Source organism: Rhinoraja longicauda, chromosome 31 (assembly GCF_053455715.1).
Source record: "Rhinoraja longicauda isolate Sanriku21f chromosome 31, sRhiLon1.1, whole genome shotgun sequence".
Lineage (NCBI taxonomy): Eukaryota > Metazoa > Chordata > Chondrichthyes > Rajiformes > Arhynchobatidae > Rhinoraja > Rhinoraja longicauda.
The window spans coordinates 12533712-12594659 of record NC_135983.1 but is presented as its reverse complement, the minus strand read 5'-3'; the positions used below and the strand labels follow the sequence as shown (position 1 = coordinate 12594659).

Below are 60948 nucleotides of genomic sequence, written 5' to 3'. Positions count from 1 at the left end.
TATTGTACCTCCGATTACACCTATGTGCTCGGCTCAGGGGAGGTTATCTGGAGGTTAAACCCAGGAATTTGAAACCAATAACTCTCCAGCACCAATCCACCAAAGAAACCTGGCATGTGGGGTAGTCCCCACTTCCCCCGAGTTCCTTGGTTGAGGATGCTCTGCAAGAGGTTGTTGGTGCAGCACCACTCATCCAGGTGTTCTGCCTGTAGAACCAAGGAACTGCAGCTGTGCTTTGACAAAATATAGACACAAAATGCTGGAGTACCTCAGCAGGTCAGGCAGCAGCTCTGGAGAAAAAAAGGATGGGTAACGTTTTGGGTTGGGACCCTTCTTCAGACTGAAAGTAGCAATTCAAGTGCTCACAAAAATAGAATGTTGCAGCTGGTCCTTTGCCCCACAAAGTCTATGATGAATATGATGTCAAGTTAAATTCTACCTGCACGTGATCCATATCACTCCGTTCCCTGAAAACCCATGTGCCGATCTAAAAGTCTCTTAAATATTAGGACAATCTCAACCACTCCATCAGACAATGTAGACCAGATTCTAACACATTCTTATTCCACCCAAGCTTCCCCCTCCCCCCCCCAAGTTTAAAAAAAAATCCCCTCATATCTCCAGTATTCCTCCAAACATAAACTAATATTCAAGCTTTTCCTGTTCAATTCTTCAGTACTGTTAATGTAAATTTCTTCTTTATATAGAAGAGGTATTTCAATGTTAAATCCGAGCTTTACCAGAAATTATTTAAGTTTTCCAAATGGAAAATTAAATATTTTTAATGGAATTTGGTTCCATTAAAGTCACCCACAGCAGAATTACTTTGTACATCCATGTTAGAGAAATACAAATTTAACATCTAGCAAATAAATTTAAAAGTACATTTATTCATAAAACAAACTTTTAGTAGCAAAAATGACCAGCATATCACTTTCATTGAGAATCATGGTATAATTACAAGGCTCATTACACAAAATAAATGAAAAATTAAGAGCCACAATACCATTGTTGAAAAGCACAAAGGTGTTAATTGCCAGGTAAATTCCAGGCGTGGCCTATCTGATTTTAACTGTAGCAATCCCTCTGTTCACTGCACATAATCAATATTACAGAGGGAGCTCTAAATGTGCTTACTGTACAAATAAATGATCCAAAGTATAACATTTGTAGGTATCTAAACCACAACCGATGAAAATAAAAACTTTTTTAATGAAGACAAATTTGCCAATGTGCAAGAAATATAAAGCCAAAAAGGGCTTTGTGCACAGTGTTGTCCTTCCACAGATACATCTGAGTATGAGTTAAGTAATCCTTCTGTTTTGAAATACAATGACAAATGAGGTTTGTTTTATAATATTTTACTGATTATGCAGAAGATGTTTAAAACATGGGCAAGTCAGCTTTTTCCCATGGCAAAAGTAACAAAATCATTCTCTTCGGGCAGATTATTCATTCACACTACAGGTCAACTGTAAAATCTGCTGCAGATTTGAAATATTCTTTCATTTAAAAATATTTTTAACAGTTACAATATGAATTATCTCAAAATGTGTAACAGAAAGATCAATGCATTTGATATTAGTGACAATATCACAGGAATAAGTTTGGTAATTTATCTTCAAACTTGGAAAATTGCTTCAAATCCACAAACTGAATTGAGACTATGGCTCAGTATCGACCTGGAACTCTGAGTGGTTTTACAATCAATTCATAGCGACATGGGTTTGATGGCTCAGGATCACGCATGGAAATTACTGACTTTTGTCAAGAACCAGTTATGTTTAATGAACACAAAGAACTGCAGATGCTGTTTTACAAAAATTATACACAAAGTGCTGGAGTAACTCAGCGGATCAGGCAGCATCTCTGGAGAACATGGAGAGGCGACATTTTTGGGGTTAAAAATAAGTATTTCTTTTCCTAGAATAAAAATAATTTTTTAAAAAGGGCACAGTGGTGCAGCAGTAGAGTTGTTACCTTACAGTGGCAGAGACTCAGGTTTGATCCTGACTACAGGTGCTGTCTGTACGGAGTTTGTACATTCTCCCGACACTGACTGCGTGGGTTTCCTCTGGGAGCTTCGGTTTCCTCCCACATTCCAAAGACATGCAGATTTGTAGGTTAATTGGTTCTGTAAATTGTCCCCAATGTGTACGATAGTGTTAGTGTACAGGGTGATCGATGGTCAGCACGGATACAGTGGGCCAAAGGGCCTGTTTCCACACTGTATCTCTAAAGTCTAAAGTAAAGACCCGCTGAGTTATTCCAGCATGTTGTTTCTTTTTTCAGTTCGAGTTAATGTTTGAAACAATAACGTTTGGGTCATGTATAAATGGTAAAGTACTAATTGGCAAGAGAAATGCTTCTACACAGCTGTGAACATGTTAGAATAGGTCCTTTATACAAACACTTGTGAAAACTATTTTGTAAACTGTCAGATTAGTGCACTGTACACTGATTTTGAAAGATTAATTGTAAGTGCAGAATTGAATGCAGAACACACTGCAATCCAGCTTTGAACATTAATCAGCACCGTTTAACACATGTAAATTGGTGGCAAAGGCTTCAGAGGTTGGCCACAGATGTTTTCAAGTTGAACCATTAATGTAAACAACATTTGACTGTTCAGTGGGGTAATAGTCCAAAAGGTTTTCTGAAAGGAAAACATAATCTTGACAAAATTACTACTACTATTTTGACAAAGTGCTTTTCTTGCAATGCCAAGTTCACCTGTAGTCCACAGGTTGGCTGATTTCACCTATCGTCCACAGGTTGGCTGATTTCACCTGTCGTCCACAGGTTGGCTGATTTCACCTGTAGTCCACAGGTTGGCTGATTTCACCTGTAGTCCACAGGTTGACTGATTTCACCTGTAGTCCACAGGTTGGCTGATTTCACCTGTAGTCCACAGGTTGGCTGATTTCACCTGTCATCCACAGGTTGGCTGGTGTAGCCCAGGGATTTTGAGATGCATTGGCTTCCCCTGTTTCTGCTGAATAATTAATAAAAGCATACTTGGCCAACAGAAAAGCCAAACTCGTGAGTATCATCGCCATTGTTAAACACCGCCAAATCCCTCAGAGGTAGGAGGTCGACTTCATCAGTGGTGACTTCAAATTCGATTTTGTGGGGCCCAGAGTCATTCAACTGAAACAGAACAAGATGTTAAAATGGTGCTTATTGTGGCTAATAGATGATATAGGCAGGATAAATGTATGGTTTAACATAATTAAGATCATAGGATCAATAATGTTAACTGAAAATATCAGGACATTTAGCAATCATATACAGGCAAGAAAAATATCTTCAGCCAACCAAGCTGAAAAAAATTAAAACATTTACATTAATTTTTATTTTTACGGAGTATTAAAATACTAAATTTCCTCTTCTGTTGATTACGGATTTGTTATGCTAAAATGTCAACGTATTTCAGTAAGACAGTATACCTTCCATGTGGCAGTTGTTTGTAACAAAGTTTTTGCAGATGTAAAACAATAGGATTCAGGATCTCTGGTGCATGTTTTTGAAACCCGTTCCCCACTCATTAGGTTGGATTTCGCTGATCTGTTCTCCAGCCTTGAATCATATAGGTATCTGCTCCATCACTGTCCAGTGATGGACTCTATGACCAACCAAATGGCTGATGTGTGTAACACAAACACTGTCATTTGAATGGGAGTGCCGGCCTGGATTCGAAAAGGTAAGTTGCTTGTTTGCACTTATTTTATCAATCTAATATTTTAATTAATTTCTATCATCTAATAAACTTACTCGATTTTTTCCCCCAATAATATTTATTTTAATTTTGAAAAAAATATTTACGATATTTTGAATTGGTTTTAAATGACTCTGATCAGGAATGTTGAAAAGGAGTGTGGAGGCTTTTGACAGCGGGACATCATGACTCTCGAGAAACCTCACCAAGGAAAGTGATCTGGCTGCGGTGATCAAGATGAGCTGAGGATAGGATTAGATGAAAATAAAAAGGTTTATGTCATTGCCAAGGAATGCAGTAAACACTAGGACTGGAAATGTTTTACAAGTCAGCAAAAAGATAACCAAGAAATTGGTAAATAAGAAATAGAGAACAAGAACACCTTAGTGAGAAACATACAAAGAGAGTTGAAATTTTATCTATGGACTTACAAATTAGTTAAAGTTCATGCGCATCACTTAATGACAGAGTCAGAAGAAACATATATTGGGATATAAAGAAATGGCAGAGAAGTATTTTGCAACTTCATGGAAAACACAGCAAATCTCCTGTAGAGGAGGACCACAGATCTGGAGCAAGTGAGGAGCAAAATAATTATCATCTGTGAAGAAACTAATATTGGAGAACTTAGCCAGGTTGAAAAGTGTCAAGACCCCCATTAACTTATATCCTAATGTTTCAGGGAAGGTGATTATGGGGAAAGTGGACATAGTGGTTGTCAACACCATCGATTGCAGAATGGTTCCCACAAATCGGAAGATAACAAAGGTAATTCCACCAGTGTTATCGAGTCACACCATGAGGAAACAACCCTTCGGCTCACCAATTCTATGTCGACCATCAACCACCATATACACCAGTCCCACATTAATCCCATTATTTTTATTCTCCCTACATTTTCGTCTCTTCCCCACAATTATTTAAGAAGAGAGGGATTGAGAAAACAAAACTATTTGACAGTAGGTCTGACATCAGTAGCAGAAAGAAACTGGGATCTATTTTTGAAGAAGTGTCAGTGGGGCACTTGGAAAGTAATGGGATAGCGAAGAATCAACATGGGGTCATGAAAGGGAAATTCTGTGTGACAAATGTTTGTGAATTTTTCAAGATTTTAATAAGCAGAATAGATATGAACCTGTTGATGTGGTGCATTTAAACTTTCAGAAGGCCTTTGATGAGGTGCCACACGAGATATTATTAAAAAATGAGGGATCAATACCAAAGATTACAGGGTATAGCTTTAAGGTGAACAATACCATCCTCTCACCAACTTGGGTGCAGTCCTGACCTCCCACCTACCTCATGGAGACCTTTGAACTATCTTTAATCAGACTTTATTGGATTTTAACTTGCAGTAAATGTTATTCTTTGTATCCTGTATCTGTACAATCTGGATGGCTTGATTGTAATCATATATAGTCTTTCGCTGACTCGCTAGCGTGCAACAGAAAGCTGTTTTAATAATAATAAACTAAACAAACTAAATCATTCAACTGATGTGACTTCCTTGCCTTGTGTCTGGTAAACAAACCACTGTACTTCATGGCCGGGGATTTTCAGTAGCACTTGAATTGACCTGCGGGACTCTATTGTGGGGGCAGAGGATGGTCCTGTCACAGAGTGAACAAGTGCATCTCACCTGCTCAGCCTACTAGAAAAGCTGAGGTTAGAGATTTTCACAGTCATAATTGAACTTGTTATTAAGTGACCCAAGACCATGCCAATTGGGTAATGCAAACAAAACTGTCCTTTCAGTGTTGCGGAGTCCTGATCACTGTTAACCCTATCAACCACCATCACCAGTAACAGATTCTCTGTTCATTCAGAGTGGTTGAGACCCTGTGAACACCTCGACTGCCACAACAGGGAATAAGTTCATCAGCAAGTATTTTGAGATGTCATCCGGCCACAATAAGCTCCTTTTCGCACAAGTTCCACTTTTATTGTTTGATTCTTCTGGAGTAGTGCAGTTAATAAGTGAAAGATAAGGAGAAACAAATCCACTTCTACTTCGAAATTTTAATTTTTTGCCACATACGTACAAAATAATTCTGGATGTTGCCAAAGTTTGACATGCAAAAAAGAATGTCTAATTAATAAAGATATACCTAAAACTTAATTTACCACGACTTATTTCATTTTTTGCCAGAAAAATTTAATAAAGATAATAAAGTTAATAACATTCAATAAAGAAAATAAATTTAATAAAATATAATATATACCAAAAACTTACCAAGCATCCATCAGAATTGATTGAGAATCCTTTGTGTCCATTAAATATTTTCTTTTGATTGTCACCCATGAATTGAATTGTTCTATGATCACTTATATTCATCCTGAATGAATTAAGGCCCGGATTACATTTGTAGGTTATTTTTTGGCTGGCATACGTACTGTGAAGTTTTAAAAAGCGAAGCTGTACGATACTGACTCCAGGATAGTCAAACTGAAAACAAATTCAAAGCAAGGTGTGGATGATTTAATTTTGGAAATTAAGACCCAGATTACAGATACATAGAAATTTCTGGAATTTTTAAGCAATATTTTAAATCTTGTATTGCAAAGATATCTCACCAAAAATCCCCCCTCTGTAGAGCTGAACCACTGATATGTATTTTCCTTTGAATATTCTTTGAACCATCCTTTTGTAGGTACCTGGATAATATGTTGAAAGTGCAGAATTCATTTAAAGTTTTTCTTCTTAAAAAAAGTCATGTTCATAGAACAGTTTGTCACCAACATGCCCTCTCACATAGATTTGTTTCTTCTTGAGTGGTGCAGTAAACAAGTGAAAGACAAGGCGAAATAAGTTAATTTCTACTTGGAAAACAGACATTACTAACTGGAATCTTGCCAGTTCTATGAAACATCCCACTCCTAAGTACTCACTTAACCTTACACAACTTTCCTTCTGAAGTACAGATCCAATTTCCCGTGGAAAGCAGCCATTGAATCTGCTTCCACCACTCTTTCAGGCAATGGATCCAATGTCCTAACAATTGATTGAACAGAAGTATTTATTTGCACTTCCTCACACCTTGCTTTGTCACCCATCTTAAATCAGTGCCTTATTCAGAACCCCAATGCCAGGGGTTTGGGGCAGCTCAGCAAAACCCTTGCAACTTTGAGGATCTTTCACACACTCCTCAATCTTCTCCAAAACCCCAACTCCTCTCCTCTCTCAGTGTGGCTGAGTGAATAATTGTCTGTAACCTGTCATTTTACTGCTCTTGACCACATTGCTTTCTTCTCTTTTTATATGTTTGACTCAAGCTTTATAAATCAGTCTGGGAATGGAAGTCTATCAGGTTTATTATGCCCACCACAACGGAGACATTAGACTTTAGAGATACAGCGTGGAAAAAGGCCCTTTGGCCTACCGAGTCCACGATGACCAGCGATCACCCTGTACACACTAGCACAATCCTACACACTAGGAACAATTTACAATTTTACCAAAGCCAATTAACCCTACAAAACCTGCACGTCTGGAGTGTGGGAGGAAACCGGAGCACCCGGAGAATGTACAAAATCTGTACAAACAGCACTTGGGTGTTGTCTGTGTGGAGTTTGCACGTTCTCCCTGTGACCGCATGGGTTTCCTCCGGATGCTCTGGTATTCTTCCACATCCCACAGTCATGCGAGTTTGTAGGTTAATTGCCTGTTGTAAATTGCCTGAGTGTATGGAGTAGATGCGAAAGTGAGATAATGTAGAATTAGTGTGAATGAGTGGTTGATGGCTGGCGTGGACTCGGTGACTCGAATGTCTGTTTCCACACTGTATCGCTAAATACAAATGGGCAAATATGCCAATGACAGGAGGCAGCCACTGCCCTGTGTTGGAACTACATCAGGATTTATCATCCAACTTTTCTCCATGTTTCTCAACAGTAGTACCTCATTTTCCTTAGTAGGCAGGCATGTGGCTCCATCGGCTGTGAAATTGCAGAAGACCAGCAGTGCATCGTAAGGACATCCCTGATTGGGATCAATATAATAGAAACCTATCCAAAAACAAAGAAAACCAGGATTATCATTCAGTTTGGTTGCCTGGCTGTGTTTACCAAGGGAGAACGAACAATTGGCACAATCCATGAAGGCTGGTAGCCAATAGATAACAATGGACAACACGGCCAATAATCCATTTTAACCTGGACCTGCTGTAAAAATGTACAATGTATCTGCGAGCCAGTGAACTGACACTACGCATTATGGACATTCTCCTGCCTAACAATTGTTGATATTCTGAGCTCTTTTGCACTTAACATCTAGAGCACTTAAACGGCATAAAAACGAAGGATTGCAGTCACATCTTTGGAAAGAAGCTACAAAAATAATTTAAGAAACAGTGGTAGACCATATGCCTCTCAACTTATTCCACCATCCAAGAAGATCACGGCTGACCTAATGTGTTTTTTAGAAGAATATTTTTAATGAAAAAAAAATCCCGTATCACTTAACATTCTAAAACATTCAGTTATTAAAATGGCACTGATGCCAGTCATCTGTGGAGGGTGGGCCCCACCAGTGGTGAATGTAATCAGCTGCTCAAACTGAGGAGGACTACCCCGTACACAGTGGGGCTCTTACTGATCCCAGGGACCACTCTGGAATAAAGATTTCAGCCCAGAGACAGGAGAAGTTCTCTACCATTTCCTTGAGAATTCCAAACTTCCCTATGCAAATCCAAGGGCTTGCCTCACCGAAGCAACCAAAGTGCTTCAGTACGAAGAGGAAACATGAGAACCATCACAATAACATATGGGGAGTCATGGCCACATCCTTACTGTATCTGCAGAAGATTATCTCTAATTGTAGTTTGCCTTATATCAACCCATGCCACTACTTACAACATCACCATGCTGGGAATGATTTATGCAGTGTCAAGGTGGTGCTGTAGGCGTGAATGCATCTTCACTTCCAGGAAGAATGCTGTGGATTAGTACGACTTTTGACTCATGAATCAGTTCGGTTTAGTTTATTGTCGTGTACCGAGGTACAGTGAAAAGCTTTTGTTATGTGCTATCCAGTCAGTGGAAAGACAATACATGATTACAATTGAGCCATCTACATTGTTTAGATAGATACATGATAAGGGAATAATCTTTAGTGCAAGGTAAAGCCAGTAAAGTCTGAACAAGGGTAGCTCAAGGGTCACCAATGAGGTAGATAGTAGTTCAGGACTGCTCTCTGGTTGTGGTAGGATGATTCAGTTGCCTGATAACAGCTGGGTAGAAACCGTCTCTCAATCTGGATTTTCACACTTCTATACCTTTTGCTTGATGGGAGAGGGGAGAAGAGGGAGTGACCAGGGCACCACTCGTCCTTGATTACGTTGCTGTGGGACCACAACGTGTCAGATGGTTCAGGTTGAACTACAGTATAAACATGAGAGATGCACAGTGTGAAGTGTCCTGAATCTCAGCCCCGTGGCAACAACATCCACCCAGGTCCTTACCGTCACGGAGCTGTGTCTGGCACAGCTGCAGTTCCTTGCACGTTGTGGCAGGGTTGTCCTTGCTTCCTGTGGGCGGGGCCACAATATGCCGAAGCTCCATGTTCAGAGTTTCCACAGCCTTCCATATACTTCTAGAATCCAAACCGCGCGTTTTATTCAAAAGCAGCTGTCAGTGTAAACAAAATCACAAAGTGAAACAAAACATGGTTTGCTTTATCTCAGGAGCATTACAAGAATTAGTACGGTTCACACTTCACGACTAGTATGGAGTGCGTTTTTTCAAAAGGAAACTCTCATGAAGACAGAGTCTGACAGCACCCCAGCTGTGCAATTGGTAGCCACAAGTTGTGGGAAGACATTAATTCACAACACTTTTTTTTTTTTTTTTAATTGTTAAAAGGTCCCAACCCGAAACGCTACTTGTCCATTTTCTCCAGAGATGCTGCCTGAGTTACTGCAGCATTTTGTGGCTATCTCTGGTATTAACTAGCATCTGCAGCTCATTTTTATTACATTGTTCCTAACACTTTGTCGAACCTGCAGTCAACACCGTGCCTGAGCCATGGATTGTGGTTCTTGCATCTCTGAGGCATTGCTAAGTGTGGCATTATGTTCACAATCCAGAGATTTCTAAAGTCGGAGGGCCCACTTGGCAACTTGTGTTGTCTTCATCAAATGAACAAATTCAGACATAGTGGTTCCCTTGTTTTTGGTAATTACAAATGTTGTTAATCACCGACATGATCTACAGTGGTCCAAGCAAACTTAATCCAGATTAATATGTTTTTGATATGTTGCTGCTCCAGTAGCTAAGGATGTGAGTTGTGAACAACATGGATGCCACTCACAAACACAATCACACAAGAACTGGCTATTTAATCAGGTCTCTGCACTGAGCTCCAGAGGCTGACCGTGTCATAAGTGATAGGAGCAGAATTAAGCCATTCAGCCCATCAAATCTACTCCACCATTCAATCATGGCTGATCTATCTCTCCCTCCTAACCCCATTCTCCTGCCTTCTCCCCATAACCCCTGACACCTGTACTAGTCAAGAATCTATCTCGATATCGCCAGAGCCTGTGCTGAGGAGCGAGACGCAAGGAACTGCAGATGCTGGTTTACAAAATGACACAAACTGCTAGAGGAAATCAGTGGGTCAGGCGGCATCTCTGGAGAACGTTGATAGATGACATTTCAGGCCGGTAGCCTTACATTAATTGAGTATCACAACATGGAAACAGACTCTTTGAGCCAGGTTGCCCATGCTGACCAAGGTGCTCCATCAACACTAGTCCCACCTGTCTGAGTTTGCCCCATGTCCCTCCAAACCTTTCCTAACCATGTACCCTTCTTCTACCCTTACTGACCGTAGACGGGGGGGGGGGGGGGGGGAGGGGGGAGGAGGGGAAAGCTGGAGAGAGAATTGTTTATCAAGCAACAAGCATAAATGGAAGCAAAGAAGTTGCCCCAGGCATAAGTCACCACGAGACCCATCTGTAATGAGTTTGTCATAGCCCTTTAAGCTTAAATTAAATTGGAAAGTTGGAGAATTAAAACAGAGCAAACTATTTAAAGCTTCAACAAAATGCTAATCTGCTTTCATCAGTGTTAATATTGCCATTTTTAACTACTGATACAGCATTTTTAAATGTAAACCACAAGAAGATCACAGGAAATTATCACCAGCGGTTTGCAGTAGATACTCTACACACTGATGGGCAGTCATATAACCTCCCCCTTACAGTAAAAGAATGAAGACATTTTCCAGATGGCAGGGTGCTGAAATTTCAATTAATTAATGGAACTTTATTTGGATTTTTTTTACACTAGAGGCAATTACTCACGACTGGGGGTTGCTAAGAATGTCTCAGAGATGCGAGACTCAAACAGACAGAAATCCTCAATAGTTTGGATGCTGGGAATGTGAAATAGAAACCGAGAATGCTTGAAAGATTCAGCAGGCCAGGCAGCTTCTGCAGCAAGAAGGGTTCTTATCCGAAACGTCACCTGTCCATGTTCTCCAGGGATGCTGCCTGACCCACTGAGTTATGCCAGAACTTTGTGTCTCTTTTTTTGTTAACCAGCATCTGCAGTTTCTTAAGGTCATCAATGATAGGACTAGAATTAGGCCATTCGACCCATCAAGTTTACTACGCCATTCAATCATGGCTGATCTATCTCTCGCTCAAAACCCCATTCTCCTGCCTTCTCCCCATAATCTCTGACACCTATAACCCCATTCTCCTGCCTTCTTCCCATAATCTCTGACACGCTTGCTTCTAAAACATAGCACAAAAAGTAAGGAAATTTGTGTTTGGTAGATTATTTCTTTGTTGTAACAATGCTTCTTGGCAATAAATCTTATACCGTTGGAAAGCCTGTTTATTTCCCTTTTAAATGGTGCCACATTTGTAAGGAACATGCATTTGTGGGATGAGCAGCAGAGCTGAGTATGTGGGTTGCGCCCATGAAAAATCTGCCAAATCTTCTCTGCCAATGCCAAACAGCTTATTCTGCCATTGACTCTTGTTCGGTGTTGTTTGGTGGATTGGATGATTGAAGTCTGAAGAAACAAGACATATTGGCAATTTAACAATTTATTCATTTAATAAACAGGAACCTCAGTAGCGTGTGGAAGAACCATACACAGCCACAACAGCCTGGCACCTCTTCCTCATGCTGGTCACCAGCCTGGTCACACACTGTTGTGGGATGGCATCCCATTCTTCCACCAGCATTTCGCAAGTCAGCCAACGTGGTTGTGTTGGTCACTCTGGCACAAACAGCTGATCCCACAAGTGTTCAATGGGGTTGAGGTCAGGACTGCTGGCAGGCCATTCCATCCTCTCCACTCCCAAATTCTGGAGGTAGTCTCTGAGAAACCCTGCTCTGTGGGGGCGAGCATTGTCATCTTGGAGGATAGAGTTCGGTCCCAGACTGTGGAGATATGGGATTGCCACTGGTTGCAGAATCTCATCTCGATATCTCTCTGCGTTGAGATTGCCTCCAATGATGACAAGCCTCGTTTTTCCAGTGAGGGAGATGCCGCTCCACACCATCACGCTGCCTCCACCAAAAGATGTTACTCTATCGGTGCAGCAATCAGCATAGCGTTCTCCGCGTCTTCTCCACACTTTGACCCTATGATCCAACTGCCGTAGGCAGAATCTGGACTCATCGCTGAACATAACGTTCCTCCACATGTTCAGGTTCCAGTGCACGTGTTGCCGACACCAGCGCAAACGGGCCTGACAGTGAAGGGCAGTCATGGCAGGCCTCCTGGCAGCCCTATGAGACCGGAGATCGGTTGCGTGCAGTCTGTTCCGAATTGTCTGGGCAGAGAGCCGTCGGCCATACCGTCCTGCAAACCTTGACTGCAAATCTGTAGAAAACAGCCTACGGTTCCTAAGTGCTGACAGGGTGAGGAAACGGTCTTCTTCGGGTGTCGTCTTCTTGGGACCCCCACTTCGCGGCCTGTCTCTGACATCCCCCGTTATATGGAACATGTCCTTCACTTTGGAGATGGCACTAGGGCTCACTCCAAATAATGCCGCAACTTGGTTTTGCGGAACACCAGCTTGAAGTTGCCCTATCGCACGGGCCCTATCCAGATCAGTCAAACGTGGCATGCCGATTCTTGGAGCAGACACCTACTGACCACTGTAGCAGGGCCTATGCTCACAGATGCTGCCAATCAGGTGCCAATCAGGCACCTGATTGTCAGCACCTGGGGGTACCAGAAGCTCAAAACAAGAGTCAATAGCAACAGCAGAATAAGCTGTTTGGCATTGGCAGAGAAGATTTGGCAAATTTTTCATGGGCGCAACCCATATACTCAGCTCTGCTGCTCATCCCACAAATGCATGTTCCTTACAAATGTGGCACCATTTAAAAGGGAAATAAACAGGCTTTCCAACGGTATAAGATTTATTGCCAAGAAGCATTGTTACAACAAAGAAATAATCTACCAAACACAAATTACCTTACTTTTTGTGCTATGTTTTTACATTAAAATGGTTATCTTGATGGATCCTTGTGGGAGGCCTGTTTACTGGCTGTTCCCCTGGTTTCTCCAGTGGGGGAAGATTTCACAGACTGCTTCCCAACTCTTTGGTCACTGTGCTATTTAAATTGAGACATCTGACTGAAGTGGGATAATTGGAAGATTTGCAGAGTCTTGCATAATGTTGGAAAATTTGCATGTTATCCCATATAGGTCAGTTGGCAGAGGCATTGCTCAACAAAGCTTGAACATAAACTACACGAGCCTACACCTCAGCAAGACCAGTCGCTGAGGCACTGGAAATAAACGCTCCTGTTTTGAAGAGAAAGAAAATAATCAATCATGGTGTCCTCTATCTGGAGGGTTTGAACTTGGAATCACGAGGAGTCTGGAGAATTAGAGCAGTGGATATGTTGAGATGTTAAATCAGCAATCATAACTGTCTGAAGAAAGGAGGACCTGGCGTGAGGGGAACCGCGTGGGGAGGTGGGGGGGGGGGGGGGGGGGGAGAACAAAGGACTTGGCGCAGGATAGATTTTTTTAGATTTTAGATTTAGAGATACAGTGCGGAAACAGGCCCTTCGGCCCACGCCGCCCAGCGATCCCCGCACATTAACACTATCCTACACACACTAGGGATAATTTTTTTTTACATTTGCCCAGCCAATTAACCTACATACCTCTACGTCTTTGGAATGTGGGAGGAAACCGAAGATCTCGGAGAAAACCCACGCAGGTCACGGGGAGAACGTACAAACTCTGTACAGACGGCGCCCGTAGTCAGGATCGAACCTGAGTCTCCGGCGCTGCATTCGCTGCAAGGCAGCAACTCTACTGCTGCGCCACCGTGCCGCCCAACTGTCTGAAGAAAGGAGGACCTGGCATGGGGGGAACCGGGTGGGGAGGTGGGGGGGAAGAACAAAGGACTTGGCGCGGGATACTTTGTAACTTTCCCGACACCCTTCGTGTGGCAACTCTACATACCGTGGGTATGCAGAACAAAGAATATCACTGCGACTTGTCACCTGACAATAAAGTATCATCATTATCATTATTGAAGGGTTTCGACCCAAAAGTCGCCTATTCCTTTTCTCCAGAGGCGCCTGAGTTACTCCAGCTTTTTGTGTCTGTCTTCGGTGTAAACCAGCATCTGCAATTCCTTCCTGCACATGATAATCACATGGTTACACGGTGCTCTGATAGAGACTACATCAGCTCATACATCAAGGAGATACGAGTGGCTGCCGTGGAACTGTCCTCCTGCATACATGAGCACATGCAAGTGAGAACATACATGTGGTGTGGGGAAACATGGGCTCCATACCTGGAATTCTTCAGAAATCTTCAGTGAAGGCCCAGGTAGACCAGGAGGACCAGGGGGACCCTGAATGAAAGGGAAATGTTATCGTCACACAACCAAATCATCTTGTGTGTTATCTGCTGTCTTCTCATGTGCAAAATCGGGAATTTAAACACTGCGTATCTCTTGAAACCAGACCCCGCACCAGTTACAGACCTGCTCTTGGAGGATTCAACTGCAGAGGTGACAAGCAGTGACACAGAAGGCCTTCACTTTCAAGCTGGGAAAGGGTGTAGAGAAAATCTATGAGGACGCTGCTTCGAGGGCCTGAGTTATAGTGGGAGGTTGAGCAGCTTCGGACTTTATTCCTTAGAGCGTAGGAGGATGAGGCGTGATCGTATAGAGGTGTACAAAATCATGAGAGGAATGGAATGGGTAACTGCACAGAGTCTTTTGCTCAGGATAGGAGAATCGAGAACCAGAGGACGTGGGTTGAAGGTGGGGGGGGGGATAATATAGCAGGGTAACTTTTTTTCACACAAAGAGTGGTGGGTGTATGGAACGAGCTACAAGAGGAGGTAGTTGAGGCAGGTTTTGTCGCTTGAAGTCCAGCGTGCCTCGTACGGGTTGATATACGTGATACATAATATAAATGAAACAAACCCCAATACTTACCGGAGATCCTTGAGTGCCTTTCAGCCCTTGGTTTCCTGAGTATCCTTTAAGTCCCTGAAAACCAATGGTAACCCTATTAAATTATATGTATCCTGTCAAATGTTCAACTGATTATCCATTTCTGTCTGTATTACTGTAACACCTGTACAGGGGAGCAGCCAGTGAGAGCCTGAATCTAAAGATCAGGTGAACAAACATGATGGGTGGGGGACATTTAACCATGGCACGGTTCCATATACAACATAACATTTTGTGACAAAGGAGATTGCTGAGGGTAGGGAGGTGGATGTTGTGGACATTTTTGTAAGGCTTTGGTAGACTGATCCAGAAGATTAAGATAGATGGGATTTACGATGACTTGGTCATATGGATTCGGAACTGGCTTATTCAGAGGGTTGTGGTGGAAGGTGGATATTCTGGCTGGAGGTCTGTGTCCAGTGGAATTTTGCAGGGATCTGTGCTGGGACCTCTGCTGATTGTGATTCGTATAAATGTGGTGAGTACATTTGCTGATGACACTAACATTGGAGGAGTTGCAGAGAGAGAGGAAGGCTGCCGGTTTAATACAGTGGGATATAGATCAGCTGCAGAAATGGGCAGAGAAAAGGTAGATGGATTTTAACCCGGGCTAGTCCAAGATGTTGCACTTTGGGAGATTGAAAGCAAGAAGAGAGTATGTAGTTAACGGCAAGACCCTTAACAGCACTGATGTGCAGTGGGACCTTGGAGTCCACGTTCATAGCTCACTGAAGGTGGCAGCACAAGTAGATATGGTGGTACAGGCAGCATATGGTATGCTTGCCTTCATTACTGGGCGCGTTGAACACAAGAGTCTAGAAGTCTTGATGCAGTTCTGTAGGATTTTGGTTAGGCTGCATTTGGAGTATTGCTTGCAGTTCTGATCAACCCCATTACAGGAAAGATCTGGAAGCTTTGGAGAGGGTGTAGAGAAGGCGTACCAGAATGCTGCCTGGATTAGAGGGTTTCAGCCACAGGGAGGGGTTGGATAGACTTGGATCATTTTCTCTGGAACGTCAGAGGCTGAGGGGAGACACTTGATACATGTATATAAACTTAGTCACTTTTAGATGGGCACATGGATTTGCAGGGAATGGAGGGATATGGATCACTTGCAGGTAGATGAGATCAGTTCAGCTTGGCATCATGTTCGGCACAAACATCATGGGCGGAAGGGCCTGTTCCTGTGCTGTTCTATGTCCTATGTTATTTACTTTCGGCAGTCTGAGTGTAGAAAGCTACATGATCTTGATATCACCTTGGAGTCCATTTAGCACACTGTTCATTCTAATTCATAAACAATATAACATGCATCTAAATATAGTGGGAGGGAAATCAGGAAAATTCCGATCGGTGGCACTGCATAAGCGCTATGAAAGTGTTTTCACTCTGCACACAACTAGTCACTGAAACCAAATTTCATTGATGTCGCACTGTAGGATAGATTGCTGCACTATTATACTCACTGAACCGCTGGAAAACCACTTACTTTTAGTCCAATTTGACCCTGTAAGAAAGTGCAAAACAGCAGCAATGTGATTTTCATGAAATAAATTAGCGTGACCATGAAGAAAATTAATTTACGCCTCTCTCCCAAAAATAACAGCTGTAAAGGGAAGCAAATTCATTGCCAACCCTTGCATTAATTGTGTTCCCTTATCACAGTTTCAACACCGACTGAATTTTCTCCTTCCCTGAAACTGCCGGCAGTCAGAGAATTACACAGCATGGACAGAGGCCCTTCGGCCCATCAAGTCCACATCAACCATCAAGCACGCATTAACACTAATCTACATTAATTCCACATTGGGGGTAATCAATAATGACCAATTTATCTTACGTCTTTGGAATGTGGGCAGAAATCGGACGACCAGGGAAAACCTACACAGCCAAAGAGAGAACGTGAAAACTCCATGCAGACAGCACCCGAGGGGAAAATTGAGCCCAGATCATTGGAACTGTGAGGAACTGGCTCTACTATCTGCACCACCGTCTCACCTCCTGGGATGAGCTACTCCTCTGATGGAGGAGCAGTAAAGATGACAGGTGCATCTTCAACCACCACCCCACCCCCTGTTGCATGCTTTGAAGTTGGGAACTTGCTCTGGGCAGTGCATGCATGAAGTTAGCCGTTAACCTCCATGTTTTATATGAGATCTGGACTTCGGGCAAACAGTTCGGGCAATGATTAAAACACATGAAATACAGCAGCAGCACAGCAGAAATACAGCAATAATATTAATCAATATGAGCACACCTACCAGCAATCCCAGGAACCCTTGCCTTCCTTTATCACCTGGGTGACCACGATGCCCCTGCCGTTACAAATGATATCACTTTGAGATATTCCATAAAGCTTCATACATATGAAAAACATCGAAGCACACCTCTGGATTTTTACGGCGTAGAATCAAATAATATTAATCTCAGGTAGACGCAAATGCTGGAGTAACTCAGTGGGTCAGGCAGCATCTCTGGAGAGAAGGAGTGGGTGACGTTTCGGGTCGAGACCCATCTTCAGTCTGGAGAAGGGTCTCGATCCGAAACGTCACCCATTCCTTCTCTCCAGAGATGCTGCCTGTCCCGATGAGTTACTCCAGCATTTTGTGTCTACCTTCGATTTAAACCAGCATCTGCAGTTTTCTTTCCTAATATTCATCTCAGTTCTTCAATTTATCAAAAACAATGATTTCCTGCTGGTAGTAAGTCTCAGGTTCCATTGCCTTTGCGGTTTCTGTGAAAGTACCATTAAATGCCGGGGAAGACTGACTAAACAGGAATTAGGCAGACAAGGAAAGTGTTGGCATTATTTGGAAATTGTTCCCCGTCCAGCTAAAATGCAGATTTATGTCTGAGTTCTAAATTTCTAAAACAGAAAAGAGAACCTTGACCTCTGGGTACAAATGTTGACACATTTCCTGGTTGTTCCATTTGAGACCCATGAGGTGTCCCTCCTGCACTGAATTACAAGAATCTTGAGATTCAGCAACGTCAAATCCTAGTCCTCCCAGTAAACGCTGAACTGTTTGACGGACACACGAGGAACTGCAGATGCTAGAATCTTGAGCAAAACTCAAAGTGCTGGAGGAACCCAGCAGATCAGGCAACATCTATGGAGGGAATGGATAAGCCACGTTTCGGCTCAGGACCCTTCTTCAGATGTATTGTAGTAAGGGTTTTGAAAGCTGGAAAAGAGATGGTGTGGGGCCAAGCCAGGCAAGTGATAGGTGGATACAAGTGAGAAGCATTTCATTGGCAGATGGTTGGACAAAGGCCAGAAATGAAAAGGAGACAGAAGGGCATCAGATAAGATGAGAAGAGGAGTTTGACAGCAGGTTTAGACTCTTAAAAAAGCTAAATTATTAAAATGTATATTATTAAAATATTATAAAATCAATGAAAATATATCAACATATATAACATAAAATATATTAATGTGTAGGAAGGAACTGCAGATCCTGGTTTAAATCAAAGAAGCTGGAGTAACTCAGCGGGACAGGCAGCATCTCTGGAGAGAAGGAATGGGTGACGTTTCGGGTCAAGACCCTTCTTCAGACTAATCAACTAAAATATATATTTTTTAAAAATATATATTTTCTGTCTATATTTTCCACTGTTCGCAACCTTGTATCCCTCTTGTTATCACACCTTCCCTAGCCAACAACGGACCATTATGGGCTCCATATTTAGATCATTTGGTGCCGGCCCTGGATTGTTCTGACCTTTTCTCACCTCTAGTTCCCGCCCACCATCTAACCCTTTACTTTCAGTTTGAAGGGTTCAGACAAAAAACGTAATCTATTCTTTTTCTCCAAAGATGCTCCCTGACCCGCTGAGTTACTCCAGCATTTAGTGTCTCTCTGCAGGACTGCAGGTTGGGGTCGCACTTCCTATTGAAGTGATCAGCTGCAGCCAGCAGCTGTGTGTCATGTAGCTCCACGCTGCCCTCTCCTGGAGTTATTGTTCAAACTCTTCCAGCCCCGGACCAAAACTTCTCAGCACCCCTCTCCTAAAACCACTTAGTTTGTCAATGAGTAACAATAGATGAAACCACAAGCTGAAAGTCAGCTTCAAAATGTTGGAGTGACTAAATTACAGCTCAACATAAGTAAATAAAAGTTTTTAAAAACTATAAATGCCGGAAATCTGAAATTAAAAGCAAAAGCAATAGACATACGAGCTAGACTAGTCCCACCTGCCCGCATTTGGTCCAAATCCCTCCAAACCTGTCCTATCCATTTACCTGTCTAACTGTTTCTTAAATGTTGGGATGAGTCCCTGCCTCAACTACCTCATCTGGCAGCTTATTCCATACATCCACCACCCTTTGTGTGAAAATGTTACCCCTCAGATTCCTATTAAATCTTTTCCCCTTCACCTTAAACCCATGTCCTCTGGTCCTCGATTCATCTACTCTCGGCAAGAGACTCTGTGATACTACCCGATCTATCGCTCTCATGAAACAGACAGAGGCAGAGGGTCAGAGAGAATTTTCTAACCCACAAATGATTCCTAACTTCACAGAACATACAACAGTACAGTACAGTACATGCCATTCATGCCGAACACGATGCCAGATTAAACTAATCTCCCCTGCCTGCATGTGATCCACACCCCTCCATTCCCTGCGTATCCATATGTCTATCTATAGGGCTCCCAAATGACTGCTGAGTGTTTGCAGCATCTTCTGTTTGCATTTGCAAGGCTATTTACCTGCTCTCCCTTTCGGCCCATTGATCCTGGTAAACCTTCAGCTCCCGGTTTCCCCTGAAACAAAGAGACACAAAACCACATTCAGAAAACAACCCTTTTCACATCATGCTTTAATTTCACTTTGAAGATAAAACACAGAAGAAAATACTGCATTTCCAAATTAATCTGCTGAGATGTTATCCAGGATAATAAGAGGAAATAAATCTTCCTGGTCAATCACCAGGCAGTGCATGAGAACTGGAATGACATTTGAAGTTAGCCAAAGAATACAGAAATCTTAAAATTTGCTGCGTGCATTCTGTCAACAATCCAATTTCTTACACTGGACCCACTGTTAATAAAATGGTCCCAACTAAATCATCATCATATCATATCATATATATACAGCGCGGAAACAGGCCTTTTCGGCCCACCAAGTCCGCGCCGCCCAGCGATCCCCGTACATTAACACTATCCTACACACTAGGGACAATTTTTACATTTACCCAGCCAATTAACCTACATACCTGTACGTCTTTGGAGTGTGGGAGGAAACCGAAGATCTCGGAGAAAACCCACGCAGGTCACGGGGAGAACGTACAAACTCCTTACAGTGCAGCACCCGTAGTCAGGATCGAACCTGAGCCTCCGGCGCTGCATTCGCTGTATAGCAGCAACTATACCGCTGCGCTCTGAAATAAGTCATTGGATATTGCCAAAGGAAAAAACTTTCTCATCAGAGTCAGCCTGGTGGGAGAAGGTATCTCAGCCACTCCACCTGGCAACCTAGACTGGCTGTTGTCCATGGTACATGGCCACTAAAGAGACCTTGTTCCTCCACTCTTCATTCGCCCACAACCAGGGGAACCATAGAAACAACGGGATGCAGTGCTGACTTGTGTGGTTCATAGTTCAGAAGTTCAAGGAACAGAATTGGCTCATTTGGCCCATCCACTACTCTGCCATTCAATCATGGCTGATCTACCTTTCCCTCTCAAACCCATTCTCCTGCCTTCTTCCCATAACCCGACACCCTTATTACACGTTAATTGTTGGCTGAGGATAGCTGCAGCCTCATAGAGTGTTAAACCTTGGTCCAGTTTGTGTGGGTTATTTCCAGCTCAGCCATCAAGGCAACTGAGCTCAGTGCACTTAAACAATGTCTCATAGTTTTGGAGACATATATAGAAATAATGCAGGGAGACAGGCCCAAGTCTACATTGGCCATAAACCACCCATTTACACTTATCCTACACTAATCTAATCCAACTTTATTCACTCCATATTGCTATCAATTCCCCCCAGATTCAACCACTCACCCACACGCAAAGGAATATTTACAGTTGGCCAATTAACCTACCAACCCGTATGTCTTTGGTCTGCAATCTACTCTCTTATCAGTTTAATTCAGATGTTTTGCTGATGTATACATAGAATATTTTAGATATGAACAGAACAGATATGAATAGATTTGATTTGATTTGATTAGTATGGGTGTCAGGTGTTATGGGGAGAAGGCAGGAGAATGGGGTTAGGAGGGAGAGATAGATCAGCCATGATTGAATGGTGGAGTAGACTTGATGGGCCGAATGGCCTAATTCTGCTCCAAACACTTATGAGCTTATGAAGAGCATTGAAAACTCCACATACCTTTTTGCCCAGGTCCCCATGCGGTCCTGATATTCCTGTATCTCCTCCGGTTCCCTGTGACACAGAGAAAAGTGAGCAGTGGTGATGTTAAGTGAAAATGCCTGACAGTTCAGTCAGCATGTTGTTCCACACAGTGTTGCAACAGTTACCTTCTGCCCCTTCAACCTTGGCCTTCCTTTGTTACCATTTACTCCTGAAATTCCCTGTAAAACAATATGTCAGTTACTGAGATTATCGGGCTTACAATTGCAGACTTCATTGTTATTTTTTATATAATACAATAAAAGGTATTCCTCTGTGGGTGTTCAGATTGTATCATAGAGTTTTACAGCAGGGAAACAGGCCCTTAGGCCCTATTTATCCATGTCAACCAAGGGGCCTTCCTGTGCTATCCCATTTGCCTGCATTCAGCCCATATCCCTCAATATCTTTCCTATCATAAGTTCATAAGTGATAGGAGTAGAATTAGGCCATTCGGCCCATTAAGTCCACTCTGCCATTCAATCATGGCAGATCTATCTTTCGCTCCTAACCCCATTCTCCTGCCTTCTCCACATAACCTCTGACACCCGTACTAATCAAGAATCTAACTATCTCTGCCTTAAATATATCCACTGACTTTGCCTCCACAGCCTTCTGTGGCAAAGAATCCCACAGATTCACCACCCTCTGACTTAAGAAATTCCTCCTCATCTCCTTCCTGAAAGAACAACCTTTAATTCTGAGGCTATAAACTCTAGTCCTAGACTCTCCCACTAGTGGAAACATCCTCTCCACATCCACTCTATCCATGTCCCTTTCCAAATATCTTGTGAATGTGGTCATTGTGCTGGCTTCTGTCAGCTCGTTCCATATACCTACCATCCGCTGTGTGAAAAAGTTGCCCCTTTAAATCTTTCCCCTCTCACCTATAGCTTCTATTTCTTCATTCCCCTACCCTGGGGAAAAGACTGACCTTAACTAGGCCCCTCACGTTTTTATAAACCTCTCTAAACACATCGCTCAGCCTTCTTTAATATTCCACTCTACTGAAAAAGATACGAGTTGGAACAGATAATAAGGCAGTAACACAGAATGCAGTTCACAAGTTCTAAGAGCAGAATTAGGCCATCGTCTTCTCCGCCGTTCAATCATGGCTGGTCTATCTTACCCTCTCAACCCCATTGTCCTGCCTTCTCCCCATAACCCCTGATACCCGTACCAACCAAGAACAGTTGAGGTGATGCACAGAACCTGATGTACTACGCCATAACGTTATGTGGTAGCACAGCGGTTTAGAGCAGAAATGGAATATTTGACTGAGCAGGTACCATTGTCAGTCAATCTTGGAATCCCCCACACGATTTAATTCCAGGGAAACATTTCTTCAGAAGTGATGCAGGGGAATTGGACCCCATCATTGAGCCCCCGTGACAAAATTAATCCTGATCTACTAAGCTATAACGTTGCATGGTAGCACAGCGGTTTATAGCAGAACCTGAAATCAGGTAACATAGCAACCTGCCAATTTGAAGTTTAGAAACCTGTTCAGAAATAGTTTTGTCAAGAAACTGGGTCACACACGCTGGACCACTTGATTGAAAATTACTTCAACTTGGAGCAAACTGCACTTCCCAACACTCCAGTTTGAATAACAGCAAATGGAAAATTCCACTGAGCAGGTCCCAGTCAATCTTGTAATCGTTCAATCTTGTACATCAGTCAATCTTCTAACCCCCCACACGATTTAATTCCTGGGAAACATTTCCTAAGAAGCGATGTGGGGGAATTGGACCCAGCCATTGAGCCCCCGTGACAAAATGAACCCACCACTGCGTTGGTGAGCCGTGACTTACAGAAGATCCGACTGATCCAGGAAGGCCGGCTGGTCCTCTGTCACCTCTTGGGCCCTGCAATGCAGAAATGGTCAGCCAGTGTTTTCCTGCGTTAGCAAAGACAGCGAAGGTTCATTTGTGTAACAGGCTAATACGTTGCTCACAAGCCCCAGGTCAGGAGCGCCAACCACTGGAACAATGATTCACACAAGTGTGGATACAAAGAGCAAAAACGCCACAGTAACTTTACCAAAATGCATCAGCCCATTGATGTAATTCCTTCAATTTTAAAGACAAATTAGTCATACTTAAAATCTGGAACAGAAAAAGGTGGAAATTCGTTCTCTACTGCAAACAGTAAAAATGCATTGAACTGCATTGATGAAATATGGTTGCAATGGGCTTCAGGGGTGGAAAGGACCAGTGGGTCTATTAATTTAATGCTCACTTCAATACATAAAGAACTATAAGAAAAGGAACATCAGTAAATGTTCCTTTACCAGTTTCTCCTGCCGGGCATTTGTGCCGTATGTATCATTGGACTGAGGATCAAATTTGTTCAGTTTTTGTCCTTGGTTTCGGATCTTTGCAGTATGTCCCACTCAGGGCCGTCTTAACGCATGGGCCTGATGGGCACTTGCCCGGGGGCCCACGAGCATAGGGGCCCCATGCTAATCTGTGTATGTTAAGTGACTTGCAATAAATAAATACTAGTTTAAAAATGTAGGTTCAATAAGTGCTTTTTTCGCAACACTTTCGGTCACTAAGTGCTTCTCACAGCGATCTGTAAGTGCTTTTCGCAACAATGTAGCACCCTAAGTCCATCGCTAAGTGCTTTTCGGTAAGTGCTTTTCGCCGGTACGACAGGGGGGGGGGGGCTGGTAGGGAAAGGGGGTGGGGGAGAGTAACGGTAGGGGCCCAAGTACACTGCTTTGCCCGGGGGCCCATAATGCTGTAAAAACGGCCCTGGTCCCACTCGATGTTTCATAGTACTCCGACTTAGGGTGCAAGTTGAATCAAGAGCTAAAATTGGCATGTCGAAAATGTAATATTACGGTGGTTATGGGAGATTTCAACATGCAGGTAGACTGGGAAAATCAGGTTGGTAATGGACCCCAGGAAAGGGAGTTTGTGGAGTGCCTCCGAGATGAATTCTTAGAATAGCTTGTACTGGAGCCCACCAGGGAGAAGGCAATTCTGGATTTAATGTTGTGTAATGAACCTGATTTGATAAGGGAACTCAAGGTAAAAGAGCCATTGGGAGGCAGTGATCATAATATTCAAGATTCAAGATAGCTTTATTGTCATCCAAATTGTATGATAAGTTTTAATCTACAAATTGAGAGGGAGAAGGGAAAATCGGAAGTGTCAGTATTACAGTATAGCAAAGGGGATTACAGAGGCATGAGGCAGGAGCTGGCCAGATTTGACTGGAAAGAGACCCTAGCAGGGAAGACGGTGGAACAGCAATGGCAGGTATTCCTGGGAATAATGCAGAAATTGCATGATCAATTCATCCCAAGGAGGAGGAAAGATTCTAAGGGGAGTAAGAGGCACCCGTGGCTGATAAGGGAAGTCAAGGACAGCATAAAAATAAAAGAGAATAAGTATAACATAGCAAAGAAGAGCGGGAAGCCAGAGGATTGGGACACTTTTAAAGAGCAACAGATAACTAAAAAGGCAATACGGGGAGAAAAGATGAGGTACGAAGGTAAGCTGGCCAATAATATAAAGGAGGATAGTAAAAGCTTCTTTAGGTATGTGAAGAGGAAAAAAATAGTTAAGGGAAATGTGGGTCCCTTGAAGACAGAAGCAGGGGAATTTATTATGGGGAACAAGGAAATGGCAGACGAGTTGAACCGGTACTTTGGATCTGTCTTCACTAAGGAAGATACAAACAATCTCCCAGATATTCCAGTGGCCAGAGATCAAAGGGTGACGAAGGAACTGAAGGAAATCCACATTAGGCAGGAAATGGTGTTGGGTAGACTGATGGGACTGAAGGCTGATAAAACCCCAGGGCCTGATGATCTGCATCCCAGGGTACTTAAGGAGGTGGCTCTCAAAATCATGGACGCATTGGTGATCATTTTCCAATGTTCTATAGATTCAGGATCAATTCCTGTGGATTGGAGGGTAGCTAATGTTATCCCACTTTTTAAGAAAGGAGGGAGAGAGAAAACAGGAAATTATAGACCAGTTAATGTGACATCAGTGGTGGGGAAGACGCTGGAGTCAATTATAAATGACGAAATTGCGGAGCATTTGGATAGCAGTAACAGGATCGTTCCGAGTCAGCATGGATTTACGAAGGGGAAATCATGCTTGACTAATCTTCAGGAATTTTTTGAGGATGTAACTAGGAAAATGGACAGGGGAGAGCCGGTGGATGTAGTGTACTTTGACTTTCTGAAAGCCTTCGACAAGGTCCCACATAGGAGATTAGTGTGCAAAATTAGAGCACATGGTATTGGGGGTAGGGTACTGACATGGATAGAAAATTGGTTGCCAGACAGAAAGCAAAGAGTGGGGATAAATGGGTCCCTTTCAGAATGGGAGGCAGTGATTAGTGGGGTACCGCAAGGCTCGGTGTTGGGACCGCAGCTATTTACAATATACATTAATGACTTGGATGAAGGGATTAAAAGTAACATTAACAAATTTGCAGATGACACAAAGCTGGGTGGCAGTGTGAACTGTGAGGAAGATGCTATGATGTTGCAGGGTGACTTGGACAGGCTGTGTGAGTGGGCAGATGCATGGCAGATGCAGTTTAATGTGGATAAGTGTGAGGTTATCCACTTTGGTGGTAAGAATAGGAAGGCAGATTATTATCTGAATGGTGTCAAGTTAGGAAAAGGGGACGTACAACGAGATCTGGGTGTCCTAGTGCATCAGTCACTGAAAGGAAGCATGCAGGTACAGCAGGCAGTGAAGAAAGCCAATGGAATGTTGGCCTTCATAACAAGAGGAGCTGAGTACAGGGGCAAAGAGGTCCTTCTACAGTTGTACCGGGCCCTAGTGAGACCACACCTGGAGTACTGTGTGCAGTTTTGGTCTCCAAATTTGAGGAAGGATATTATGCTATTGAGCGTAGGTTCACTAGGTTAATTCCCGGAATGGCGGGACTATCATATGTTGAAAGACTGGAGCGACTAGGCTTGTATACACTGGAATTTAGAAGGATGAGAGGGGATCTTATTGAAACATATATGATTATTAAGGGGTTGGACACGTTAGAGGCAGGAAACATGTTCCCAATGTTGGGGGAGTCCAGAACCAGGGGCCACAGTTTAAGAATAAGGGGTAGGCCATTTAGAACAGAGATGAGGAAAAACTTTTTCAGTCAGAGAGTTGTAAATCTGTGGAATTCTCTGCCTCAGATGGCAGTGGAGGCCAGTTGTCTGAATGCTTTCAAGAGAGAGCTAGATAGAGCTCTTAAGGATAGCGGAGTCAGGGGTTAAGGGGAGAAGGCAGGAAAGGGGTACTGATTGAGAATGATCAGCCATGATCACATTGAATGGCGGTGCTGGCTCGAAGGGCCGAATGGCCTACGCCTGCACCTATTTTCTATTGTCTACTTCGTCCAGTACACCAATTACTCTGAAAATTATATCCTGATGCCTTCACAGGGGCTTCACTCTGAATATCCAGGTACACATCACTGGGCATCAGGATGGCATGGGAACATTTCTGATCAAGTTCTTAACAGTGGGCATTCTTACTCGGCAGAAAGTTTGACTTGAAGACTTTCTAGAAAACAAAACACAGTGCTTACCTTTAAGCCCTTTTTCCCCCGTGGTCCTCTTGGTCCAGCCTTTCTTCTTCTCCCCTGGAAGAGGGAGGAGAATGTCCCCAGAATACTAATTAGTAACATGGTACAACATGTCACACCAGGGATATGCGAGTCGTTTCAAAGTGTGAGGAATTTATAGGTGGCGTTTTGGTACCTACCGCTCGTCCAGGATTCCCTGGGTCTCCTGCAACTCCATCAACCCCATTGTTCCCCTGAAAGATAAATAGAAATAATATTAACCGCAGTTCAGAGATGCCTAGAACAGTGCAGCAAAAAGGAGGATGTTCGGCCCATTGATCCTGTGCCAGCTCCTGCCAATCACATGGCACAGCTGGAGCAGGAAGACCCATTAACATCCCGACCATCCTCTCCCCACTCCCATCGGGCAGAAGATGCATTAACTTAAAAGCCAGATTCAAGGGTCTGAAGAAGGGTCTCAACCCGAAATGCCACCTATTCCTTTTCTCCAGAGATGCTGTCTGACCCGCTGAATTACTCCAGCTTCTTGTGTTCATCTTCAGCTTCTTCCCTGCTGTTACCAGAGTCTACAACAGACCTCTGATAAACTAAGGGAGCAGTCTCGATATTCCAATCTATCTCTTTGGAGCCCTGGCACATTTCTCTGTCGCTGTAACACTATATTCTGCACCCTTATTTTCTCTTTTGCATTACTGGATGTGCTCATGTATGGCAGGATTTACCTGGGCAGCATGCAAAACAATTTATTTCACTGTATCTCGGTACACTGACAATAATAAACCTATATCAATACGAATGTACCTATCATATGCTGGGCAGTCTCACTGGATGTCAGGCCCGTTAAGGCATGGAGCCAGCCCCGTGTGGTGGGATTGGCCCAGTGTGAGCTGGCACAATGTGGGAAGAACAGCACAGCTCCAGGGCTGCTCGCTGGTCAGTGGGAGATGTGCAACAGAAACCTCAGGCATTGCATTGATGAAAAGTGTTTCTGCTCAGGCTCAGTTTCAGTCTCAGTTTAGTTTATTGTGACGTGTACCGAGGTACAGTGAAAAGCTTTTGTTGTGTGCTAACCAGACAGCGGAAAGATAATACATGATTACAATCGAGTCATTCACAGTGTGATAAGGGAATAGCATCTCATGCAAGGTAAAGCCAGTAAAGTCCAATCAAAGATAGTCCAACAGTAGTTCAGCGCTGCTCTGTGGTTGTGGTTGGATGGCTCAGTTGCCTGATAACAGCCGGGAAGAAACTGTCCCTGAATCTGGAGGCGTGCGTTTTCACACTTCTATACCTTTTGCCTAATGGGAGAGGGGAGAAGAGGGAGTGACCGGGGTGTAACTCATCCTTGATTATGCTGCTGGCCTTGAGAGAATGAGAGAAAGGTTTGTTGTCTCGACATCAGGACATGAGGTTCTCAATCTCCTTCCTGTACTGCGACTCATCAATATTTTATATGGGGCCCACAATGGTGGTGTCTTCTGTGAATTTGTAAATTGAGTTGGCACTCTCAGTACGTTGTACTCAGTGCGACAAGGAACTGCAGATGCTGGTTTTCACAAAAGAACACAAAGTGCTGGAGTAACTCAGCAGGTCAGGTGGCATCTCTGGAGAACATGGATGGACCATCCTATACGTCCTATCCAGGTTCTCCAGAGATGCTTGACCTGCTGAGTTACTCCAACACTTTGCGTCCTTTCAGTAGTTTTCTCATTCTCTGCATTTACTTCACCTTTTCACCTTTGACCCCCGTCCTGCCTTCAGACCCTCGTTGACCTCTCGGACCCTGAAGGTGGAAACAAACCACATTTTTAAACGCGGCAGGGGGAAATGGGTGTTTATGTTTTAATTGAACAAATAAGTATTCCTTACTGTTTTGCCTGGAAGTCCAGCATTGCCCTGTGGTCCTTGCTCACCCGCGGAACCCTAACATTGAAGCAATAAGTTTCCAATCGTAAATTTATAATAAATGGGAGAGCAATATTGCAAAACACAGTTGACATTTAACTTTCTTTGCTGAACCAAGGATTTCAATGTCACCACCAACCTCCATCCCTGGATCGCCTGCTGGTCCTCTTTCTCCAGGTGCTCCATCTGGCCCCTGAAAATGTGCATTTCATTATTAATCATTGAAAATGTTGACTCGAACTTAGTGAAACTAAGTTATACTAAATAGAAACATGGGGCCCTGGAACATTAAGCACAGTTCTGGTCTCCCATCTGAAGAAGAGTACACTTGCGAGGCAGAGGGTGCAAGAAATGTTCACCAGGTTAACTCCTGAGATGGTGGTGTTGACCTATTAGGAGAAATTAAGCCACCTGGGACTCATCCTAGGGAATGAAAGGTGACCTCATGGAATGCCATGTTTCTGATGGGGATTCACAGGGTTGCTGCAGGGATGATGTGTGGTCTTGAGTACCAGGGGTCACAGCTTTAAAATAAATTAGATTTTTTAGAGATACAGCGCAGAAACAGACCCTTCGGCCCACCGGGTCCGTGCCGCCCAGCGATCCCCGCACATTAACACTATCCTGCACCCACTAGGGATAATTTTTACATTTGCCCAGCCAATTAACCTACATACCTGTACGTCTTTGGAGTGTGGGAGGAAACCGAAGATCTCGGAGAAAACCCACGCAGGTCACGAGGAGAACGTACAAACTCCGTACAGATGGCGCCCGTAGTCAGGATCGAACCTGAGCATTCGCTGCAAGGCAGCAACTCTACTGCTGCGCCACCATGCCGCAAAAGGATCAAGACTGAGACTGAGACTGAGAAAGATTCCCCACCCTGAAGGTAGCGAATACTTGGAATTCACTACCAATTGACAGAGCTCTGGGGTTCAATTGCTGAGAGTATTTGGAATGGAGATGAATAGCTTTTTAGAGTTACAGGAATCAAGGGTTGGAGCAGGAAAGGAGAATATCCTTACCGAATGGCCTTGCTGGGGCAAGACTGTTTGGTGATGTTCCCATAACCCAAGTGGAAGTTAAATAATCGTGCGATGGAGAAAGGAATGAAAGGATGTGACAATGGGTTAGAAGAAGACTTGTATAGAGCTTAATGGTGTCATAAATTGATAGAGTGGTCCACAACAGAAGGCCAGTGAGCCCTATGTCCAGTAAATGAGGGATACAGATAGCAAACTGAGGACTTTGTGGAGTATGTGGTAAGACCAGGACAGCTCTTCTGAAGGAATTACAATGCATAACCTAGATAAACCTCCAGCCTTGCATTCTAATGTCTGTGCTCGTCCATTTTGAAGACTGATTCATACTTTATTGATTGTTAATCCGAGCAGATGAGTTGTATACACTGAAATTGAATTTGTAGTCAATCTTGTTTTTTTCACTAAAATAGCTGGAAATTATTGAGTACAATGTCTTTATTTTGAAAATAATCACTGACACTTTAAGTCTAGATCTTGCAGAAAGGACGGAAGTCAATAATTTCATCTGGAGAGGGACAAAAGGCTTAAAAAAGTGACGTCTATTTGTCAGGGAAAGGAAATTTAGAGAGGAGAAAGAATAAGTGTATTTGGCATTATGAAAAATGCCAAATACACTTGTTCTTTGTACTCCCTAAATTTCCTTTCTCTGACAAATAGATGTCACTTTTTAAAGCCTCTTGTGTAAAATAAGTTGTAAAAAGCTAATTCCACTGGTTAGCAAAAACGCCTTTACATTGTTATTGGCAATAGATGGAATTGTCGAATTGAAAGTTGAAGGAGCCACATAGTGATGCAGCTTAATATTTCTCCAACATCTAGGTTCTCAGGCTGCTACTGAATGAAGCCGTGATCTCTGGGGAACACTGGGTGTTTAGCACACCATTCTCCAGCACAGAAAATGTATCCAGGACACCAAGTAAATTGGCTCTCAGAACATGAGACAGAATTAAGCTAAACTTGTAATAATAACTATGAAGATGAGAGTGGTCGCTGGGGATGACCAAGGGAAAATAAGGCAATAAGAATAAGGAGAAATATTAGAATACGAAGTGGGAAAATATTGGAATACCCACATGTACAAAGACATTAGGATCAGAGGTGGGTATCTAGCCCCTCAGCCAGCTTTGCCATTCAATAACAAATTCAGAATTGCTGGAAGAACTCAGCTAGTCAAGCAGCCTCTGTGGAGAGAGAATCTAGTTAACATTTTGGGTCGAAGACTTTTATCTTCACTGGCTGAGTTCTTCTAACATTTCTGCTTTTAGCTTAGATTCCAGCATCTGTAGTTTATTTGTCAGCCTGTTAAACCATTGCATCCTGGCTGGTTCGCTTTCTCCACTTGGCCATCGAGATTTAATTACTGTAATAAAGGCGCCTCGACAGTTGAACAGGTTTAATGTTGTAAAAATAACTAGTTCTGTTTCAACATTATGTAAACTCAGAAGAACTTCAGTCCAGGGACTCATGGGTTTATTGGCAGTCAACTTAAACATCAAACAAATCCACAGAATATAATTCAAACACAAATATATGTTTTAAATGTACTGAAGTAACAGGTCCTTTAATCAAAGCTGATCAATGTGAAGTCAAGGCTTTCAATAAAAAAATAACCGCAATAATCTCCACAAAGTTGGCAGATTTTCCCATGTGTAGGTGCACCAGGGGAACGGAAAGGCAGGGAACTTACCAGAGGTCCTGTGTTGCCCTGGAGACCACGCTCCCCCTTCATTCCCTGCAGCCCGATTTCACCTTTGGGTCCTGGTGAACCTTTCGATCCCACCGGACCAGATGGGCCCTGCATCGTTTGATTTTAACCAACAGATGTGTAAGAAAATGCAGGTGATGCAATAGACAATAGACAATAGGTGCAGGAGGAGGCCATTCGGCCCTTCGAGCCAGCACCGCCATTCAATGTGATTATGGCTGATCATTCCCAATCAGTACCCCGTTCCTGCCTTCTCCCCATACCCCCTGACTCCGTTATCCTTAAGAGCTCTATCTAGCTCTCTCTTGAATGCATTGAGAGAATTGGCCTCCACTGCCTTCTGAGGCAGAGAATTCCACAGATTCACAACTCTCTGACTGAAAAAGTTTTTCCTCATCTCCGTTCTAAATGGCCCACCCCTTATTCTTAAACTGTGGCCCCTTGTTCTGGACTCCCCCAACATTGGGAACATGTTTCCTGCCTCTAACGTGCCCAACCCCTTAATAATCTTATACGTTTCGATAAGATCCCCTCGCATCCTTCTAAATTCCAGTGTATACAAGCCTAGTCGCTCCAGTCTTTCAACATATGACAGTCCCCCCATTCCTGGAATTAACCTAGTAAACCTACGCTGCATGCCCTCAATAGCAAGAATATCCTTCCTCAAATTTGGAGACCAAAACTGCACACAGTAGTCCAGGTGCGGTCTCACTAAGGCCCTGTACAACTGCAGAAGGACCTCTTTGCTCCTATACTCAACTCCTCTTGTTATGAAGGCCAACATTCCATTAGCTTTCTAACCACTTTTATTTGTAGTGATATATTGGCACGGTACTATTCTCATATTTGCCCATTAATGGATTTGCATCATCCCATTGTCCTGGAGTTGAAAATTAATGTTTTTTTCAGCAAAGTACAAAAGCAACCATTTCCAGATCGATAAGTATGAAACTGTGTACATCCTGTTGTGAGTTGCCATTGTGGGCCTAACACCAATTCTGTGTGTGACTCTTGGGATGCCTTGATTCCATACCCAAAGCTATTTTGGAGCTTTGTGAGGGAACTTGGGGCACATTGTGATGGAGGAGTAGCCAGGGCAAGAAGGGCCCCCTCCCTCAGTGGCAAACTGGGGAAGGCAGACCTGCAGGAAGCAAGTAAAATCCTTATCTAAATCCCTCGGCCTCATCTCTAATTGTAACCCTAAGGGTTTCCCTCTTTGTTGCTGACCCCACTTTCCCCCTGTATCTGATTCCTACCTTCCCTCACTAGAAACAGTGCTGGCCACACACCCACCCTTCACCCCACACACACAACCGAGCACACCTCCAAATAACCCAGAGCCAGAGTCGACTGGGAATCTCAATGCAAGGCTACAATGTTCAAGTTGCAACTGAGAAGTAATGGAGTACAATTCATGTACAATGTTATTCCAGAAATAAATATTGGTTCACACAATAGGCAGGTGAAAAATTCACCGGCTGACTCCACAAGTAATCCCATCATTGATAATACGAGAGTTTCAGAAATAAACTGTATAAAAGGAGTGACAGAGGAGCAACTGAATCATGTGTTGCATGTTTTATAAGTGCAATGAGTCCATTTCAAGAACAGCTTCTTCTCCACTGTTATCAATGCAACTCTTATGTTAAGGATGGATTCCTGATCCATCTCATTGTAGTCCTTGCATTTTTTATTGCACTTTCTCTGTAGCTGTAACTGTATATTCTGTAATTCTGAAGAAGGGTCTTGACTCGATACGTCACCCATTCCTTCTCTTCAGAGATGCTGCCTGTCCCACTGAGTTTTGTGTCTATCTTCGATTTAACCAGCATCTGCAGTTCCTTCCTACACTGGATATTCTGTACTCTACTTATATATGTATCTTGCACTACCTCAATGTACTTATGTATAGTATGGTTAAACTGAATAGCACGCAACAAAGTTTTTCACTATATCTTGTGACAATAATAAACCAACTTCACCAATTATTATTATTTTTTTCCAAATTTGGGGACTGATGCCATGCAGCTCAGCAATACCACAACTCAGTATCAAAAGCAAGGAGTTAGCCATTCAGAAAAAAGAAAATTGTCACCAGAAGGCAGCGATTATTTTGAGTACTCTACCCAAGGCAGCTCAATTCCTTTGCACATTCGACGGATTGATCAGTGTTTAGACATTAATGGAGCCTAGGAATGCTGTACCTGTACAGGACAGTGGTCAGGTCAGGAGGTAAAAGATCAGCCAAAAAAACGATACGAAGTCTTGAAATAACTCGGTGGGTCAGTCACCATCTCTGGAGATCATGGATAGGCAACGTTTCAGGTCGTGACCTTTCTTCAGACCTCCTTCTATCCATGTTCTCCAGTAGAGGCTGCTGAGTCACTCCAGCATTTTGTCTTTTTTTGTACACCGTCATCTGCAATTCTTCGTGTCGAAAAGATCAACCAAATGGAACTTGGGATGTGTCATTTTCCAGGAGTTTGAGCCAATTTATCCTTGGCGCAATAGGACCGTTCTGTATCGGCCTACAAGCATCTGCCGTCATAAATTAAACCACATTTTGACTCTAGATGCCTTCTGACTGTTGCCAGGAACCTCAAACTGTATTCACTATCTGGCTGTCCTTCCCCCCCCCCCCTGACCATTAACTGACCGCACCAGTGAAACACCACAATCATTTACAGAGATGGCAAGATGCCAAACATCCTGGCTACTGTAGCTCCTCGTGAGAGAGAGAGAGAGCTAGAGAGAGAGAGAGAGTGAGACAGAAACAGCCATTCTGGGTCAAAAAACAACCGCTCTCACCCTCCTTTCATAAAAGTGCCCTCTAAAGATACACATAAAATCAATGGAAGTTATCTGCTTTGGTGATTGTTGAAACTTAAATTCCTTTGCACTGTCTTAATGATGAGACATACTTACAATGGATCCGGGGTTGCCAGGGTCTCCCAAGCCTCCTTTTTCACCAGGTAACCCCTAGGTATTCAGAAGAAAACGTTTAAACTTGTGGCAAAATGATTGCTACCTGCCAGCTTTGCATTAAACAAAAAAGCAAGTTTAGACTTTAGAGATACAGCGTGGAAACAGTCCTTTGGCCCACCGAGTCCGTGCCAATCAGCAAGCACACATACACTAACACTATCCTAATCACTGGGGATAATATTACAATTTTACCAAAGCCAATTTAACCTACAAACCTATGGGTGGTCTTTGGAGTGTGGGAGCAAACCAGGGAATCTGGCGAAAATCCACATGGTCATAGGGAGAACGTACAAACTCCATACAGACAGCACCCGTAGTCAGGATTGAATCCGGGTTTCTGGCGTTGTAAAGCAACATCTCTACTGCTGCGCCACTATGACTCCCCTCACTGGGATATTTATGGCCCATGATCATGCAAAGTGAAGAATTTGCTGAGAGGATGGTTTTGAGAACCTCAAGGCCGTGCATGGTGAGCACATGGGAACCGTGTACCAAGAGGAAGCAATGCCCCCACCTCACAAACCTCCCCACCGCGCTCTCTCATCAGACACCTCCTGCTCCATCTGATGCAGAGCCTGTGGACCCCACTTTGGCCTCAGTGGGTTCTGAGGAGAAGAACCCACTGAACCTGAGTGGGTCATCCTTGATCCAGAGGGACTGCCGAGGAAGAGGAGAAGGCAGGAGACAACCCTGAGACTGCCTCAGGCTCAAGTGCATCAAGCCTTTTTTAAACCAGCACAGAACACTCCAGTGTCACAGGAGTCCTACAAAATGACAAATGCTTTGGAGATGGCATCTCAAACCTCAAATCTCAGCATATTCCTCTTACTTTCCGTCTCACCACTGAAAGTTAGACTCATTCCATCATTTCCTGGTTTAAGATGCTCCTGTCAACCACCTCAAGTATCACTGGATTTCAACAAAGACGCAATAATTTTTGTTTAGTAGAAGTTCCTCCCTACCTCTGGTCCTGTGTCACCACTTGGTCCAGGAATTCCAACAGGTCCAAATTCACCCTGACAAAAGAACCAAGTGAAGAAAAAGTACTTCAACTTGTTGGAAGTATCCATGCCATTTTAAAATCAGTCAGTGAGGTTAATGCTTCATTAAGAAATGTTAAGGCCATCAAACATCATTGCTAAACATCATAACAAGAGGAGTTGAGTATAGGAGCAAAGAGGTCCTTCTACAGTTGTCCCGGGCCCTGGTGAGACCGCACCTGGAGTACTGTGTGCAGTTTTGGTCTCCAAATTTGAGGAAGGATATTCTTGCTATGGAGGGCGTGCAGCGTAGGTTCACTAGGTTAATTCCCGGAATGGCGGGACTGTCGTATGTTGAAAGGCTGGAGCGATTGGGCTTGTATACACTGGAATTTAGAAGGATGAGGGGGGATCTTATTGAAACATATAAGATAATTAGGGGATTGGACACATTAGAGGCAGGAAACATGTTCCCAATGTTGGGAGAGTCCAGAACAAGGGGCCACAGTTTAAGAATAAGGGGTAGGCCATTTAGAACGGAGATGAGGAAGAACTTTTTCAGTCAGAGAGTGGTGAAGGTGTGGAATTCTCTGCCTCAGAAGGCAGTGGAGGCCAGTTCGTTGGATGCTTTCAAGAGAGAGCTGGATAGAGCTCTTAAGGATAGCGGAGTGAGGGGGTACGGGGAGAAGGCAGGAACGGGGTACTGATTGAGAGTGATCAGCCATGATCGCATTGAATGGCGGTGCTGGCTCGAAGGGCTGAATGGCCTACTCCTGCACCTATTGTCTATTGTCTATTGTCTATTGTCTATAATGCAACCCAAAGTCAGGTCAAGTAAAGTCAAGTTGGTTTATTGTCACAAAATGCTGGAGTAACTCAGTAGGTCAGGCAGCATCAATGGAGAAAACTAGATGCTGCCTGAGCCGCTGAGTAACTCACGCATTTTGTGTCTACCTTTGGTATAAAGCAGCATCTGCAGTTCCTTCACAAACATTGGGTTAATTGTCATCTGCACAAGCACAGGGAGATAGAGGTACAATAGAAAACCTTGCTTGCAGCAGCATCACAGGCACTTAGACTCACTCAGCACACAAAATCATAAATTAAACGGAAACTACATAAATTACACAAATTGTAAAAGAAAACGACTACGCAAAAGACGAGATATTGGTCAAAACATATAGAAAACAATTATGTGTTAGTGCAAGACGTGATCTACAGTGTTCCATTGCTGAGGTGGGATAATACAGTGGGGTGCAAAACATTACAGAGGCTGAAATCCAAAATATAACAGAGTATTTGAGATCATAAGGCAGCACCTGTGAAAGTTACCCATTTCGTTGATCAGTTTTCTATCTGAACTGGCCTATTAATTGCGCTGGAATGACACCTGAAACGGCAATTCTATTGTCTCTCCGCAGATGTTCTCTGATCTGCTGAGCATTTCCAGCGCTTGCAGCATTCAATCACACTTCCAGTACCTGCAGCATTCTGTTTTTGGATAATACACTGCCTGTATTGGCCATAAGGTAGTAAGGGATTAGAACGGTTTCATTATCTTTTGCCAAGAAACATTATTGTAGGAATACCTTTTCTCCTCGAGGGCCATCTTCTCCAGGTGTTCCAGGCCTCCCCATCTCACCCTGTAAAACGTATGTACAATGAAAGCCTTTTTGCTTATTATGGCAATAAGAGAGACCCTTTGATCCACTGGGTGCACGCTGACTCCCAGCAGAATAAACCATTTCCCCCCCTCCCTCCATCTTTCCCTCAAGTTATTATCTTGCATATGTCTGGTTAATTCTTCTGTCACTTCCCTACACTGGAAGGTTCCTTAGTGGATGGTTATCAGCACATTTCTGGTATGTGGGAAGAATCTGGAGTCCCCAAAGGAAACACACACACAGTCAAGGGGAGAGCATGCAAACTCCACACAGATAGGACCGGGGGTCTGGCTTCAACCAGGTCCCTGGAGTGGTGAGGCAGTGGCACTAACAGCTAGGCCCACAGTGCAACCCAGTGAAATGTGTGAAACATCACCCTTGCTGATATCCTGCCATAAATATCTGCAATACATGTGTACATCTTCCATCCAAGCTTGAATGTGTGAAACAGTGCATGGACTGCACGATGGCGCAGCGGTAGAGTTGTTGCCTCAGATCACCAGAGACCCGGGTTCAATCCTGACTACGGGTGCTGACTGTACGGAGTTTGTACGTCCTCCCCGTGACCTGCGTGGGTTTTCCCCGGGAGCTCCGGTTTCCTCCCCCACTCCAAAGACGTGCGGGTTTGTAGGTTAATTGGCTTGGTAAAATTGTAAAAATTGTCCCTAATGTATGTAGGATAGCGTTGACGTGCGGGGATCGCTGGTCGGTGCGGACTCGGTGGGCCGAAGGGCCTGTTTCCGTGCTGCATCGCAAAGCTAAGGCTGAAGGGGCTGGTTCTGTGCTGTATGATCGTAGGATGCTGCAAGATAAAAAGCTGCCCGGTACTTACAGTTTGCCCATGCTCTCCGATTGGACCTGGAATGCCAATCAAACCGACAGCCCCCTGTTGAACAAGAACACATCAGTGAACATTGTCAATGAATCAAGTGACTGGGTCAGGCTTCAGCAGTGAGCAAATGGGAGTTGCGGGATCTGTCCTGTGAACTTTGGTCTATTGTATTTCACATTGCCCTGACTTTCTGTAAATGTTAATGAGATACACAGAAAGGATTTCAATTCTGAAAAAGCCGAACCAGGATAAAGGATGACCAACTTTTAATTTTTAGATTTAAAAAAAAATTGAAGTTAAAGTAGGTGTAAGAGGATCAGATGTATTAATTAAACTAAGGTAGACACAAAATGCTGGAGTAACTCAGCGGGTCAGGCAGCATCTCGGGAGAGAAGGAATGCGTGACGTTTCGTGTCGAGAAGCTATCTGCTAAAAGTCTTGGTTATCGGTTAGGTATTGACTGTTCTCTAATCTGACTTTACTTTGTACTAAATATTATTCCCTTTATCCCGTATCTGCACACTGCAGACGGCTCGATTCTGATCATGTCCATTCTTTCTGCTGACTGGATAGCATGCAACAAAAAAGCTTTTCGCTGTACCTCGGTACAAGTGACAATCAACTCAACTAATTGTGGGTAAGAAGCTCTGGGCAGACCAAATCCCACAATGCCTCTGAGGGGGTAGCAGCAGAAGGATTCTCACCATCAGATTAGGCTCTCCCTTTTCTCCCTTCGGCCCGGGTCTGCCTGCCTCTCCTGCGGCCCCAGCGGACCCGAAAGCACCGGATGGGCCAACTGACCCAATGACACCCTGAAAGATAGAAAATGTACAGAAGGACGTCAACGATACACACCATCTCCCTTCAGGTAGATTTGCAGAATTTAATTCATTTTTCAAATACAATTGCTTTTTGTTTCAAATATTATACACTGTCAAAAACCAAGAACAAGTGCAAACACCTAAAGATTCCATGTAAATCATCATATTTTGAACAGCTTCATTGTCAAAATGGAATTAATAGAAATTAATACACCAGAGCAGGCCAATTTTAAATGAAAAAGGGTCCCGACCCGAAATATCACCTATCCTTAGTATAAGAAAATAACTGCAGATGCTGGTACAAATCGATTTATTCACAAAATGCTGGAGTAACTCAGCGGGTCAGGCAGCATCTCGGGAGAGAAGGAATGGGTGACGTTTCGGGTCGAGACCCTTCACCTATCCTTGTTCTTCAGAGGTGCTGCCTTCAGAGAGACCTGCTGAATTACTCCAACATTTTGTGTCTATTTTCAATTTTAAATGGATATGAATTAGGTCAATGGTATTTAAACGTAAACTAACAGCAACATGCATAAGGCTTATGTGTATCACAATTTTTTTTCTGGAGCTTTGGAGACTGAGTGGAGACCAGATTAAAAAGTGCATAAAATAATGAGAGATAGAGAGCGCATGGAGAGAATCTTTTTTCCCAGGGTGGAAATGTCAAATACCAGAGGGAATATCCTTAAAGTTGGATGGTTAAACTAGATTTACGAAGCAATTTTAAATACAGAGAGCGGCAGGTGCTTGGAGCCAACATCTTGTACAGTTACAATCTGTCACTGTGACTTTGTACTCAATGTGCCGGCCGATGAAGGCCAGCTACCATATGCCGTCTTCACCACACCTTATATTTGTGTTCCCATTTTCCCCCTACAAGATTGTGATAATGGAAATAAAGAGGGTTCATGTCTGAACTATTAGAAGCTTTATCTGATTTCCACAATGCATGTAACAATGACAAATTTACCTTTTCTCCTGTTAGCCCAAGATCTCCTCCATCACCTTTGGACCCAACTTCTCCCTGTCAAACAGAAACACGCAAAAAACTATGTGTATTTCAGCACGACTTGCTTCTTTTGCACAACCTTTTATCTTTACACTGTCTTGTAGAATTTGTGTGTAATTTATGTATAATGTATGTAGTGTGCTGTCTGAGTCTATGTGTCGGCGATGCGGCTGCAAGCAGGATTCTCATTGTACCTGTACCTTACTGCACTTGTGCATGTGACAATAAATTTAACTTGACTTAATTTGACCTGCTGACTTGGGGGTACAACCAGAACCAATTCTCACATTGGGTCAACTTAATTTGACCTGCTGGCTTTCTCGTACTGTCTAAACCAATTTTCACGTGTCATTTTCACAGTTTGATTTGGCATTTAGAATTCTCAACACATTTAGGATCCAGTTAGCATTTTTTAACCATCTCAATTGTATCTGTTTTATAAGAGATCATCGAGAATGACAAGGGTCTGATGGGTTTTTCCCCGTCTGGTATTCTCATGATGGCATTCGTGCCAAATATCCCCCCACCCCCCCTCGCATTACCTTTACTCCTGGCTCGCCCCTCTCTCCTGGAGGGCCTGGTAATCCTTCATCTCCTTGTTCTCCATTAATTCCTTTAGGACCAGGAATTCCCAGGTCTCCACGATCACCCTTTGAAAACAAATTGTTGTTCAATTCATATTTCTAAATTGACGTTACAAGCAATTATAAGCTGAATACACTTATTCATGAATTGAAAAGTGGACCTTTGCATTTTGTGATTTTGAGGGGAACGGGAGCAGAGTTCAGCTGAGCTCAGGGTTTTGGTGAAACTTTTGTTACCAGACTGTCTTAATGAAGCATAACAGTGGATGATGACAAAAGGGACACCGTATATTTACACACACACACACACACACATACGTACACACATATGGATGATCAGCCTTGATTATACTGAATGGTGGTGCTGACTCAAAGGGCCGAAAGGCCTACTCCTGCACCTATTTTCTATGTTTCTTTCTATGTTTCTACAGTACACCTGTGCTGTTCACCTGAATAAGCGAGAATAGTGTCAGATCTCATCTGCAATATCATACAGGTGGCACAATTCCCTACGAAAGATGAATGGCGTAGAGATAGAGTAACAATGGTCCACTCAGGGCTTGAGGAGATGTCCCATCCACCATTTCAGCATCAAAGTGCAAGTTCCCAAATGCAGCTGGAGTCCAAAGCCCAGGTAATGCAGGTTTCTCCACAGCAGCGGCAGACTGAAAGTCTTCCGTGGGGTTGTCACCAACAACTGGTCTGGACCCTAACCATAAGACTAAGCAGAAAGTGACTAGAAGGTTTAACCACACAGAAATGAAGCCCTCGTCTGGAGTCAATGAGTCAATGATTCTACTTATCCAATAAGAACGGCAAGACTGTGGAGCGGGAGGCAATGAAAAGTTAGCTGAGTGCACGTCTGATGCTATGCGCTTCTTTGGTGCCTCTGTCTGACCTAAAATATTGGTTCCCATTCAGGCACAAGTGTGAAGTCACAACATGAATGTAAAGCACACAAGAAAAAAAAAAAGTTTCCTGCAAGTTACTTGGGATCCAGAATTTCAACTTTTGGAAAAATATTTTGTTCAAAGGGTCAAAAACCCACCGCTTAACTCAAATTAGTCAAGCAAACATGAAGTAATATGCAAAGGTAATTATATTGGCATTGACGGGAAAGGAGTCTCCCTGCCTCTGAGTCGTTAGATGTCGGGCAGTTAAGGTTTACTCCAGTCCATGTTGGTAAGTAGACCCCAGCACTCTAGCTCTGAGTGCCACTGACATCCAGCTTGAGAGAGTGTGAGTAGTGGGTGCGGGTCATCATGTGGGTTGTGGGAACATTAACACTCTTTGCCATGAAAGGTTCCTCATCCCATCGTAATAATGATTAAGGCTATGGAAGGAACGTACATAACGTGGTCTTCCAGACCAGCAGCCATCCAATGAATCCCCACTGCACACTCCATCACAATGCACGGGGAGCCATAGAACATACGGCCAACACTCACCACGGGTGTCAGCAGTAGAAGGAGATCAAGCCCACTGTTATCCGCATGAGGTACTGACCTGTGCCCCCTTGAATCCAACATGTCCCTCTTCACCCACACTTCCAGGTTCACCCTGTCAGAAGAGAAACCGTGACAGCAACTATAAACAAAATCCTCTGTGGATGGAAGTTATATGTGAAGAAGGTGGCACAGTGTCCGCAGACGTTAGGATGCACAGTGAGAAATGTTTTAGCTCCTTCGATACTGTTGATTGCCCGGTGACACTGCATAACGTCACACAGCCACGTGCATTTACTGTGTAGGAAGGAACTGCAGATGCTGGTTTACACTGGAGACAGGCACAAAATGCTGGAGTAACTCAGCGGGACAGACAGCATCTCTGGAGAGAAGGAATGGGTGACGTTTCGGGTCGAGACCTTTCTTCAGACCCTGGCTAGACCTAGGGCAGGGTAAAATATCTTTCACATTATTAATGAGCAAGCTAAATGTGGGCCTATTATGAAAGGCCATGCTTGAGTCCCACCAAGGTGGATGATGACAGGCAGCTCAGTCAAGGCAATGGTTCCCCAGGCTGAATTGGTGGCAGGTTCCCACTGCTGTTTCATTGCCAGCAGATGGCAACCTATGAATAATTGCACCACTCAAGCACGAAAAGCCACAAATTTAAAAGGAAAGGCAAAAAACTGAGTTCTGACCAGTAACCTGAAAACATAACGGTTCTTCTATCCCCACGGAAGCTGCCTGACCGGCTGGGTATTTCCAGCATTTTCTGTCCCTTTCATTTTTCCAGCATCTGAAATTATTTGGCCTTTAGACAATAATAACTTTCAGTCAATTGGTACAAACACGGAAAAACTCTTTAAACTGTCAAATCTATAGATAAGTCACATTTCATACCCTGCACGATAGATATTGTGGCTTGATACAATGACCAATACCAGAATAATGTGTGATAATATTGTACACAAAGAAGTAAGAGATCTCGTTGCTCAGTGCAAGGATGGTCAGAATGATCATTTCTTAAACACGATCATGGGCCAGAAATATCCCAGTGAGGGATGTCACAGTGGTGCAGCAGTAGAGAGACCCAGGTTCAATCCTGACTACAGGTGCTGTCTGTACGGAGTTAGTACGTGCTCCCTGTGGGTATTACCTTGGTGCTCCGGTTTCCTCCAACGCTCCAAAGACGTGCAGGTTTGTAGGCTAATTTACTTTGTTAAAGATTGTAAATTGTCCCTAGTGTGTGTTGGATAGAGCTAGTGTGCGGGGATCGCTGGTCGCCGTGGACCCGGTGGGCCGCCGGGCCTTTTTCTACTCTGTATCGCTGAACAAAACGAAACTAAACTCTCATCAGCCATTGTTACAAGCTCAGGAGCCACCGCTGAAGTTGCAACATTCTTGCCATAGAGGGAGTACAGAGAAAGTTCACCAGATTGATTCCTGGGATGGCAGGACTTTCATATGAAGAAAGACTGGATAGACTAGGCTTATACTCGCTGGAATTTAGAAGATTGAGGGGGGATCTTACAGAAACTTACAAAATTCTTAAGGGGTTGGACAGGCTAGATGCAGGAAGATTGTTCCCGATGTTGGGGAAGTCCAGAACAAGGGGTCACAGTTTAAGGATAAGGGGGAAGTCTTTTAGGACCGAGATGAGAACGTTTTTTTTCCACAAAGAGAGTGGTGAATCTGTGGAATTCTCTGCCACAGAAGGTAGTTGAGGCCAGTTCATTGGCTATATTTAAGAGGGAGTTAGATGTGGCCCTTGTGGCTAAAGGGATCAGGGGGTGCGGAGAGAAGGCAGGTACGGGATACTGAGTTGGATGGTCAGCCATGATCATATTGAATGGCGGTGCAGGCTCGAAGGGCTGAATGGCCTACTCCTGCACCTATTTTCTATGTTTCTAACTGTAGAGGGAGAGGAGGACAGGGGTTCAGCCCAAGTTCCAGGCACAGCAGCAGTGCAACACACCTGCCTGCACAGAACGCTGCAATCACCCATTCTATGCTCTCCTTGCTGGGAGTACACCCTGAGCACCCAGCAAGATGCCAGTGTAATTACTCACTCATAAAATCCAACTCTGCTTCCACTTCCAATGGAAAACAATCATATTGAAAGTTGTAATTACCTGCTCGCCATCCAGCCCGGTGACACCGACAACTCCCAATGCACCCACTTCACCCTGTAAGAGAAGAAAAGCATTGAGTTTAGTTTAGAGATACAGCACGGAAACAGACCCTTTGGCCCACCGGGTCCGCACCGACCAGCGATCCCCGCATATTAACACGATCCTGCACACACCAGGGACAATTTACACGCACATCAGGCCAATTAACCTACAAACCTGTACGTCTTTGGAGTGTGGGAGGAAACCAATGATCTCGGAGAAAACCCTCGCGGTCATGGGGAGAACGTACAAACTCCGTACAGACAGCATCCGTAGTCGGGATTGGACCCGGGTCTCCGGCGCTGCAAGTGCTGTAAGGCAGCAACTCTACCGCTGCGCCACCGCGGCTGCTACAATCGGTTTGCAAACTGATCATTCTTTAAAGGTGTTCTCACTGAAACATGCAAAAATGTTTTTACATCATAGTGGGTGACACGGTAGCGCAGGGGTAGATTTGCTGCCTTCCAGCGCCGGAGACCCAGGTTCGATCCTGATTAGTGGTGCTGTCTGTACAGAGTTTGTACGTTCTCCCTGTGACCTCGTGGGTTTTCTCCGGGTGCTCCGGTTTCCTCCTCCAAATACGTACAGGTTTGTAGGTTAACTGGCTCCTGCGAAAAAAAAATGGTCTATTGTCCCTAGTGTGTGTGGGATGGTGCTAGTGTACCGGGTGATCGCTGATCGGCACGGACTCGGTGAGCCGAAGGGCCTGTTTCTGCACCGTAACTCTAAAGTCTGTAGAACGCAAACAAGCCACTGCTGTTGTATGACAACATACTTCCAGACACAATTCTCCGCGCCATGGTCTGTACTTCACCTTTTCCCCCTTCTGACCGGAAGGTCCATCAGGTCCAGCTGCTCCTTCCCGTCCCTGAAAAAGATCCCAATGCACGGTTAACGGAGATTACCCTCCAATGAACGCAACACTTGAAGGTAGGAGGAGGAAGCATTGGAGAGATGGGAAAAAAAACATTCCGTGTCCGGGAGCCAAATCCGAGGATAGCCCAGAAAGAAGCACTCTTCTGACAGAAGGATGTTTGTATACAACTGAAAGTGTATTTGGACAACCTCCCTGATCTCCCAGGACAACACCGGAACCAAGAAGTCAAATGGAGCGGAGAATTCAAGAGACAAAGTCGATGGATCTGAAGATAGACACAAAACGCAGGAGTAACTCAACGGGTCAGGCAGCATCTCTGGAGGAAAGGGATGGGTGACGTTTCGAATCGCGAGCCTTCTTCAGACTGAGAGTCAGGGGAGAGCGAACAGAGAGATATGAAAAGGTATATGGAACAAATTAATGAAAGATATGCCAAAAGACAGATGTAAGCCACCAACAATGACCAAGGAAAGGTGGAGCCCACAATGGTCCATTGTTGGCTGTAGGGAAGGTGATAACGAGTAATACAAACAGTGACACTCAGCAGGACGACAGTGAAACTGCTGCGATCTGATGAATCCAGACGGATCTGAAACTGAAACAGAAATGCTGGCAGACTCAGCTTTTGTTGCAGATTTGTTTACCGGGTAGGTAGGTTAATTAGTTGCTGTAACTCTATACTCTCTATGTGAAGGTAAAATCTAGGGGGTGTTGAAGGGAATGTGGGGTGAGGAGAATGAGTTAGAGTAGAGTTTGCGTAAACGGCTGTTTGATGGTTGAGGGGGAACTGGTGGGTTGAAGGAAGGGCCTGTTTTGGTACTGAATGGCACAATGACTCTGACACTGATGGATGAGCTACCTTGAACAATGCAGACTTCACACGTCTTGCATCACCTGAGGCCTTGCATTTCACAACTCGTACATTTCATTGTCTGCATTCTCACTATCTTCTACCTGTCCTCATTTCATGGGTTCTGTGAACAAAGGACCATGTCCCCTGTCATGAAGTGCACCCATTGGATCAGTTGACACTATTTACACTTATCCTCAGTGCAACCCGAGCCTCACCCAGTCAGAAATATCCCCATTGTCTTGTCCATCTCTTCCACAATCTCCACAAGGCTTTCTCCTAACTCATTTTCTCTCGTGTAGAAACAAGGAACTGCAGATGCTAGTTTACAAAAAAAGACACAAAGTGCTGGAGTAACTTAGCCAGTCAGTTACTGAGTTACTCCAGCACTTTGTGTCTCTTCATTTCTCTTTCCAAGTTCTGACCATGGGTCTTTGATCTGATACACAAACCCTGTTTTTCTCTCTCCGCAGATGCTGCCTAACCTGCTGAGTCTTTTCAGCGTTTTCTGTTTTTATTTCACATTTCACAGCAAATTGGTTGCTTATTCAATGGCTCCTTTTCTGCTTTCACACATAATGGAGACCCAGTTCTTTTCTCAAATATAGTTTGACATGACTATATACTCTTTGTGCTGAATGGAATATAACAATGATTTCAGAAAATGTCAGAAGACAAATATTAAGCCAGAGTTATAGGTTTTGATAACCATCGAGTTCTTCCACTCAGCAATGGCTCAGTGGCTAATACACTACCTGATGCTTTATCAAAAAATTATTGTGGTAGTAATGTTCAAAGACACATTGGTAAAAATGAACAGACACTGGAGACTATGTTACAGAGCACGCTGACCTTGCGGTAGTTCCATAGACAAGGAACAGTGCACACATCATCATAGGGTTATACAGCAGAGAAACAGGCCCTTCGACCCAACTCGTCCATGCTGACCAAAATGCCCCATCTGAGCTAGTCTGCATTTGACCCATATCCCTCTAAACCTTTCAGTTCAGTTTAGTTTATTGTCACGTGTACCGAGGTTGAGTGAAAAGCTTTTGTTGCGTGCTAACCAGTCAGCAGAAAGACAATACATGATTACAATCAATGCATTTACAGTGTATATATCCTATACAGTGTATGTGTCCTATCCATGTTCCTGTCCAAGTGACTTTTAAACCACAGCACAGTGGCGCAGTAGAGGAAACCCACGCAATCACAGGGAGAACATATGAACTCCATACAGACAACACCCATGGTCAGGATCAAACCCGGGTCTCTGGCCCTATAAAGCAGCCACTCTACTGCTGCGCCACCATACTGGCCTGATCAATGATTTCATGTGAATGAGGTTGTGGGAGCAGGAAGTGGGCCCAACATTCAGGGAGAGCCTGCTGAGGGCACAGGGAGTGAAATTAAAGAAAGGTGTAAACTGGAAGGCAGGCTAGGGGAAGCTTAGAACTTTCACCATAGTTTGGGGAAGGAAGGGAAACTGTGGAGGCAACTTAGTGTGCAAACAACAACAGCCAGCAAAATTGTGCAATATAACCTGTTTAAAATTCACATAATTAACAAGATTGTAAATAAATAAACAGGAGGAGATTTCCCTAACCAAAAGCAAATAATATAAATATTCTGAATATATTTTCTCTTGAAAACAATCTCACTTTGCTCTTTCATAACTTTAATTTTGGAACTCTTTAATTATAAATTAAAACTGTTAAAAATGATATGTAAATTTACTGGAAAACATATAATATGGTCATTGTAGGCATATTTATGTCAGGTGTAGACTATAATAGCCAAGACATTGACAAATGATTCCTCAATGAGGCTGCAATAAAGTGAATATCAAACATTTCCTGATGATTGGAAGAAGCAGCAATTTCCTGTTAATACATACTTTATATCCAGGGGGTCCACTGTCCCCTGCTGCTCCAAATGGTCCTTGGTCCCCTGGGGGTCCCGTCTTGCCAACAACCCCATCAGTGCCTGCTTTTCCAGGTGGGCCCTGAGGATAAGATACATTACTGATTGTGCACATACGGACTGGGGCATTTAACATGACGGATCCCAAACCAAAGAGAAAGCCAGCTGAGCCATTGGAGTCACCTTTCAACACACTCTCAGTTTGTGGATGTAACTGAAAAGGTTAGCGCTGACTGCACATTCCTTGTTGCCCTGACGATAGTTAACTATGCTGATGCAGGACCAGAATCACATCAGCCAAACTGGATCTGGACAGTGGGTTTCCATGGCAATGTAACTACTTCACAACTTTACTTGTACCAGTGTAACTCTGGATGCTTGCAGACCTGAATGTATGAACATACCATGTTGGGGCTTTGACGCCACTGTCTGTACTATTAATGGAGAACTACCTCCCCAGCTGATGTTTGCAAAATGTCACTGCAGACAGCTGAAGGGGCAAAACTCCCTTTTAACGCAATGCAATAAATAACACATGCTCCATGAAACTGCAAACAGCACAGTATTTAAAAACATCATATTCTGTGTGCTTTTACATCAGAGAATACTTACAGGAAGGCCACATAATCCCTTGGTGCCTGGATTCCCTCTTCTGCCCTGGAAATGCAAAGTTGGAAGCTTTAAAGCAGAACACTTCCATTATCAAAACAGAAAACCAATAACCCAAATCAAATTAACCTTGGACATGCTTTTCCGTAATGTAAATTAAATAAACATCGCCTGGGAATGGGAAAGTAATCTACGGTCAAAATCTACCCCCACGTATTTTCCACTGGTGAGAAACAGCCTTTGCTTCTTGTCGTCTTGTGTAGATGATGAGATGACAGCAACAAGATAAATATAATTTGAACGGTGTAAAGGGATGGGGTTCTAATGTGGACTAATGGGGAGAGTGGAGATAGTCGTCACATTCGGCATGGATGAGATGGGTCAACCAGGCCTGTTTCTGTGCTGTACCTTGCGATGATTATGTGATTCTATGAGTTCAGTGTTTAGGTGGCTGGACCAGATAATACATCGGCTGTAGCAATGCAAAAGATTATTTGTGCAATGGGTGATTGTTTGTGTTTGTCAGGACCTCCATAACAATCACTGCTACTCATTAACGTAGAATACTCTCTGGAGAAGGGTCCCGATCCAAAATGTCATCTATCCACCTTCTCCAGAGAAGTTGCCTGACCTGCTGAGTTACTCCAGCACTTTGATGAAACAGCATCTAGGTTAAGCATAAAAGGGTGCATCCTTTCAAACACAGCGTAACAATAGGAGCAACGTAACAATAGTGAAGTCACGAGACAGAGGGCAGCAGGACCTGGGACTTCATCGGAAAAATCACTTACCCTGCAAACAGACAGTTAAATTCCCAGGGTGAAACACAGAAAGATACAGTAGAAACATGTGGCATTTATTCAATTGTGATAGGAAAGCTTATTGCATTTCCGTACAACAAACTGAAAACAAAATGCATTTTGCGTCATAAAAATCGACGGGCACCATCGTTTCCGATGAGCATCTACTCACCGCTTGTCCAGGACCTCCCCTCTCACCGGGCTTGCCCCTTGGGCCCTGCAAAAGTTGCACTTGGAGAATTAGTTTCAAACCATTCATATCTTGCTTGGAAAAATATTCCTGAACTTTCCTTTAGCTTCCTCAGGCCGTGCTTGTGGCAGGAAGGATGGGCAGTGGCAACCCTCTTCACACTTGACTGCTTTTGCTTCACCCTCAGAGAGCCTGATCCTCCCAGTTTGTCCTTTCTCTCCTTCCCTCACCAGGGATCACCGAGCCTTGGCTGACTTTGAGCCTTTGCCGACTTCCTCAGCAACAGAGGCAAGAACAGCAAGAATTGAATTGAATTGAATACTTGATTGTCACACGTGACAAGTCACAGTGAGATTCTTTGCTTGCATGACCAAGGTCAGTCTGAAGAAGGGTCTCGACCCAAAATGTCACCCATTCCTTCTCTCCAGAGATGCTGCCTGTTCCTGCTGAGTTACTCCAGCAATGTGTGTCTATCAAGGTATGCAGTAGTCGCCACATAAAGGGCACTGACATAAAGTTACAAAGTATTCCGTGCCAGGCCCATCCTTGTTCCCCCACGGCGGTTTCCCACGCTGGGCCCTACTTTGTTCTCCTCCCTCCTCCTCCCCCTCCCCCACGCCAGGCCCACCTTTGTCGGGTCCTTGGCTACACTGAACCTGTGGCCTCTCTCCGTGCCACTGGCCAAGGTTGCGCTTGTGTGCAAGAGATGCAACAGCGCATTGCTCCATGAACAGGCACGGCAGAAAATGCCCGAGGAAGTCTTACATCATTTTTGGTAGCAACGTCAGCTTTCGTTTTTGCATGATTAGCATATGTGACAGAGGGCGAAGTGAAACGGACTGATTTTTGTTAAGGTAATAAGTTCACCGATAGTTTTTCCGACAGTAACACTTCTGCACAAATGTCAGACTTACCTTCAGACCTTGTTTTCCAGCCTGTCCTGATAGCCCCTTGTTTCCTGGTTCCCCCTAAAAATGAATGAACATGAACACAAATATTATGATGCGTTGCTAAACAATGTCAATTGCAAGCACCAAACAATGTCGGACACCAAGCTATTTTTTTACTCCACAAGAATCTGGGTGTCATCATTCTCAGCTTGTCACAACACATTGTCATTATGCACGCAGATAGCACTGGAAACGCTCAGCAGGTCGGGCAGCATCTGTGGGGAGGGAGTTTTTCATTATCCACCAGCATAGTTCAGCTGAAATTTAACTTGCCAGAAAGAAGAACAAGCAAAAACAAACATATTGAATTATAGTTTAACAAAAATATATTTGTTCTTCCATTTTACTCAAGAAACTCATGCAAACACAGCACAGTACATAGCATGTGTCTGGAGCAGGGTCCCAATCCAATCTTTGCCCATCCATTTCCCTTCACACATGCTGCCTGACCTGCTGAGTTCCTTCAGCAGTTTACTTGCTGCTCAAGATTCCAGCATCTGCAGACTCTCGAGTCTCCACTGTACATCGTAAATGACACTTGATTTCAAAGGATGTTGATGCTCAAGAGGAGTATATTGTTTTGATCAAATAGTCCAGGTCAAAATCTTGCGACTTGCAATATTATTTTGAGTTTTCAGTTTAGTTTAGTTTGGAGATAAAGAGTGGAAATAGTCCCTTCACAGATACTGCCTGACCCGCTGAGTTCCTTCAGTAGTTTGTTTTTTGCTCAAAGTGAAGCCTAATATGTTTGACATTAGTGCTTGCTCCGAGTTTGCATTTAATGTGACTGATAAAAATGGTTGACAGTTGTTGCTAAAATAAAATGATATAAGGGCTGCCACGGTGGCGCAGGGGTAGAGTTGCTGCCTTACAGTGCTTGCAGCCGGAGACCCGGGTTCGATCCAGACTTGGCTGTATGGAGTTTGTCTATCTGTATGTTCTCCCCGTGGGTGTTCTCCGAGATCGCCGGGAGAGGTAATGAAATGAGAAGTTTGGTGAAAATGAGTTTTAAACAGATAAATATGCAAGGACCTGTGTGGTGCAGCTAATGTAACTTCTGTGGACGGGGTGCTGGGATTAATCACTTGTAGGTATTGTGCATCTTCCCCCAATGCCCTTGGTCAATCTGAAGGAATACTAGATTGCCATTGTGGCCATGTGTCTCAGACCTACGAGGTTGGAATGGAGAGCAGGGTGGAGAAAGAGAACGGGGGAAAACTGAAATGGGAATGAAAGTAATAACTCAGTAGTCAAAGGTCAGCACCATAAACAACTAAAAGTCTCTTACGACATTCACCATCACATTTCAAAAAGAAAAGTGGAACAGCTTAGATTTGTGAGCACATCCCCATTGAAAGCGATCAGTGACATCCTCCCACATTATCAGAAAGGCTCTGAATACCTTGGCACCTCTTGATCCTGGACTTCCTCGTTCTCCCAAAAGTCCTGGAAAACCCTGTAGGTAGCACACAACAACTTAAATCCCACCAACGTTCCAACGTAGTTGGGCATCAGGAAGGAGTAATAACATTTTATGATAATCAACAAAGATGTAACCAGCAACAAAATCATAGTTACAATTATAAGTGCAGGCCAAGATTCTCAAGTAAAAACACCCACTACCAATTACAGAAAATAATGGACAAATTGGTTTATGAAGAGGTCATCCCGAAATGGTAAGATATGTCACATTTATCTCTGAAATGGATTTTGTGGCAATGGCTTATAGCTGGTCAAGAAAACATTGCATTGTTTTTAACAGAAGTAAATTGTCAGTTAAATGTCTTCGGTAAAAATGATAAATTGTCCCTAGTGTGTAGGATAGTGTGTGGGGTGATCGCCGGCCAGAGCAGACTCTCTGATCCAAAGGGCCTGTTTCTAAGCAGTAAAATGTATCTCTGTCTCCAACGCCGTTACGGTATGATGTGGCAGGTGAAAGGGGCTCTTTAGATTTCACATCACAATTACCCTCAGAAGACCAAGGGCATTCCTCTAAACTCTGCAAAATAAATCGTGAAATTCCCCTCGGTCTCACTTCCCTGGAAATTAATCTGTTGGCCCAAGGAGGGTCCGATCTATGTCCCATCTACAGCTGCTACCCTGTTCTCTGCTCCTAATCATTTCTAATGGGAAGTGAACCAGTAGGACTTAAAAGAGACTGAGCAGTTAAAATGGCAGCTGCCTTCAACAGACAGAAAATGTAACAGCAGAACAATAAAATCCAACCTGTGGCTACACCTGCCCAAGTATCAAATTCTCCACCCACAGCCCACATGGTAATTATGTTCAATTAGAACGTGAAATAAAAAGACTCATCTCAATATTGCCTTGCTGCTTAGAGGGAGGACCATTCCAGCTCATTGAGTTGGTGCCAGCTCACGGAATAAATCCAGCACACCCCACTCTGAGTCGGCAGCTTTCATTGATAAGATGGTGATTTGTTTTAATTCTCTCACAACTGTGACTCACAGGATGGGTGCACAGGAGGAAACTCCTACAAGCTGGTGTCACTTGATGCATTTAACAATATTGCTCTGATTTGTTTACATCGCTCTGATTGAAACGGAAATAGGGGAACAAGCCATGTGGAAAAGTAACAGATTCTGTGCTTGACAGTAATTACGCACATTACCATGGAACATATCTCAATAGTTTTGATTTAATCTGAGAAGGCTGCAATAACTTTGATTAATGGGGCCAGCAGAAGAGTTGCTGCCTTACAGCGCCAGAGACCCGGGTTCGATCCTGACCAAGGGGGCTGTCTGTATGGAGTTTGTACATTCTCCCTGAGACCCCGTGGGTTTTCTCCAGGTGCTCCGGTTTCCTCCCACACTCCAAAGAAGTTCAGGTTTATAGATTCATTGGCTTCTGAAAATTGTCCCTGGTGTGCAGGATACTGTTAGTATATGGGGATTGCTGGATCAGCGGAGGATAGTGCTAGTGTGCCGGGGTCGGTGCGGACTCGGTGGGCGGAAGGGTCTGTTTCCATGCTGTATCTCTGAACTACTTGCTGTCTTGCTGCAGATTCCAACTGCAATCATAAAGCATGCAACATATGCATTCTCATTAATGTTAGTTTTAGTTTTCGAGATACAGCGTGGAAAAAGGCTCTTCGGCCCAACGGGTCCACGGCGACCTGCAATCCCCGTACACTATGGGCAATATGGTGGCACAGCGGTAGAGTTGCTGACTTACAGCACTTGCAGCGCCAGAGATCCGGGTTCATTCCCGACTATGGGGGGTGCTGTCTGTACGGAGTTTGTACGTTCTCTCCGTGACCGTGTGAGTTTCTCCGAGATCTTTGGTTTTCTCTGGTATAAGTATAAATTGTCCCTAGTGTGTGTAGGATAGTGTTAGTATGCGGGGATTGCTGGTTGGTGCAGACTCGGTGGGCCGAAGGGCCTGTTTCCGCGCTGTATCTCTAAACTAAAAAAAACTAAACTAGTTCTGCAAATACGTGCTTCATATTCTAATGGTGGGTAATTCAGTATTACAAAGCACCAAGTATCTGTAATTTGCAAAGCACTTTGGAAGTCCAAACTTAATAGTGCGATAAATATTTTTATTTACGCAATATGCACCAACGAGTAACAGTTATGCTTCACACTTACATACATGCCTACAGGTCCTTGTGGCCCTGGAAATCCTGATTTACCAATGGGGCCCTGAAATTACAGAGAAGGCATTAAGTTAAGAAGCAATAAATCTTCCAATCATTATTTTCATTCTTCCTTTTACAGTTTTAAATTCTTCTATTAAAATTAAATTAAATCCTTTCAGTTGCGGAACTGAAGCAAGTCAAGCTATCAACTCAAACCAATAATTCCTGCTGACATTCTATTATCAACAGGATGCACTCTGGAATTTTACACAACGCTTGGTTGAGAACGAGAAATTACGTTTATAACAGTGGTCTTTAGATCATAAATGAAGCATGCTGTGATATGGAATACTGTTATCACTCTGGAGTCCCTTGCATTATCCACATCACAGGAAAGCATCTGTTTTGTGGTACGCTATTCCTGCCAAAAACATTGCCAGATCTGTCACTTCATAACTATTTGAGAGATCTAACTTCAGGCAAAATTACTGTCCAGGATCATTTGTCCAAATCATTGTATGTGGATTCCTTCGGCACAACTTGGCCAAGATGACTCGACTCGGCCCAAGTTCCTGAAAACCTTTTCTATCCATACAGCTGTCTAAATGTCCTTCTAACATTGTTATTGTACCCACCTCAAGAGCTTCCTCTGGCAACTCATTCCATATACCCACTGCCCTAATGTGTAATGTTGCTAATCAGGTTCCTTTTAAACCCTCCCCATCCCATCTTAAACCTATGCCCATAATTTTAGTTTCCCCGACCTTGCAGAAAGGATTGTGCCCTTTCACCTTGTCTGAGCCTCTATATGGTCATCCCTGTTTTCTATGCTCCAGAGGAAGAAAGCCCAGGCTGAGGCAGCATTGACTTGTCCATCCCTAATTGCCCTTGAGAAGGTGGAGGTGAGCAGCATTCTTGAACCACTGCAGAACGTGAAGGTGTGAGCACACACACAATCCCGTTACGGAGAGAGTTCCTGGATTTTGACCCTGTGACAATGAAGGAACGATGATACATTTCTACGTCATGGTGCTGTGTGGTGTGGACAGCAACTTCCAGCTGCTGGTATTCTCAATGCTTTTGCCAACATTGTCATTCTTTATTTTTCAACCAACATAAAATATTGCCCGATTTACCACTTTATCTTTGACCAAGCTTTTGGATGCCTGTGCTGCCAACATATTTACTTTACAATAGACAATAGGTGCAGGAGTAGGCCATTCGGCCCTTCGAGCCAGCACCGCCATTCAATGTGATCATGGCTGATCATTCTCAATCAGTACCCCGTTCCTGCTTTCTCCCCATACCCCCTGACTCCGCTATCCTTAAGAGCTCTATCTAGCTCTCTCTTGAATGTATTCAGAGAATTGGCCTCCAATTGACATTGCACAAAGTTTTACTCTATTAATATACTTTTGAATGCAAGGTGTGCCGTACAGTCATAAACCTTTTGTCAAACAAAGATGAAAATATGTTTGAATTATCAATAATACAAGCACTGGATTTTAACATCGCTCCCCTGATTCAATGGCCTTGAAGCATTACACATCTGATCAATGCATTTTCCGAACTCTGTTATTATTGCACTAAGAACACGAGCAGGTAACGAAGGGTCACATGGGAGGCATTTCATCACACCACATGTGTGCTGGCTCTCTGGAAGACCCAACCAATTCTCTTCCCATAGCATGGCTACTAATTTCCCTCAAACATTCATGACTTTGAACACCTCTTTCAAATGACCTTTCTGCGTAGGGGATAGATTTAGACGACGCTTTCAACTCTCTACAGTTTAGAAGAATGAATGGTGAAATAAGTACCACAGATAAAATACCCAATGATCGTGACAGGATAGGTGCAGAGAAGAACTTTCCACCTGTAGACGAATTCCAGAAGAAGGGAACCTGATTCACAACCTGATAATAAGCGGTAGGTCAGGCGTGGCTGAAACTGCCTCGCTCAAAATGTGGTGAATCTTTGGGATTCTCAACCTGGAGTTCTGTGGAGGTCCCATCATTGATTGCATTCAATACAGATATCAATAGATATGAGGGATCGAGGGGAGTGGGAACTGTGCTGGAAAATGGTGCTGAGGTGGAAGGTCGACCATTTTGGGGCAGGCTCGAGGGGTCCTGTTTCTTATTCAGGCTCAAAGCAAGATAGTCCCAGTATTCTTATCTCTGCATTCCTCGCGACCTGGTAAAACATGCGTGCAACCCTTTGTTTCCTTACTCTTTCTCCTGTGCGGCCAGGACTTCCATCAGCACCGGGACATCCTGTAGAGCCCTGTAAACAGCATGAAAAATACTTCCATAAACACTACTGCAGTCACTGAGAGCTTGCCATGCGCAATCCTGTAACGTGATTCGATAAGTTACAATGGAGAATAAGTAGCTCAATACAGGGGGAAAACAAGCAAAGCCTATCCATTTTCTCCCTGTAACTAAAGTCCTCCAATCCACACGATTGATGGTCTTCCGTGTATTGTCAGATATTTTTATTGGCAAACTTGAGCAGGCACTGAGGGCAGATCATTGATAAAGTAACGATCAATAAAAAGAATCCTGTAAAATATGGCACAATGGGGAATCTGAGGGAGACAATGGGCCAACAAAATCTAGATACTTGGAACTGCAGATGCTGATTACCAAAAAAAAGATACAAAGTGCTGGAGTAACTTAGCAGGTCAGGCAGCAATTCTGGAGAACACGGGTAGGTGACGTTTTGGGCTGTTTCCTGTATAGTGAATCATTCGGGCATGGAATCAGATAGGATTACTGCATTTAAGACATATTTAGACAGACACTTGAAGTGCATGGAAGGAAAATGGCCCAATCCAGGCAAATGAAATCAGTGCAGATGGACAAAGAGGTTGGCATGGGCGTGTTGGGCCAAAGGACCTGTTCCTGCGCTGTGGAATGCAATGACTCTGTGGCAAAGTAACTTCTGCTTCATTTTTCAACCAGGCCATGACTGATCAACACTGAGTTATCCACAATGACTGATCGATCCACAATGAGTGCCTTTGGGAGAGGTAACCGAGTGATTGTTAATAGGAGCCACTCTGAGGGAGGAATACCAGAGGTATCACCTGAACACAGTCTGCCAGTACTAGCGTGACTGGCACTCATTTTGTAAGCTCAACATTTTTAAACTACTATGTCACTCAATCATCAATGGAATTCTGATAATCTGCTGACAAATTATTTGGAAACCCAGATGCGCCAATATCTGTCTCACTGGATGGTGTTTCCTATGCTCCATTTAAACTTGTCCAGGGCCTGTTTTCCATACTCCATTTAAACTCACAGGGGCCTGATTCCTGCATTTCCTTCAAACTCATTGGAAAATTTATTCTACTGCGGTATTTTTCATTTTTAAAAAGCAAATTAATAGTGCATTGGAGTATTACGAGGAACTACATTCAGTGATCCGGAACCTGCCAGTCCCACATCATCAAAGTCCCCCCACCCACAGTGTTGCCTATCCATTCCCCCCCACAGATGCTGCCTGACCCCTTGAGTTACTCCGGCACTTTGTGCTTTGCTCAAGAGTCTAGCATCTGCAATTCTTCATGTCGTCAACAAAGTGCTGAATGTGCTGGATTAGTGACGTTTTGTTCGTTTTCTGACGTGGTCAAATGGAGGACAATAATGCAAGGTTAAATAACAAGCTCGAAGCAATTCCTTCACAATGTGTGGTAGTTTTCCTTACAGAAAGTCCTGTAGCTCCATCTGCTCCTCGATCACCTCTCATTCCTCCAAAACCCTGAAAATGCAAAGATGATATCTGAGTGAGGTGAAATACTTATTATAATATCGCTTCCAATTAATGAAAAACAAAACATGCATTTAAAAGCTCAGTAATCATTCTTTTAGTTTAGAAATCCTGTTGTGTTAACAGCAGAACATGACAATGGGGGGATGAAAACCCATATTTTGGCCGCGACCTTACAATAATGGTGGAAAATCCAAGACCATCTAATCACACAATGGTCCCCAGTCATGCACTGTCTCTCAGTGCTGCTATCTTTTATCTTTTCTGGCAGGATTGACATTCATCACCTTGGGACACAACCAGCTTCATGGATGCACATACACCGAATATTTACAGCAAACTAACCGAGGCAAGCTCTCCATTTGGTTAGCTCACGTCTGGAAGTGCCTGGTTAACTTTCAGTGTGATGTGAAATGACTCAGAAGTGGCTTGTAATTGGATTCAACTTCAGAAAAATCAGACCTTCAAATTGCGAAAAAGCCCGCGGGTGATGTGTGATTGAATTTGTCGGCAGAAATAACTTCACCTTTGCGACTATCAATTCCCTAGCTCAAGCACAGATCAGGGTTGCTTATTCTCTGTGGTTTTTCTTTGAAAATAAGCAGAATCAATTTCAAGATCTTTACAGCAGTGATGGGATTTGAAATGATTGCTGGCATGTGAATCCATAGACCGGTGGGATGCAATTGCCAGGGCAGCTCGGTGGCGCAGCGGTAGAGTTGCTGCCTTACAGCGCTTGCAGCGCCGGAGACCCGGGTTCGATCCCGACTACTGGTGCTGCCTGCACGGGGTTTGTACGTTCTGCCTGTGACTGCGTGGGTTTTCTCCGAGATCTTCCGTTTCCTCCCACACTCCAAAGACGTGCAGGTTTGTAGGTTAATTGGCTTGGTATCATTGTAAATTGTCCCTAGTGTGTGTCGGATAGCCTTAATGTGTGGGGATCGCTGGTCGGTGCAGACTTGGTGGGCCGAAGGGCCTGTTTCCACATTGCATCTCTAAACTAAACTAAACTAAAACTAAAGCTTGACTTGACTTGAATTGGCTCCTCTCACTCTGTCTCGAAAGCATTGTCTGGAGTTTGGCAACAGGTAGCCCACCCATCTGACCAGTATTACAGTAGACTGTGATACCACTTGGAGGAAAAATGGTGCAGAAATTCTTAACCTTGGAAATTTCACAATTGGAATGAATGGTCATAAGGTCATAAGAAATAGTAGAATTAGGTCATTCGGCCCATCAAGTCTATTCCCCTCTTCAATCATGGCTGAACTATCTCCTCCTAACCCCATTCTCCTGCCTTCTCCCCATAACCTCAGACACCTGTACTCATCAAGAATCTATCTATCTCTGCCTTAAAAATGTCTACTGACTTGGCCTCCACAGCCTTCTGCGGCAAAAAAATCGACAGATTCACCACCCTCTGACTAAAGAAATTTCTCCTCATCTCCTTCCTAAAAGAACGTCCTTTAATTCTGAGGCTATGACCTGTAGTCCTAGAATCTCCCACTCGTGGAAACCTCCTCTCCACATCCACTCTATCCAAGCCTTTCACTATTTCAATGAGGTTCCCCCTCATTCTTGTAAACTTGGCGAGTACAGGCCCAAGTGCCGTCAAACGCTCATCATAGGTAAACCTACTCATTCCTGGGATCATTCTTGTAAACCTCCTGTGGAGGATTGGCTCTCTCCAGAGCCAGCACATCCTTCCTCAGATACGGGGCTCAAATGGTTGCATGAATAAAACACTCACCCGAGTCCCTCTGCTCCCTGGTTCACCTTGAGCGCCAGACTCTCCCTGTGAGAAAAACAATCCACCAAGGGAACATTTATACTCATTTGCTTTGGTGCGATGGAGTAGTTGTGAGTCTCCCACTGCGCGAAAACCTTTTCCCTGACATTAAGAGTTCATCTTGAGTACGAGCCGAAGACTCATATCCCTAGAACTGATTAACCTGTTCAGTGCCACCCCCGAGTTTACACGGGTCAGAGTATAAGAGTGAAAAACCTTTTTTGGCAGTGGACAGGTTAAACCAACATTAAAATTCAGCAATGTGAAAAATAAATCAATTTGAATCTCAATGGATTTTGAACAGGAGCAGGTTCAGATATTCCGTGGGTTTTTTTTCACTTTTCAGGATGATACTTAGTTCGGATTCACAGTGTGATGGGAACTTTCGACCGTGCTTGCAGGAGCTCAAAGATTTGGAAACAATTCCACAAAAAAGCTGAACATTGAGCAATAAATTTGAAAATACCTTTCAGAACGATTTCAAAACCTCACAGGTCTATAAAAAAATGGAATTAATGGGATTGTTGCATGAAAAGTTGGCATAACCCAAGAAGCAGACGGTTTTCTCCTGTGCTGTAATGATTCGATAATATTTCTGGTCACTATAACATGAGCAGGATCATAATTATACACTGTGTCGATGAAATGTTCAACTATGTGAGATCAACGATGCAAAATATTTAGAAAATACCAAAAGGATGGTCCAACATCATGCCGACTGCCCTCACTGCCTCACGCACTAACCAAGCCACAGTGCAACGGTGATCTAGTGGTACTTCTGACAGTGGTACCTCTGACAGTGTGCTAGGAGCTGTGTGGGTGCAGAACTGTGGTGCTGCATTAGTCTAGGGAGGGCACGACATAGGCTGGGAGCAACTGAGCCCACTGACTTCTGACACAGCTCCTTCAAATAATTATTTAGTGCAGCAGACGGGATATCATCATCTAACGCGCATCTATCAACAACAAAGATCACATTTATGATGCATCCGTACTTTGATTAAAACCCCATTTTATGCAGGTTGGTTCTTGTAAGACCTGTAGGAAGTGGACTAAGAAATCCCCAAGCCTTCTTAAGGCACATCGGTGGAGTTGCTGCCTCACAGAGCTTGCAGCGCCAGAGACCCGTGTTCGATCCTGACTACGGGTGCTGTCTGTACGGAGTTAGTACGCTCTCCCCGTGACCGCGTGGTTTTTTCTCCAAGATCTTCGGTTTCCTCCCACACTCCAAAGACATGCACGTTTGTAGGTTAATTGTTTTGGTATAAGTGCAAATTGTCCCTGTGTGTGTAGGATAGTGTTAATGTGCGGGGATGGCTGGTTGGTGCGGGCT

At 43.8% G+C, this 60948-nt stretch overlaps 1 protein-coding gene across 1 annotated transcript; it reads right to left on the bottom strand.

Moving 5' to 3' along the window:
• Nucleotides 1–2915: 2915 nt before the first annotated feature.
• LOC144608387 (uncharacterized) lies at nt 2916–31815 on the bottom strand. Its single transcript, XM_078426099.1, has 19 exons — nt 31741–31815; nt 29150–29203; nt 28975–29028; nt 28835–28888; nt 27285–27338; nt 27109–27162; nt 23352–23405; nt 21666–21719; nt 21517–21570; nt 19888–19941; nt 17436–17489; nt 16664–16681; nt 15157–15210; nt 14506–14565; nt 9178–9343; nt 7617–7723; nt 6293–6373; nt 5952–6164; nt 2916–3150 (listed from the first exon to the last, which is right to left on the bottom strand). Exons 1-19 carry the CDS (start codon nt 31780–31782, stop codon nt 3004–3006), a joined length of 1428 nt encoding a protein of 475 aa, XP_078282225.1. The 5' UTR covers nt 31783–31815; the 3' UTR covers nt 2916–3003.
• Nucleotides 31816–60948: the final 29133 nt, after the last annotated feature.

Coding starts and splice junctions, on each gene's coding strand:
- LOC144608387 (XM_078426099.1), bottom strand. CDS start 31,782: ATGAAGGGGGAGCGTGGTCTCCAGGGCAACACAGGACCTCTG. Junction 19,942..21,516: donor ATGGGGACCTGGGCAAAAAG/GTATGTGGAGTT, acceptor TCTTTGTTTCAG/GGGAAACCGGGAGCTGAAGG. Junction 9,344..14,505: donor AGATTTCTGAAGAATTCCAG/GTATGGAGCCCA, acceptor TTACACTGACAG/CTGCTTTTGAATAAAACGCG.